The following is a 72,089-nucleotide window of genomic DNA, read 5'->3' as shown; positions in this document are numbered from 1 at the left end:
TTGAATCCTAATCCACGTCTTGCTTTCTCTTGGAGGGAATTCCTCCTCTCATTGGGCCTTCTGTGTGAGCCGTCCTCCAGGCCACTCAATGAACCGCCTCAATGCCAGCTGGCACACTAGTTCTTGGGCCTTGTGGTCCATGTCGACCCAGCGATTGGGGTGACCCATGAGCCGGCACGTGATGGGCCGGGTTATACCTCCTGGCCTTGTTCTACCTCGTGGCCGGGTTCTACCTGTTGTTCGGGTCATACCTCCTAGCCAGATTAAATCGTGGGGTATATCCCCAACATTAGCCCCTAGTTTAGCTTGAATTTATTCATGGTAAGATTCTGAAATAAGAATAGTAAATATGTTAAGGGATCGGCTTGCTCCTTCGCCAGCTTATTTCAATGAAGTGGCTCCTAAAAAATTCGGGTTTCTTGTTCAACGAGCCATCTTCACAATCGTCTTGTAGGTCCAGATCCTTTGCATTAAAACTTTGGGATTAATAACCATCCGTTATTGAGTAGGCCTCCAATGCTTTGCCTTGATGAAATTTTTGGGAATAAGAAATCCACATGATGTTTGGTTGACTTTCAATTGACTTAGGTTTGATGAATATATTGGGAGTAGAAATTCGTCCATTTTTAAACCACTTTCAACTTATGAAAACGGGTTGCTTATATAAACTCTGCAAGGTTATGACCTTGATAATACCGGGTTATGATTGTTGGTGATGCCAGGTCAAACAACTGGACTCCAGTTGACTTGATAACATTAGTGGGAATAAAGAAATCCCAGTGATGCTGGGCCAGTTGCTTGATCTTTCCATGAATAACTTGGAGAAGATGATTTTTGCAAACCTCCACCAAAAAAATGAGATGTTTTCTCAAAATTGACATCCTCAAGGTGTTATTTTATATTTTTAACTTCATATTACCTGTAGCCCTCAAGCTAGAAGTTTATCAGTTCACGATGACTTGGTGCTTTGCGTAGAATAATATTTTGACTCTGCAGCCCCTAGTGTCGGATTGTCTTGCGTGCAGCAACCTGGGAAAAGTAATTATCTTATACTTTATAAAGATTCAGTTTGTGCAGCACCCAAGGGACGGTTTGTCTTGCTTGCAACAACCTAGGACTTTTGAACTTGGTTTTGAATGTTGTAGATATATAGCTTTGGAGAAATCTGGGTTGTCATTTGAGTCGCCAGATATGGACTAAATGTCTTGAATTTCACATGTGTTGCCCCCAAGGGACTACTCATCAATATGTGATGGGTTGGGTCTTCAATTTGGACCTTATAACCTGGTTTAAACGATTGAATATTGTAGCCCCTAAGTGTCGGATCGCATGCCTCCAGTAACTTGGGACTTTAGAAAATTTGATGTATAACATCCCAAATTTTGGAATGTTAATAAAATTATTAGATTGATTCTTTGTTTGCTTGAGTGATTGAAAGCTTGAGTGAAATTTGAGAACTTTTCAAAACTTTTGAATGAGAGGGAATAAAATGACTTTCCCCTTTTTCCTGTGAATTCAAATTCATCTTTTTTTTTTAAATCAGCGAGAGGAGATAGCATGACTTCTTCAACTATAAAGAATTTGAATCAAGGTGGCATTGGAATTCCTTTCGATTTTGCTTTGCATTTTGTTTCTTCCATACTCACGGAATGCCGGAACCATACCTTGTCAAGCAAGAAAAAGAGAGGAGAAACATGACCCTCCAAAACCCGGGAATATTCTTTGAAATATTTGAGCTATGAAACCCAAGATTTATTTGAGAAAATATTTGCAAAAAGAAATAAAGGATTTAGGGATTTTCTAAAAAACATTTTTTTGAAGTATTTATTTTGGTAGTGGAAAAATGCCCATCTTTTTGGATTTATTTTTCTGAAAATTTTAATATATTATACCAGTATATTCCAAGGATATTCTATTTCCTTTTAATCGTATTAATTCCTGTTTTAATAAAAAGGGAAAGAGATCTCTTATTTTAGGAATGTACTTGGGCCACGTTAGGAAACCAATCTGGCCCAATCCCACCTTCTTCTTCCTCCTCACGAGCTTCCTTGTGTGGCCATGGCAGAAGTTTCCCAGGAAGCTTCCCTCCCCCGATTCGCGGGCTACACTTCCTTCCCGAGCCTCCCACCACCCCTATAAGAACGCCCCTCCTCTCCTTGTTCCATTTTCCCCATCAGCTCGCCCTCTCCCTGCCCGTAGCCACGACGCCCCCACCATTGTTGTTCCTGCAAGGAGCCGAACAGAAGAACGCCCAGGAGCCCCTGACGCCCCCTTCCTCGCCTCCAGGACCCCCTCCGCCATTCCCCCTCCCCTCCAGTGACCTCCCCACCTCGCCGGAGTTCTTCCTCTCTGTCACCCATGGTGAGATTCACGAAATCCCGTATTGCAGTTTTTTCAGAAAATGGCAATCTTAGAAAATTCATATCTATTAGTGTGTAACTCCAAATTAGATGATTCTTTTTGAGTTGGATCACAAATTTTAGGCAGTTTCTGTAGATACATAATTTGTCTATGTTTGGATTTATAAAAATTGAGTTAGATCAGATTTGAATTAAAGCTTGTTTTGCTTATTCCGGGAGTTTAAAAATAGCTTTTAATTTGATTCTTTTTGCTGCTGCTTCCTATTGATCATATCTTTCATTAGTTTAAGTTTCAATTTTTTAAAAATATTTTTAATTGGGGTTTTTACCAAAACTTATTCTGTTTTAGTTCTTTTAGGATTATAGCTATTTATTTTTCTGTATTTGTTTTTAAATTAGTTTCTTTTATATTTGAGAAAGTTTATATTTGGTTTTATGTTAGATAACAGTAGGTTCTTAACTAGTTTTTATTTTTATTTTATTTGTTTGCCTGGAATCAATTCTAGTTCTATACTAACTTGCGAATTGATTGCGTTGCTAGTTTGATTTCCTATTTTGAAAATACTTATAAAATAATATTGTTTTGTAAATTTTACTTCTGTTATCTTAGTTATTTTATATTTTGTTTTCTGTTATTTTTTCTATTTTAGTGTTTCATTTTCAGTTAGAATAAAAACTATATAGTGTTTGATGTAGTAGAAGGCTACCTAGCTTCTTTGAAGTTTCCTTTGGATTTTTATCCGCTCTCTCTTATTGATTTTTGATTGCATCAACTTTTATTGCTCTTTGTTAATTGATTGCTAGAATGATTGCTAGTGCGAGTGCTTATGTGAATGATATGTTTGTTATATAGATTTCATCGGAGAGTGACGAGTAGTCTATCAAGTTATTTCTTCAGAAATTCTTCTTCGTCAACATCACCAGGCAAGTCATTTGATCATACTATCACCTATGTTTTATGCATCGTAGTTCTACCATTCTATGCTCAATTGCATGCTGAGTAGGTACTTGGAAATTTTAGTATAGTTTGTAGTGTCATGTGGTAGGCACCCAACAACCCCGATACTTGGCCCCGGGACGACAAATTTCATATTGCTATGCTTGAGTAGACGGGATTTCGGTTGAGTGCATAACACGAGTGATGCGAGGTTGATTAATAATCAAGGCCGGTTAAGACAAGATTTTCAAGACCTCGGACGCAATGCAACTCTGGGTGAAGGACGGTTGATCGGCTCCCCGGAGAACCCAGTGGATGACCCGGGATGCTGGAGAGGCCATGACATCCTGCGGAAAGCTTCACCCAAGCTCAAAGAGACGGAAGGATATTTTCAAGACCCAAGGCTTACCTGCACAGCCACAAGTCATTATGGGCTCTGGCTTGGTTGGACAACGTGGCGACTCTGGACAGGCGGTGCTAGCAGATGTAGAAGAACGGTAGGAATGGATGGGCACCGACAGGGATTCAGAGGGACCCGTTGAAAGACCATGTTTTGATCATCCGGTCTTCAAAGACCCTGAAGTGCGAGGACATACACGGAGGCGATCAAATCTTGTGGGGAACGTGTGCAAAACTCTGCAGAGTACTCAAACCTAATCGATTAGCCGTGTCCACGGTCATGGACAACTTGAGCCAAAGGAACTGAAGTTATCTGGATTTCTCAACACCATTAAATATATTTGATGAGGGTAATTATTGACAACTCGGGTACGAGAACTGGTTGGCGGAACCATCTCATTTACAACCAACAAAGTAGTATCATTTTGCTTTTAGCCCCCTCTTGTTGTAGGAGAAAACTTGCTTTTCGCTAAAAACTTATAGCCCCACCTGCCATATATGCATATAGTATAGATGATTATTTTTCACCCCTCTCTTATGTGACTTGCCGGCATATTCAATATGCTGACCTACACGGCTGCAACGTCTTATGTTGCAGATATTTTTCTTCGACGAGTAAGAGTACGATTCAGGGTTACGGTCTACACTCAACTTGCCGTTGTTGTTTATTGGGACTCCACTCCCTTGACTGCTTCCGTTGAGATATTAAAGGTATATATCAATTTTACGCTATTTACATGTGATTGCACTTTGATATATACATTGATGTACTCTGTGTGCCAGCATACTGATCCAGGGATGGCACAGAAACACAGAGGCTTGACTCGTTTTGAGTCGGGTCGCTACATGATGTGAGTAGTGTAGGCCTCAAGTGTCGGGTTGTCTGCGTGCAGCGACTCGGGTCTTACATGTACTTCTTATTTTGAAAATGAAATCATATGATATAACCCCAAGTGTCGAGTCATATGCGTGCAGCGGCTTAGGACCGTGTGAGAATAGTATAACTCGTCATATTGTACTTCAAAAGTTATCTTGAACTTGAATGAATCCTTGATCATGGTGGTAATGCAACCCAGTAATTTAACATTTCTATGAATATCCTAGAACAATACCTTTGTGCTTGAAATGAAACCGCTTCTTGTGGTTGCGGTGCAACCTGACAAATATATGTTTGAGAAATCCATAAGTGTTGTAGTTTCCTAGAGAGATCAAGTTGAAAATATCCAAGAGTCGGTCAATTAGATGAGCCAACATTATAAGTGATAGGCCAGCTTAGCAATATGTAATATATTATCTCAGCAATATGTGATAGTCTGGCTCTTCGAGAATATTTATATCTCCTGACCTGGTTTGTAAATAACCCAATCATTTAATACTGGTTATGATAAACCATGATGGAGATCCTGCCATTTTGGCTATCAAAGATTTATTTGTTTGTACAGAAGTTGCCATGTAACCCGGTTTGAAGACCGGCTTTCCACAACAATAAACAAATATAGATGTGTATGGATGCTGCATTGCACAATTATGTAATGCAAGATGTTGTACGTGTATAATGACAGAGTATAAAATGCCCGTTCACAAGGCAGGACATAAAGACCGGCTTTCGAGGCTTGAGTCTTGCTGCAATGAGGCGGGTGTGATAACCCATGGTTTATCGTAGCTCTCTGTATGCCGGCTCTCACGTGACACAATTCGGCGTTTTAACCTTGATAATTTTAGGGTCCCAAGTGGATTGACTTGTCAAAAGTACATGGGGTCCCCTAACCAGAGTCGCATCAAGCTTAGAGGCAGGTTTATCGATTTTGTGCCTTTTTGCCTCATCAAGAGGGTGACAAAGCTAAACTCGATGGGTTGGAAGCCTCCAAGTGTCCTATGGTCATGGAAAACATCTGGGTTCTAGATAAGCCGACTTTATTCCATTGATGATAATATGATAATATGATGATCCTATGAAGGAGGATACCTATGTTTGACAACGCATCATGGCAGTTGGTCCTCTTTGGCAACCTTTAACTTTTAGCCCATAAGGTAGGGCACCCATGTTTGAACTGCAAATTGTGACAACTAGTCCTCTTGGGCAACTTTTAATATTTTGCCAATAAGGAAGGGCCCCATCTTTGAACTGCGCATCATGGCAGCTAGTCCTCTTGGGTGACTTTTAAATTTTCACCAATAAGGCAGGGCACCATGTTTGAATAGCTCATCATGTCAGCTCGTCCTCTTGGGCGAGTTGTAATTTTTCGCCAATAAGGCAGCAGCCCCCGAGACCGGGTTGTCGTCCTTGCAATGACCTGGGTTTCTAGAATTTTTTGAGTGTAGCTGAATCCGTTGAGTGATCACTAGTAGGGAAAACCTTATAGGTAGGACACTAGTAGTAGCACTGGAAAAGGGAACACGTTGGTTCTACTTAGAAGTAGTGTTGGCCTGCAGCAGCGCAACAAGTAAAGCACTAGCAGTAGCGCTAGAATGATGGTGAGCACTATTGCTAAGCGGAACCCGACGAGCCCATTGACGATAGCTGTAGTAGCAGCGCGGCCCTAAAAACAGCGCTACTCCTAAGAAAAGTTGAAGTATCACTCAGAGGGAAAAAGTTCTACTGCTAATGGGCCCAAGTTAGTAGTAGAGCAGCTCCAGAAAAGCGCTACTACTAAGTCCCCTAACAGAAGCGCCCTGAGGAAACAACCGCTACTGCTACTCGTGGCTCGTGGCTTTTCACCCACACCCCATGTCGTGGTTTTGTCATAGCAGATGTCCTCGTGAAAGGACTTAGTGGTGAAGCCATCGCAACTACGTGGCGACTCAAAGGATTGATCTGGAACGAGAGACGAGTTTATCCAGGTTCGGCCCCTCCGATGGAGGTAAAAGCCTACGTCCTACTTTGTTTGTATTGATGATGAAATAAATTACAAGTGTGCAGTTTTGCGTGAACTAGCTCTCGATTGATTGTAACTTAAGTCTGTCAGCCCTAGAGACTTGCCTTTATATACAGGTCAAGACCCTAGGTTTACATGAGTCCGGGTCACGTTATGATTCGTGAACTATTATGTTTCTAACTCAGCTTGCTCCTTTAAGCAAGGAAACTCCAGACGACCTTCTCCCTTCTGGGCCAAGAGTGGCCATCTTCGTGTCCTGGGATATCGCCGGCTCTCTTTAATGAACCGCCTTGCGCCTCCTACCTTGCATGTCAGGGCCGATCTTGAGTAAGAACGTTGAGCCGCCATCATATTGACCCGGCCTCATAGGGCGGGTCATACGAATGGGATAATATCCCCAACATTAGGTCCTAGATTGACTTGAATTTATTCGTGTTAGTAGTGTTTACTTTAATCTTGGCGGATCGTGTGCAACCCTTGTTTTATCTTCTAAGGTACAAATGTCGGCTTCAAATGTCTTCTTAAGCTCTCGCTCTGTTTATCAATGACGTCACCCGCCCAGGACCCTAGGGTTTTAATGATGTCATCGTAACGGCTCCTTTGGCTTATCCATTTAGCCTGAAAGTGAAGACGCCATCAGCTTTGAAATTTACTAGACCACCTGGGTTCCCGCGCATGCCGTTTTCATTTCAGGTCCTGGTCATTAAATACCCACGAGGGGACCTTTTACTTTTACCTTGCTCCCCTCTTCTTCTTCCTCCTCGAGCTTGGACCTTCATCGCGCCGCCGCCGTGCGACCCCCATCTTCAAGCAATACGATCCAGGAACACTGTGCAACGCGACTTCACCTTCGTATTGCGGGTCTTCTAAGCCGCTGACAGCGCCGTCAGGTAAGTCCTTTCCTCTTTCGAGATCTGCCTGTTAATCATCTATAGCTTAGTAGAGTTCGTCGGAGTTCATCCCATGTTCGTCGCCATTGCAGACCTGCTTGATTCTCCAATGAACCTTTTCACACCATTAGGGTGCGGTTGATGTAGTGATCTAGCTCCCCGTATAACTACCCCTAGATGCTTTGTGAGATTTATTAAATATTGAACTGCCACTGCTTCCATATTTTTGCTGTCATCTAGGGCTATTGAATTTTCCTTTCTGAGCCATTGGTAGATCTGTATTTTCACGCACTTTTGTAGAAACTTGTTTGTCCCATACTTAGTAAAATATGAAATTGTTTACCCCTTTGTAAGCCGCCTTTACTTTTATACCGGCTTCCTTGATAGGATTGTAAATCGCCAACTTTGTAAGCCACCTTTATATTAGGGCGACTTGAGAATTATAGATTGCTTTATCATTTCTTTATCGAGTCCCTTGATGTTCAAACAAGTCTTGTTCATTTGGATAACCCGCCAACCATATTTCTGCAACTCTTTTCCCTTCTGAATCCATCATCATGTCAAAACCTTCCAAATGCGAGTGGCTGCCTTTGGAAATTTCTGAAATCGCACTCCAGCAGTGCGTGACCTTAGGAGTCTTGTCACCCAAGGAAGAGATCGGATGGCGAGCCGCCGCAGGGGAAATATGTCTGCAACCCAATGAAGGGGAAGTAGTAGTATTCACTGATCACCTAGAACGAGGCTTCTCACCTCATGGGTGAAAGTTCTTTCGAGTCGCTTTGCACTTCTAGAATCTTCATCGTCAAGACCTGGTCCCCAATTCATTCATCAATTTATGCCAATTTCAAGTGTTTTGTGAAGTATAAATGGGAATAGAACCCACAGTTTTTTTATTTAGGGAATTCTCTACCTAAACCGCCAGACCGAATTTGCTGATGGGCCCAGCTTAGAACTTGGCATGGTAACAATTTAGAGGCGATGAGAACCTGGCTTTCCTACTGTTGCCTTGCCTAGCCACCCCAAAGGCTGGGCAAAAACTTGGTTTTACTACAAGAATACTGCACCCGCTGACGAGTACCCTCTGCCGGGTTTTAGAGAGGAATGCCTCCCGATGATTTTTAACTTCCCGGCTCACTAACTTCGTAGGAGCAGTCTGTTGGGGAACGTTGCATGGGAAACAAAAATTTTCCTATGCAAACGAAGACCTATCATGGTGATGTTCATCGACGAGAGGGAGATCGGATCCACATATCCTTGTATATCACTAAGCGGGAAGCGTTAAGAAACGCGGTTGATGTAGTGGAATAGCTTCGTGATTCAAATCACTGTCGTCCCACAATCTATCCTGATCTAGCACCGAACGGACGGGACCTCCGCATTCAGCACACGTACTGCTCGATGATGATCTCCGCCTTCTTGATCCAGCAAGAGAGACGGGGAAGTAGATGAGTTTTCCAGCAGCGTGACGGCGCGCCGGTGATGGTGATGATCTATTCCTGCAGGGCTCCGCCGAGCTCCGCAGAAAACCGATCTAGAGGAAGAACTACGAACTAGAGGTTTAGGGTTGCACGTGGCAAAGTTGTGTCTCAAAAACCCTAAACCTCTAGTATATATAGGAGGAGGGGAGGAGCTAGCCTTGAGGCTCAAGGGAGACCCAGGGGCGTCGGCCGAAGGGAGGAGGATGGACTCCCACTCCATTTCGGTTTGGAAGGTGGGGTCCTTTCCTTCCTTCCCACCTCCTTCCTTTTTTTCTTTCTCCTTTGATTTTTCCCCTTGGCCGAAATAGCCTTATTGGGCTGCCATCACCAGCCCACCAAGGGCTGGTGAGCCACCCATGGGCTATTAGGTTCTCTCCCGGGTGGGTGGCCCCTCCCGGTAAAAACCCGGAACACATTTGTCACTCCCGGTACACTGCCGTCAATGCCCGAAATCTTTCCGGAAGCCAAATGAAACAATCCTATATATCAATCTTCATTTCTAGACCATTACCGAAACCTTCATGACGTCCGTGATATCATCCAGGACTCCGAACAAACCTTCGGTCACCAGCACCTATAACTCAACTATACCGAAACGTCACCGAATCTTAAGTGTGCCGACCCTGCGGGTTCAAGAACTAAGCAGACATGACCTGAGACACTCCCCGGTCAATATCCAACAGCGGGAGCTGGATGTCCATATTGGATCCTACATATTCTACGAAGATCTTATCGGTTGAACCTCTGTGCCATGGATTCATATAATCCCGTATAGCATTCCCTTTGTCCTTCGGTATGTTACTTGCCCGAGATTTGATCGTCGGTATCCCTATACCTATTTCAATCTCGTTACCGACAAGTCTCTTTAGTCCACCTCCTCCTGATACACTCCCAGACATGGCCAACTTTAAGCTAGACCCTGAGCGGTATGTCCCTTCGGGCCGTCACATCATCGACGGCGGCCCTTGCCACCTCCCAAGGACGTTCATCACGCCGGCGATCCCCATTGCCCGCAGACATGAACAGTACGTCATCGCTGAGTTGATCCCTACCCCACCTGCCGATCAAGTTGCTCAGGTACGACAGGAGGTTGTTGATCTTCTGCACAACATGGGCTTCCATGCCCGTTCCAGTCAACCTTGGATTGAGGGGGTAGGTTTGCTTGAGCTTAGAGATGCTGGTGAGAGCTTTGCTGCTGTCCAGATGGTTCCCGAGGACATGGGGAATTATTCTTTTGTTAGATGCATGAGGCACAATGGGGGCGCATGTTTCAGAGGCGCTGCCGGTTTCCGTCAGGTTCGCTTGATGTTTCTGAGTGTACCTTTGGACTACCGCAACAACAATGATCTTCGTGCTGTGGTAAACACGTTTGGTGAATTTCACCATTGGGTTAGTGATGATCCATACCTAGTTCGCTCCATTGTTTTTGCATCTTTCCCGGATGATTTTCTGGTTCCTAGAAGTGTCACTTTTTCTAAATATGCTTCTTGGGGTGGAGCGAGGGTTTCTTGGTCTGCACCTCTGTTCATCTTGGGTGCAGGCTTTGCAGAACAGATGCCCAACGATAAGGACCACATGCCCCTCGATGGCAACCCCCACCCGTTACCACGTCAACTTGAGCAAGATAATCTGCTCTTCGCTTTACCACCCTACCCTGCTCTGGGGTGGAACGCTGTGCCGCCACCACCACACACCAATGTCAGAGCCTCCGGTTCAACAAAATGAAGGCGGTTAGGGATGGCAACCTGAAGCCCCTGCTGCTGAACCCGCTGCACGTGAGGAAGATCAGGAGTCCATGGTCATCGACCAACCAACATCTTCTGATTCTGTTCAGGAGATTGTGGTTGTTGATCCCCAGCAAGATGACACTGAAACTGCTACTGAGGATGCTGCCGCAGCTAATCATGCCGATGCTGCTGCTAATGATGCTGCCGTTGCTGATCATGCCCCTCCCAATGGGGGTAATGTTGCTGAGGAGGAGGATGCTGACGAAGAGGCCCCTGAAGAATTCAATCCTCTCGCAATTGTCCCTTATCAGCAACCCCTGGTTCGGCCTGCTAACCTGATGATTGGAGCGGTTCGTGTTGCCTATGGACCCCGCTGCTGCCTATCGTCTCCTCGACACGGTCTTTTGAGGCGCCCATGGGGGTTTTCAGTTCACTTCATGTCCCCCGTCATCTTCACATGCGTGCGGCTATGCCTATTGTGCTCTCCAAGCGCTCCTGGTCTTTTGCATTTGATGAAGATCGTGCGGAGCCCAGCATTATGTACAAGGACAGCACACCTGCCCCCGTTCCTGCGGTAGTACCACCATCTAACAGCCTCTTTGCACCAACATGGGATCTTTTCTCTTTTGAGTCTCCAGCTATCACGAAGAAGGGACCCTGCAAGAAGTCCACACCCATTGTGGACTCCTCGGTACGCAGATGCACCAGAAGATCGATCAAGCAGGATGGTTTCAAGCTGATACTGCAGGAACTTCCGATGCATGTGCCCAAGAAGAGGAAGCCGAGAGCTAAACCCATGAACGCCCCGGAAGTTCGGGCAGCACCGCCATGAGCTCGGGAGGAGTCTATCCCACCAGAGACTCCCGTTCGAGTGATCCAAGCTATTGGCCAATGCCTTGGCATTGCCCCTGAGAAGCTCTCTGAGGATCGACTTATGGAAGATCCTGTTGTCTCTAAGCCTCCACCTAGTGATGATTAGACAAGTGTCTATGTATCTACGTTTTTCCTGTTGTTCAGTTTATCATGCTACTGCTTGCTGTGTGTCACAGCTCTTTGAAGTTTGGTTGCGTGGGTTATTATGTAACTACGCTTTTGTTATTTCACCTTGTTGTTATGGGTAGTACATCTACAAGAAGTTGGCGTGTTCTTTGCTGGAATGTGCGTGGCTTAAATTGTGACTCTCCACAAAGGGCAGTTCGAAACAAAATAGATGAAAGCTTGGCTACGGTTGTTTGTCTTCAGGAAACCAAAATGCAGCATATTGATTTTCGGACTGTTCGAAGTTTTTGCCCCAAAAGATTTGATCAATTTGCCTATACTCCATCGCATGGTGCCTCTCGTGGATTGATCACCCTATGGAATTATTTTGTTTTAACAGGCACCTTGATTGATTCCTAGCCTTTTGGTTTACTTGTCTCATTCACCTAAAATCACAGTTTTGAAGCTTGGACTATGGTAAATGTCTATGGTTCTTGTCAGGGTGAGGCTAGGGATCAGTTCATTAGCTGGTTGTACAGTCTTAATATCCCTACAAATGACAATTGGCTGCTGCTTGGAGATTTTAACTTTATTCGCTCACCTTCTAATAGAAATCTCCCTGGTGCTAATGTGAATGATATGTTCATCTTTAATGAGATCATTGGCCATCTGGGTCTATTAGAATAACCCCTCAAAGGAACGTCTTTCACTTGGTCCAAAATGCAAGACTCACCTCTTCTGGAACAATTGGACTGGTTCTTCACTTCTGCCAATTGGATATCATCTTACCCCTTGACACAGGTTCTGCCTTTAGCTAAATCTGGATCTCATCATGTTCCATGTGTGGTGACAGTCAACACTTCCATCCCCAAATGTAACCTCTTTCGGTTTGAAAATTATTGGTTGGAGATGGATGGGTTTATGGACTGTGTACAGAATTCTTGGAAGATCCCTTCCAGGAAAGGTCACATCACTGCCATCATCATGGATAAGTTTAAGCACCTAAGGCAGGCTCTGGAGAGATGGCAGACTAGTCTCTCATAGCTCAAATCACTCATTGATAAGTGCAATAAAGTGATGCTATGTCTGGATTATCTGGAGGAGCTCAGACCCCTGTTCAGACTTGAAGCCAATTTCAGAGTGATTGTAAAACTACACCTGTTTCACCTACTATATTTGCAGTTCCTCTACTAGAAAAAGAGAGCTACGATCAGATTCATCAAGGTTGGAGAGGAGAATACTAAGTTCTTCGATGCCATGGCTACTGAAAGATACATAAGAAACTACATTTCATCTCTTAAATTGACAGCTGGGTGTGTTATAACTGATCATGAGGAGATTGCTGGATGTTTTTGGAACTCCTTCAAGAATAGGATGGGATCCTCTCAAGGAATTAATTTGGCTTTCAATCTTCAGTCTCTCATTCATAGGGTGGAAGGGCTTGATGTTCTAACATTACCTTTTACTATGGAAGAAATGGATAGGACTGTCAAACAATTGCCCATTAATAAGGCTCCTGGTCCATATGGTTTTAATGGACTTTTCTTCAAGAAATGCTGATATATTATTTGTTCTGAATTTTACCAGCTTGGAGCTGACTTTCATGCAACCATTGCAAAACTGGAAAATATGAACTCATCCTACATTACTTTGGTGCCCAAAAAGGATTCTCCTAAGCAAGTTGGTGACTTCAGACCTATCTCCCACACTGGTACGGGGCTTAAATTCCTATCCAAAATAGTTGCCAATAGACTGCAGTTACAAATCATGAAATACATCCATAAAAATCAGTATGGTTTCATCAAGTCGAGAACCATTCAAGATTGTGTTGGATGGACACTGGAATACCAAAACCAATGCCACCACTCCAAAAAAACCCATTGTCATCCTCAAACTTGATATTGAAAAGGCCTTTGATTCTGTGGAACATGAGTTCATTTTTCAGATTCTTAGGCACAAAGGTTTTAATGATAAGTGGATATTATGGGTGCAGCAGTTGCTCAGTTTTGGCTATTCTTCTGTTCTTCTCAATGGAGTTCCTGGTAAAAAAATGTGCAAGAAGGGGGACAGGCAGGGGGACCCCATGTCCCTTCTCCTTTTTGCCATTGCTGCTGATTTTCTCCAAACCTTGGTAAATCAGTTGTTGCAGGATGGCCTCATCCAGCTGCCAATACCCTGTCATGACAAAGACTTTCTAGTTGTTCAATATGAAGATGACACTCTTATCATTTTGCATGTTGTGGAGTCTCAGCTACTAGAATTCAAAAAGATGCTGCCAATCCACAGGTCTCCAAGTAAACTATCACAAGTCTACTCTGTTACCTATCAACATTGATCAGGGAGAACTTCAGAGATTTGCTGCCTCTATTGGTTGCAAGGTTGGATCACTACCTTTCACCTATCTTGGTTTGCCTGTTGGGACAACCAGAACAAGGATTATTGATCTAATGCCCTTGGTAGACAGTATGGAAAGGAGACTCTCTGCTAGCTCCTCCTTCCTGGCATAGGGGGACGCTTGCAGTATCTCAATTCAGCCTTGTCATCTGTTCCCATCTTTTTCCTCTCCAGTTTGGATATACCAGCAGGTATTCTTAAGAAGTTGGAAAGGATACAAAGACAATGTCTCTGGAGGAAGAATGGCCAAGACCATTCCCCTTCCCTTGCAGCTTGGGACTTAGTGTGCAGGCCAAAAATGAAGGGTGGTTTGGGGATTATGAATCTGTCTGTCTAGAATGAGGCTCTGTTTCTTAAACATGTGGATAAATTCTTAAACAAAGCTGATGTGCCCTGGGTTGATTTAATATGTAACACCTATTACCACAACAGAAGTCCTCACGGTACCTCCCTTTGTGGATCTTTCTGGTGGAATGACATCTGTAAGAGGATGTACAACTTTAGAGCTCTCACCTATGTCTAGCCAAACAGGGGAGACACCTTCTGTTTTGGTCTGATTCCTGGGCACTAGGAGATTCTAACAGGCCTCTAGCTCTTCGGTTCCAAAGATTGTTCTCCTTTGTTATTGACACTTTCTGCACTTCTGAGGAGGTTTTCCAAGCTTTTCGGACAAATAACATGATCAACATGCTTCACTTGCCTCTCTCGCTGACAGGGCCCACCAAGAGTTGGAATTAGTCACCTACTTACTCCAAAATCTTGATAGAGATCCATCTTGCAATGATATTTGGCTCTAGAGTAGTGACTGTAAAGCTTACTCTGATAAGAAGTACTAACTCCATGTGCATCTGCCAATTGTTCACAACCCTTTGCTCTGTTGGATTTGGAAGAGTTGTTGCACCATGAAGATCAAGATATTTGCCTGGGTGCTCATCATGGACATGCTCAACACCCAGGATATGCTTGAACGCCATCACTGGAAAGTCTCTGATTCAAACCTATGTGTTCTTTGTCATGCTAGGGTCAAAGAAGATAGGGATCATCTCTTTTTCAACTGCCTTTTCAGCATCAAGGCTTGGAACTACCTTTAGATCACCTGGCAGGGTACTTCCTTGTAGACCACCTCATTGGCAGCCAGGAAAGATTTCCAGCATCCTTTTTTCTCTGAAGTAGTCTTCACTGCTTGCTGGAACATTTAGACAGTCCGAAAATGCAAGGATTTTCAACAATGAGCGTCCTAGGTCCAGTAAATGGAAGTCTAGCTTCACTCATGATATCTCCCTTTTAGCTCATAGGATTAAGGATAGTTTAGAGATGATCTTCTTAAGTGGATCTCCTTTCTACCTCCTTGAGGTTTGTATCTCTTCCCCCATCCCCATTGTATATCCTAATCCTCTCATGTACATCTACACTCTTTTTACTAGAATAAAAGAAAAGGCTATGGGGTGATTCCCTACAGTAGCTGGTCAAAACAATTTACAAGATCCCGCGATTAACACTTTAGTCACATTGCTTGCAAGTGTTATATATGAAGTTGTATTACCGAGTGGGTCCCGAGATACCTCTCCGTCACACGGAGTGAAAAATCCCAGTCTTGATCCATGCTAACTCAAAGGACACCTTCAGAGATACCTGTAGAGCACCTTTATAGTCACCCAGTAACATTGTGACGTTTAATACACACAAGGTATCACTACAGTAATCTGAGACTTTGCCGTCTGCCATGGCACACGACAAAGGGGGGCACCCTGGACGGCAAAGCCTTTGCCGTCCGTCAGCGTACGACAAACTAGGGTAAAGATTTATCCGGTGAAGAGGTTATTTGCCGTCTTCCTTTAGAAGGCAGACGACAAAGAATGTATGCGATGGGGGGGGGGGGGGAAGACGGCAAAGAAAATGGGACGACAGATATGGAAGGCGCTCCCGTTAAGTGCTAACGGCAGCCTGCTGGGTCCACCTATCCTTTGCCGTCCGCCCTACCCCCCTTTGCCATCTGCCCTACCCCCCTTTGCCGTCAGCCATGTTTGAGGCCGACGGCAAAGGGGGGCACCCATCCCCTCTCTCCCTCCACCTTGTCCATCTGCCCCTCCCTCTTTTTCCGTCTGCCCTCCTCCTTTTGTCGTCAACCATGTTTGAGGCAGACGGCAAAGGGCGCACCCCCAGCGTGTTTCAGCCCAGGCTGTGGAGCCTTTGCCGTATGCTACAGGCCCTTTGAATAGAGGATATAAAAAATTTGAATAGTGATGTAATTACTACTCTGGACTTCAAGGAATTTAATTATGATGGTTGCACTTTGATTCAATGTATTTCCTTGATGCAATCCATGCTAAACTCTCCACATGCTTATAGCCAAAATAAGGCTTTTACCAAACATATCGTTGATGCTATGATGAAATCTCTTAAAGAGAAACTTGAGTTGCAAATATCTATTCTTAGAAAACTTCATGATGAGTGGGAACCTACTATAAAAATTAAGATTAAAAATTATGAATGCCATGCTTTGTGTGATTTGGGTGCTAGTGTTTCCACAATTCCAAAATATTTGTGTGATGTTCTAGGTTTCAATAAGATTGATGAGTGCTCTCTTAATTTGCATCTTGCGGATTCTACTATTTAGAAACCTATGGGAAGGATCAATGATGTTCTTATTATTGCAAATAGGAACTATGTGCCCATAGATTTCATTGTGCTTGATATTGATTGCAATCCGACATGTCCCATTATTCTTGGCAGACCTTTCCTTAGGACTATTGGTGCTGTTATTGATATGATGGAAGGGAATACTAAATTTCAATTTACATTAAAGAAGGGCATAGAACACTTTCCTAGAAAGAAAATAAAATTGCCTTATGAATCCATTATGAAAGCTACTTATGGTTTGAGAACTAAAGATGACAACACTTGAATCTATCGCCTTACGCCTAGCTAAGGGCGTTAAACAATAGCGCTTGTTGGGAGGCAACCCAATGAATAAATTTATTTTTGCTTTTTTACTTTCTGTTTTGTTGATTCCACACCATCATGATTATATTATGATTGTGTTTTTTATCTTTTAATTAGTGTTTGTGCCAAGTAGAACCTTTATGATTAGTTTTGGTGATAGTTGTTTAATCATGCTGAAAAAAGACTGAAACATTGTGCTCACGAAATTATTTTATTTCCTATCCAGAAAGAGATTTTGAGTTGATTATTTTTGCTTCTAATTTATATGCAAATTTCCCTAATTGTCATAATTTTCTCAGAATTTTTGGGATACCATAGGTATACGAAATATACAGATTGCTACAGACTGTTCTGTTTTTGATAGATTCTGTTTTTGTTGTGTTGATTGCTTACTTTGATGAAATATGGTTAGTATCGGGGGGTACGAGCCATGGAGAAGTGAGAATACAGTAATATAACATCAATCTAAATGGAAATTAAGTTTACTAAAGTACCTAAAAAGTTGGTGGTTTGTTTTCTTATGCTAATGATATCACGAGTTTCTGTTTAAGTTTTGTGTTGTGAAGTTTTCAAGTTTTGGGTGATGTTCTTATGGAAAATGGAATAAAGAGTGGAAAGATCCTAAGCTTGGGCATTCCCAAGACATCCCAAGCCAAATTGAAGAACACCAAAAATCCTAAGCTTGGGGATGCCCCGGGAAGGCATCCCCTCTTTCGTCTTCAATCCATCGGTAACGTTACTTGGAGCTATATTTTTATTTACCACATGATATGTGTTTTTCTTGGAGCGTCGTGTATTATAGGAGTCTTTCCTTTTTTTTATCACTATCATCCTTGCTGCACACCTTTTGACAGGGACATGCACTCATCGTGAATTTCTTAGAATACTCAATGAGGTTCACTTATATCTTGTGAGTTAGGCAATTTAGCTCGCATGTGATTCACTTATATCTTTTGAGCTAGATAAATTTGCTCTAGTACTTCACTTAAATCTTTGTAGAGCACGGCGGTGTCATATTTTGTGGAAACAAAAACTCTCGATCTTCACTTATATCATTTTGAGAGCGCTCTCTCTAAGTAACTTGGTAATTGGCGTGTGTTATGAAATTAGTCCTAAATATGATAGGCATCCGAAGACGATATAATAAAAACTTTCATATTCAAGCGCATTTATTAGTAAGAGAAGTATGATTCCTCACAATTAGTTTTGAGATATTGATATGGTAATATTAGAGTTATGACAGTAGGCTGTTGTGAATCTAGAAATACTTGTGTTGAGGTTAGTGATTCCCGTAGCATACACGTATGGTGAACCGCTATGTTATGAAGTCGGAGCATAATTGATTTACTGATTGTCATCCTTTCTGTGGTGGTCGGGATCGCACGATGGCTAACTCTTACCAACCATTCCCCTAGGAGTAAGCGTTGAGCACTTTGTTTCGATTACTAATAAAACTTTCGCAATGAGTATATGAGTTCTTCATGACTAATGTGAGTCCATGGTATAGATGCACTCTCATCCTTCCACCATTGCTAGCCTCTGTAGTGCCGCGCAACTTTCACCGGTGCACAAAACCACCATATACATACCTATTATGGCATTTTGATAGCTATTCCAAGATATATTGCCATGCAACTTCCACCGTTCCGTCTCATGACATATGCCATCACTTTCATATTTCCATTGCATGATCGTAAGATAGCTAGAGAGATGTTTCAACGTCATACGCTAAGCTAGATCGTTGCACATCCCGGTACACTGCCGGAGGCATTTCATATAGAGTCATTATTGTTCTAAGTATCGAGTTGTAAGTAAATAAAAGTGTGATGATCATCATTATTAGAGCATTGTCCCATGTGAGGAAATTAAAAAAGAGGAAGAAAAAAATGAAATGAAAAGAAGAGGCCAAAGAGCACAAACAAAAAATATGAGAGAAAAAGAGAGAAGGGACAATGCTACTATCTTTTTCCACACTTGTGCTTCAAAATAGAACCATATTCTTAATAATAGAGAGTCACTTGTTTTGTCACTTTCATATACTAGTGGGAATTTTCATTATATAACTTGGCTTGTATATTCCAATGATGGGCTTCCTCAAAATTGCCCTAGGTCTTCGTGAGCAAGCAAGTTGGGTGCATACCCACTAGTTTTTATTTTTGAGCTTCCATACACTTATAGCTCTAGTGCATCCGTTGCATGGCAATCCCTACTCATTCACATTGATATCTATTGATGGGCATTTCCATAACCCATTGATACGCCGAGTCGATGTGAGCATCTCCTCCTTTTTGCCTCACAACCTCCACCACACTCTATTCCACCTATAGTGCTATTTCCATGGCTTACGCTCATGTATTGCGTGAGAGTTGAAAAAGTTTGAGAAAGTAAGAGTACGAAAACAATTACTTGGCCAATACCGGGGTTGTGCATGATTTAAATTCGTTGTGTGGGGATGATGGAGCATAGCTAGACTATATGATTTTGTAGGGATAACTTTCTTTGGCCTTGTTATTTCAAAAGTTCATGATTACTTTGCTAGTATGCTAGAAGTATTATTGTTTTCATGTCAATATTAAACTATTGTTTTGAATCTTATGGATCTGAACATTCATGCCACAATAAAGAAGTTACAAAGAACAAATATTTTAGGTAGCATTCCACATCAAAAATTCTGTCTTTATCACTTCCCTACTCGAGGACGAGCAGGAGTTAAGCTTGGGGATGCTTGATACGTCTCCAACGTATCTATAATTTTTTATTGTTCCATGCAACTATATTATCAATTGGGATGTTCTATAGGCATTTATATGCTATTTTATATCATTTTTGGGACTAACCTATTAACTCAGTGCCCAGTGCCAGTTTCTGTTTTTTCCGTGTTTTTGACCTTTTTCAGATAAGAATATTAAACGGAGTCCAAATGGAATAAAACCTTCGGGATGATTTTTTCCATAACAGAAGGGATCTAAAAGACTTGAGAACCAAGGCAGAGGGCCACGGAGGAGGCGACGAGCCCCTAGGCGCACCCCAGGGGGGGCACGCCTAGCAGGCTCGTGGGACCCCCGTCCCTCCTTTGCCCTACCTCTTTCGCCTATAAATTCTCTAAATCCCCAAACCAACATAGGGAGCCACGAACATACTTTTCTGCCGCCGCAAGCTTCTGTTTCTGCGAGATTCCATCTGGGGACCGTTCTGGTGCCCTGCCGGAGGGGGATTCGGACACGGAGGACTTCTTCATCAACACCATTGCCTCTCCGATGATGCGTGAGTAGTTCACCACAGACCTTCGGGTCCATAGCTAGTAGCTAGATGTCTTCTTCTCTCTCTTGGATCTTCAATACAAAGTTCTCCATGATCTTCATGGAGATCTATCCGATGTAACTTTCTTTTGTGGTGTGTTTGTCGAGATCCGATGAATTGTGGATATATGATCAGATTATCTATGAATATTAGTTGAGTCTCCTCTGATTTCTTATATGCATGATTTCGTATCATTGTAATTCTCTTCGAGTTATGGGTTTCGTTTGTCCAACTTGATCTATAATTCTTGCAAGGGGAGAAGTGCTTGGTTTCGGGTTCATACCGTGCGGTGTCCTCACCTAGTGACAGAAGGGGTAGCGAGGCACGCATCGTATTGTTACCATCAAGGGTAAAAAGATGGGGTTTATATCATATTGCATGAATTTATCCCTCTACGTCATGTCATCTTGCTTAAGGCTTTACTCTGTTGTTATAAACTTAATACACTAGATGCATGCTTGTAATGCCCCAAGTGTGTAACCTTCCCTTTTTGGAACCTTCTTCATGTGGGTCCAACTTGTCATGGACATGAGAGCTATCTATGCTATGATTTGATGTGATGTCACTTGTTATTCTTCCTTGCATGCATGGATGCCATATTATTTCATGTCCATATCCTTGTGTTGTTGATTGTGTTCTTATGAGGTCATGTGATGCTTGTGATCTTATGTGGTGGTGTGAGATGTGTAGCTTGTGTGGAGTATGCATGTGTTAGTAGAAACTACCTTGTGATTTGCTTAGGTTTTCAAAACCCTTCCCTCTCCCTTCTATTCCAAGCTCAAGATTCACTTGATCCTACCCTGATTGAAAAATGCCCATGTTTTGGGTTGTTTTGAGATGGATGTGGAGATGTGAAGTTGCTGTTTTGAATGTGTGTTTAAAAGGTGCAAATAATTACAAAACAGATCAAACAAGTGCTGTTTTGTAAATATTTAAATACCCCAAATATTTCTTTTGTATTTTATTCAAATAGGCCATGATTTATCATGTCCAGGGGTGTGCTAGTATTATTTTTAGCATTTATAGATTTTTCTGTGCATTCTTTCCTTCGGCACAGTAGTTTAGCGTAGCAGAGTAGTTTAGCTTGCTAGGCTGCTCTATTCTGTCAAGCACAAGGCCACTAGCAAAGTAGTTTGTACCTGTGGGCAGTACCAGAGGGGTACAGGGTTCGATCCCTCCTTCCCCACCTTTTATTTTTTTGCTATGCTTTGTTTATCCTTGTGCTGTTCACCTTGGGCTTGTGTAGATGTAGCTTTGGTGTGCCTCACACCATGGGGGAGATTTAGCCTCTCCTTAAAAACAGCATCTATGTGGTGTATGTGTTGCTAACAAGGGTGTATGCATGGTAGATGTTGTTGTCATGTGGTGCTTGTGCCTTTGGTGCATGTGAGTGTGTGTGTGTGTGTGAAGGATTTTCCCCTCCCACACACCTTGTATATATGTTGGTGTAGGTTGCTTGTAGGAGCATGTGCATGTGGATCAAGTCATATGCATGTGTGTGTGTTTGCACTAGGAGTGCATATCTAGCTATATCATGTGTAGGAGAGCATGTGTAGTTTTACATGTGTAGGAGTGCATTGTTGTTTGAGTGCATGTATATATAGATTTGCTAGATCCTATGTGAGTGTGTGAGTGCTCATGTGAGTATGTCCACACACATATCATGGCAAGTTATGCCTTGATGGGCATATGTGCAAGATCTTGTGTAGGAGTTGCTCTAGTGATTTTGCACATATCATGATGCACTATTCACTAGATGGGATTCTATGTAGATTTCATTTCCTAGTTTGTGCCCATTTGTTCTATCCAAGTGTATAGATATTATATATGTTTTTGGGGTAGAAAGCTCCCAGGAATCCATTGGTGAAATCATTTTTTCCTTTGGAACATTTTCTGGAGATGACTTATTTCAGTTTTGTTCTATGTTTAGAGCTTGGTTCCATGAGTTGTGGTGTGCACAATAGGTTGATTCCTTGTTGTGGAATTAGAGGGTGACCCCCTCTACCACATATTGGTTTTGTTTCATGCTTAGGAATCCATATGTGCAAGTTGTTCCCAATCAAAGTAGGCATGTGGCTGAAATTCCAGATTAGTGAAAATCTGAGATTTTCACCAAGTCTGAAAATCTGTTTATATTTTCTTCTCCTGTTGATGAGCTTGTGCAGGTCAATTTGTTTTGATTCAGCCGTAGCTTTCAACTTGAAAGTTGAAGTTTATATGTTTGCCTAGATTCCTATAAATTTTCATTCCATTTGGAGTCCTGTAGATATTGTTTTGGCTGCTGTCAAAATGCTTCAGAGCATAAACAGATAGTGAGAAGCTGGAATTTTCACTAAGTCCCTGAAATCTGATATTTTTGGGCAAGTTTGCAGCTGTGTAACTTTCTGTGCTTAACTTCTTTTTGTGATATTTTTGGTTGTGCTTGTAGGAATCTTGGATAGCTACAGGCACATATCTTATTTGGCATGTTTAGGTGGGTGTAGGTGCTTTGCATGTAGCTCACAAAGTGCTATGATGTTGTTTATGGCTGATTGTGTAGTTTTGGTATATTGATGGTTGTGAGTGCATAGATGATGATGTGGTGTTCTTGTTTGCTCCACCCCATCCATGTTGGATTGTTTTATGTCTTGGTTACCTGTAAATACCAGAGTTGAGCCATTGGAGTGTGTGGTGATGAATTTGACACGTAGCTCTTCATATCTTGTTTCGTTGTTTCCCGTTGATCCATAACTCCGTTTGTAATGTTCTTTATATGGTTTTGCATCGATTTCACGTGACACATCTGATCATGACATTCTCATGCATGTCAAGATAGCTTAGAATGCACTTCTGTCCAGGAACATGAAATAGTGATGCATGCTCATATTCATCTCATGCATCATGTGGTTGTTGCATCTTCAGGTGCTGTTGTTCATTGTATGTTATTCTTATGTTGGGTAGCACTGGGTTCGGAGAACGAGTGCGTGGATTCGGGAGAGTACGTGCAGGGAGAACAAGAACAGTTCCAAGCTGAGCATATAACAGGCAAGATGATATGTCCTTGATTCCATCTCTAGACTTGTTATGCTAGATTACGTTTCTTCCATCATATGCTCGCTGCCTACCACTGAAATAATTGCCTCCTGAATTGCCATGAAACACAAACACTTATCCCTTCCTAGCAAATCTTTAATGGCTAAGTAGGCTTTGCTCAGCTACTAATGTTAGCGTTGCTAGATGCAGGTGCTTTGTCTCATTATCTCAATTTTGTTACTTCATTAATGCACCTTTATACTTGGTAAATAACGGAAGGCCTAGCCTTTTGCCGGGTGTGTTGTTCCGTTATTGCCGCCATAGTTACCGGCTACCGGTGTTTGATTCCATAATGATCGCTCCTAACAAGTTCGGGGTTGTTATGGGGACCCCTCGATAAATTATCCGGCTACCGGTGTTTGATTCCATAGTGTTAAGACTTGTCCGGCAGGACCCAACATTGGTTTTAATCTGCTAATCACTAATAATAATCTGCATAGGGAATAGCTACCCCGAGGAATTTAATCAACAACCCGGGCTAGTGCTCCTCATGATTGTTGGTCCACCCACCTAGCAGTCGGCAATACCACCACAAGGAAACTTGAGGTTTGCTCCTTGTCCACTATGCATAGACGGTGTTGTCCTAAGACTGAGATACGCGGCTCTTATCAGGGTCGTCGACACACCGGGAGGTCCTGCTAGTCTTGTCTTACCTTAGCGATATATCTTGCGTATAGGAATCCCGGTGAAGCTTTGGTTCTCCCCAGAGTTGAGGTTTTCCTCTAAGGAATCCGACGAGATCATGAGATTCATGATACAGGATTACTTTGCGGCCCGTGTACATTTGTGATGGACTAGTTGGAGCACCCCTGCAGGGTTTAATCTTTCGGAAGGCCGTGCCCACGGTTATTGGAATATTTGTTAACATCTGGTAATAGATAACTTAAACATAAGCTAATAAAATTGCCAACTGTGTGCGTAACCGTGACTGTCCCCTCGAAGATCTCTCTTCGATTGGGAACACGGTGGCGTTATGATTGACGTAGGTAGGTGTTCAGGATCACTTAGTGATCAACTATCATTCGAACGCTAGAATAGACCACCTTCATACATGTTCCACGTAAGTTAGCCACCATATTAAGCTTAGAATGCTGCAACCTAAATACTCCACCTTTCCAACATAATAACTTGACTAGTTCTTGCACCAAGGTCATAGATTGCTGAGTCCCCGTGGCTCACAGATTCCTTCACAACACCAACAGGTTCAGGTACCCCCGAGACAGGTGATCCCGACGGCACGCAGCTGGCGTGGCAGTACGACGAGGAGAACGACCGCCTGTACGTGAACTATCTAGAACACTGAGGCGTGGTCGTGATCATGGGCAAGCATGCATGGTAGCATAGTCATTTCCCTTGTTTTGTAGTCCGTAGCGGAACTACCTTGTTTGAATGCGTGATGTAACTGTGAGATATTTTATGAGCTGACAGTTGAATCCCTTATTGTCATCCTCTATTATTTATGTATGTGCTATGTTACCATGTTTGCGAAACGCTTAGATGCGCTTCTTTCCAATTCGAGGCCTCGATCCCTAAATCAGAAAGGACCGCATCTTAGTCCTTACAAGTTGGTAATCAGAGCCTTACGACCATGGGAGCCTTTGTGTGACCGTACTTGGCCGAGTCGAGTCTAGTAAAATGTTTTGAGTCTTAGTTATGTCGGAGAGTAGGATTCGTTTTTCTCCTCTTCCATGCTCTGGTGAGGTTCCCGACTTAGGAAATCCTAATTCTACTCCTCTTCTCGCTCAATTTTTTTAGGATCATGCGGGTATTTGTGAAATCTATATGATTTCGATGTGATGGAGTTCTGTCTTGGTGCCTCCTGTCTGCCTTGATTTCTACCCACGAGTTGAGCTCCAGGGGATTCTTGCGCACATCGCCATCATTCAGATTTATGAGTATCTAAGAACGAAGGATGTTCGTTATTGCTTCAATACTGGTATTGGCGAGATAACCCCGATCTCCCAAGTACTGGTGCCAATAGTTCGGGAGTACTGCCATACTTGGTATCATTGTGATCACGAGGGTCTGTTGTAGATGAAGGTCCGAGATGCTGGTTGTGTGTTGACGGATGTGATACAGGTGACGGATGTGATACGGTTGAGTTGTGTGATATTACTCCTTGTATCCATGTACCAGATTGCATGACCAGTTATTTTGGGAATTCATAGCTGGGATATCAAGTAGTATCTTATAGGACTATCTTCCTACAGATGCATGATTGAGGTCGGGATTCGATGTTCTGACTCGGGGATACTTTGGATGTCGTGTGCACTACCTGGCACAGGATGGCTACTGTAAATTTGAGCCTGTGCGATCTTATCCACGAAGATATCGGATGAAATGTCGATCATATGTTTGTTTCGAGCAGTTCTAGCTCATACTTGTTTGAAGTGGTCTTAATCGGAATTTTGTCGACCATCACTTTGAGGAAGCAATGTTACTATTTTGTTCGAATGCAATTGCTCTATTCCTGTTCAGATATTCCTGTCATTTTGATTCAACAATATCTTCAATTTATTCTGTGAGCTAATGTGTTGTCCGTCTTCAGGATGGCTCCACTGAGTCGTCAGAACCCATGGCGTGAGGATGTGCCGCCACCACCTCCTCCTCTAGAGAATCCTCCGCCGCCGCCGCCTCCTCCTCCTGTGGCTTGGCAAGCGGTGATGGCTGCTACTAATGCAAACACTCAGATGCTGCTACAGTTGTTGCAAGAGAGGGCTAATCAGTAGCAAGGCAATTTCCAGCATGGTGGTAATCAGTTTGCTAATCTGAGTCAGTTCTTGTCGAATCAGCCAAAGACTTTCACCTCCTCTGACCATCCATTTGATGCCGAGGATTGGATCCGTGATATGAACAAGCATTTCGAGTGTAGCAATGTTCGTCCTGAGGATTTCGTCAAATTTGCAACATTCCAGTTGAAGGGGCGAGCTTCAATCTGGTGGCATCAGTTGAAGGATTCCAGAGGTGCTAGAGTGATTACTTGGGACAAGTTCTGCCGTGACTTCAGATCCCACTACATTCCTTCCAGCTTTGTGGAGGAGATGCGTGAGAAGTTCAGGCGTTTGAAGCAGGGTGGCAATTCCGTGTACAAGTACAACATTGAGTTCTACGAGCTAGCCCGGTACGCCTTGTAGGATATCCCTGATCAGAAGAGCAAGATTTATCAGTTCAGAGGTGGCTTGAAAGAAGATTTGTAGTTAGCTCTTGCTTTGCACGATCCTGAGGAGTTCGACAAGTTCTACAACTTAGCTCTCAGAGCAGAGGCAGCCTTGCTCAGGCTAGAGAATTCTAAGAAGCGTTTCAGAGATTCCAGCTCTACCTCTACTCAGGTGGTTCAGAAGCAACATATGTTTTGGGTGTCTCCTCCTCCTCCTCGGCACTCGCAGCAGCTCAAGCATTTTGGTGGTCGTGGTTCTTCCCACCCTCCCAACCCTGTCTTTCAGCAGAGATTCCAGCATCAGAAGCAAGGGCCTCCTCAGACTCAGTACCTGCAGCCAGCAGGGGTTACTTGTCACAAGTGTGGGAAGAAGTGTCATTATGCCAACAAGTGTACTTCTCAGCTCCGTCTGCCGCCTCCTCCTCCAGGCAAACCTCCAAGTAATGCTCTTGTCAAGTTCAACCCCAGACCAGCTCGAGTCAACATGGTGACTGCAGCTGAGGTAGAAAACTCGTCAGATGTGATCATGGGTAACCTCCTCGTTAATGATATTCCTGCTAAAGTGTTATTTGATTCTAGTGCATCGCATTCGTTTATCTCAAGGACATTCTCATTTAAGCATGGGTTCTCTACTCGTGATTTGCCTAAGCCTCTATCAATTGTGTTTCCTGGCAAGATCATGAATTACCACATGGTGGTTCCAAATGTTTCTGTCAAGATGGGTAGCTATTCGTTTTGGCATCTCCTATTGTCTTGGGCAATTCCGACATTGACTTGATCCTTGGTATGGACTGGTGATCGCACAATCTCTGGCGTTAACTAGATGAATGCCTATAACAACAAACCTTCTCCTGCAACGGCACCAGAAGAATGCTGATAGCACTCCCCGGTAATGAAACTAGAAGAATGTTGTTGAAGGCCCACCAGCGCATGGGTTCGCAGTAGTTTTCGAGGGTAGAGTATTCGACCCAATTTGTTGATAAGCCTCAGGAGGTGAGAGTATACTCTCAAGTATTAGCAGCTGAGTTTGTCAGATTCAACCACACCTGAAAGATTAGTATCTGCAAGCACAGTAGTAACAGCAAAGTAATATGATAACAATGGTGTTAGAAACGATCTGTTGACGGCAGACTATCCCTAACGATTGTATGAATGGTGCTTCCGTTGCCGCGTTGACGGAAGTTGTCAATTCCCGTCAACGGTCTGGCGAATCAACAGTGTAGCAGGTAAGAGCAGTGTAACGAGCAATAGAAGTGGCAAGGAACAACAGTAGTGACAGCAGTAGCAAGTAGCAACAGTAGCAAGCGACAGAGCAAGACAAGTAACAGCAGTAGCAACAGTAGTAGCAGCAGCAGAGCAACACAAGTAACAACAGCAGTAGGACAAACTCGTAGGCAATGGGTCGGTGATTTGTTTGGATGATATTCATCATGCAACAGCTATAACACGGAGAGATAAGTGGCTAGCTCACGTTCGTCAATGTGATGTAGGCATGCATTTCGTGTGTCGTCATATGTTCTTAGGGAAAAGAACTTGCATGACATCTATTGTCCATCCCTCCCGTGGCAGCGGGGTCCAAAAGGAAACTAGGTGATATGAAGGTTCTCCTTTTAATAAAGAACCGAACCAACGCATTAGCACTTGGTGAAGACATGAACTCCTCAAACTATGGTCATCACCGGGACTGGTTCCGGTTATTGTCACTCCTTGGGTTGCCGGATCATAACACATAGTAGGTAACTACAACTTGCAAGATCGGATATAAAACATGCATATATTGGTGACAACATAATAATTTCATATCTGAAATCATGGCACTCGGGCCCTGTGACAAGCATTAAGCATGGAAAAGTAGTAGCAACATCAAATCTTAGAACATAGTGGATACTAGAGATCAATCCCCATCAAAACTAACTCGATTACATGATAGATCTCATCCTACTCATCACCGTCCAGCGAGCCTACGAATAGATTACTCACGAACGACGAAGAGCTTCATGGAATTGGAGAGGGAAGAAGGTTGATGATGACGATGGCGATGATTTCCCCTCTCCGGAGCCCAAGACGGACTCCAGATCTGCCCTCCAGGTGAAGAACAGGTGGTGGCGGCGCCTCTGTATCGAAAACGCGACGAAAACTTCTCTTTTTATTTTTTCTCGGACGAAAGGCAACTTATAGAGCTGGAGTTGGGGGCGGCAGGTGCCTGTGGGCCCACAAGCCTGCCCACCGCCACCGGGGGGGTGGTGGCCGAGCAGGGGCTTGTGGCCCACTGGCCCACCCCGTAAGGTGGAACTTGGCGCAAATATTTTTGATATTTTCCAAAACTGCTCCCCGTAAATTTTCAGGACGTTTCGAGAACTTTGATTTCAGCACAAAAATAACACCATGGCAATTCTGCTGAAAACAGCGTCAGTCCAGGTTAGTTCCATTCAAATCATGCAAATTATAGTCCAAAACAAGGGCAAAAGAGTTTGGAAAAGTAGATACGTTGGAGATATATCAACTGGCTGGCCATGAACAAGGCATCGATTGATTGTGAAGCTAAAGAAGTGAAGCTTACCCACTCTTCGGAGGACGTGATTATATTCGCGGAGCATGATGATACAATCCGTCTGTTCTCTTTGAATGAAAAGGGTGAGATTAATCCTATTTCGCAAGTCCCAGTGGTCTGCGAATATGAAGATGTGTTTCCAGAAGAGCTCCCAGGCATGCCTCTGCACCGAGAAGTTGAATTTGTGATTGAGCTTGAGCCAGGCACCGAGCTCGTATGCAAACGGCTGTACAAATTGGGTCTAGAAGAGTTGAAGGAACTTAATAGGCAACTCGATGAGCAGGAGCGTTTGGGTCTGATCAGACCGAGCTCGTCTCCTTGGGGCTGTGGAGTTTTGTTTGTCAAGAAGAAGGATGGCACGGACCGACTATGTGTCGATTAACGTCCATTGAACAAGAAGACAATCTGGAATACACATCCACTTCCGAACATAACTGAGTTGTTCGAACAGTTGAAAGGTGCTAAGGTCTTCTCCAAGCTCGATCTCAGAATGGGCTATCATCAAATTCGCATTCGCGAAGAAGATATTCCGAAGACTGCCTTCAGGACTAGTTTTGGCTCGTATGAGTATACGGTCATGTCTTTTGATCTGGCTAATGCTCCTCCCACATTCTGTCGATTGATGAACTACATATTCTCTCCGTTCAAGAATGACTTTGTCTTGCTCTATCTCGACGACATTCTAGTCTTTTCTGAAACTGAGGAAGAACATGAAGAACATCTCAGATTGGTGGTTGATAAGCTAGAGAGTAAAATCTGTATGCCAAGTTTTCCAAGTGTGAGTTCTGGATGAAAGAAGTAGTCTATCTTGGTCACATTATCTCTGCCGAGGGCATCAAAGTTGATCCGTCCAAGTTGCAGGCCATTGTTGAATGGGAGCCTTCGCAGAATGTGAAGCAACTTCGAAGCTTTCTCTGGCTCGCAAGCTATTGCAGAAGGTTTGTTGAGAACTTCTCCAAGATTGCAAAGCCACTCTCAAGTCTTCTTCAGAAGGGTGTTAAGTATGCTTGTTCTCCAGAGTGTCAGTTGGCCTTCGACACACTCAAAGAGATGCTCACCTCCACTCCAGTCATGGTTCCTCCGGATGATTCCAAGCCTTACGAGGTGTTCTGCGACGCTTCTCTCTAGGGTCTTGGTGCAGTTCTGATGCAAGAGAAGAAAGTGGTTGCTTATACCTCCAGGCAGCTGAAGCCAGCGGAGAAGAACTATCCTGTGCATGATCTTGAGCTAGCAGCTGTGGTACACGCTCTGATGACTTGGAGACACCTCTTGTTGGAGCGTAAGGTTGAAGTTTTCACCGATCACAAGAGTCTCAAGTACATCTTCACTCAGCCTAACCTGAATCTTCGGCAAACACGTTGGGTGGAGATGTTCCAAAATTATAATCCGAGTGTTGAGTACACGCCAGGCAAAGCTAATGTCGTGGCAAATGCCTTGAGCAGGAAGGCATACTGCAACACTCTGATTCTGCAACCTCTCCAGCCCGGTCTTTGTGAGTCTTTCAGGAAGCTCAACCTTCAGTTAGTACCTCAGGGATTTCTTGCAAACCTTCAGATCTCTCCTACCTTGGAAGACCAGGTCCGAGTAGCACAGCTTCTTGACGCAATGGTGAAGAAAGTCAAGATTGGCGTGGCAAAGAGTCTTCCCAAGTATAAGTGCTTCAGTGTTGATGCCAGGGACACGTTTTTCTTCGAGGATCGTCTTGTCGTCCCGAAAGGTGATCTCAGAAAGGTAATCATGGAAGAAGCTCATAACTCTCTGCTCTCTATTCATCCTGGAAGCTCCAAGATGTACCAGGACTTCAAACAGACCTTTTGGTGGACTCGTATGAAGCGTGAGATTGCTCAATTCGTAAATAAATGTGATGTATGTCGAAGGGTGAAAGTAGAGCATTAACGTCTAGTAGGTCTTTTGCATCCTTTGCCCATTCCCGAGTGGAAGTTCGATCACATTGAGATGGATTTCGTCACCGGGTTTCCGAAGTCCAAGAAGGGTAATGATGCCATCTTCGTCATCATCGACAAGTTGAGTAAAGTGGCTCATTTTCTTCGAGTCAACGAATCCATTTCCGCAGCTCAGCTTGCAGAGTTGTACACCTCCAGGATTGTGTCTTTGCATGGCGTGCCTATGATGATCTCTTAGGATTGGGGAAGTATGTTCACTTCCAAGTTCTGGGACTCTTTTCAGTCTGCAATGGGCACGAAGATCCGCTTCAGCACAACTTTTCATCCTCAGACTAGTGGTCAAGTGGAGCGAGTCAATCAAGTTCTTGAGGATATGCAGAGAGCTTGTGTTATCTCTTTTTGCATGAAGTGGGAGGATTGTCTGCCTTTTGCGGAGTTCTCGTATAACAACAGTTATCAAGCTAGTTCTGGAAAGGCTCCGTTTGAAATTCACTATGGCAGGAAGTGTCGTACCCCGCTCAACTGGACCGAGACTGGTGAGCGTCAGATCCTTGGGAATGATTTGATAGAAGAAGAAGAGGAGATGTGTCGGGTCATTCACGACAACCTCAGAGCAGCTCAGTCCCATCAGAAGAGCTATTATGATAGCAAGCACCGTGACATGTCTTATGAGCTTGATGACTTCGTCTATCTCAAGGTGTCGCCTATGAAGGGTATGTAGCGCTTTGGCATCAAAGGCAAGCTTGCGCCTCGTTTCGTTGGTCCGTTCAGAGTGGTTGGAAAGAGAGGCGACCTTGCGTACTAGCTTGAGCTCCCGTCAAACTTTGCAAATGTGCATGATGTGTTCCATGTTTCTCAACTACGGAGGTGCTTCAAGACCCCCGAGTGCACTGTTCACCTTCAAGACATCGACCTTCAGCCTGACCTATCTTATCGTGAGCATCTCGTTGCGGTTCTCGAGGCGACTAAGCGCAAGACCCGCAACAAGACTATCAAATTTCTCAAAGTGCAATGGTCACACCATTCCGATAAAGAGGCTACTTGGGACGCCAGGATCACCTCCGTTCTGAATTTCCAGAGTTCTTTCAGGCATAGATCTCGGGGCGAGATCTTTTTGTAGTGTGGGAGAGTTTGTAATGCCCCAAGTGTGTAACCTTCCCTTTTTGGAACCTTCTTCATGTGGGTCCAACTTGTCATGGACATGAGAGCTATCTATGCTATGATTTCATGTGATGTCACTTGTTATTCTTCCTTGCATGCATGCATGCCATATTATTTCATGTCCATATCCTTGTGTTGTTGCATTGTGTTCTTATGAGGTCATGTGATGCTTGTGATCTTATGTGGTGGTGTGAGATGTGTAGCTTGTGTGGAGTGTTGGAATTATGCCCTAGAGGCAATAATAAATGTATAGTTATTATTATAATTCCTGTATCAAGATAATAGTTTATTGTCCATGCTATAATTGTATTGAATGAAGACTCATTTACATGTGTGGATACATAGACAAAACACCGTCCCTAGCATGCCTCTAGTTGGCTAGCCAGTTGATCGATGATAGTCAGTGTCTTCTGATTATGAACAAGGTGTTGTTGCTTGATAACTGGATCACGTCATTGGGAGAATCACGTGATGGACTAGACCCAAACTGATAAACATAGCATGTTGATCGTGTCATTTTGTTGCTACTGTTTTCTGCGTGTCAAGTATTTATTCCTATGACCATGAGATCATATAACTCACTGACACCGGAGGAATTCTTTGTGTGTATCAAACGTCGCAACGTAACTGGGTGACTATAAAGATGCTCTACAGGTATCTCCGAAGGTGTTAGTTGAGTTAGTATGGATCAAGACTGGGATTTGTCACTCCGTGTGACGGAGAGGTATCTCGGGGCCCACTCGGTAATACAACATCACACACAAGCCTTGCAAGCAATGTAACTTAGTGTAAGTTACGGGATCTTGTATTACGGAACGAGTAAAGAGACTTGCCGGTAAACGAGATTGAAATAGGTATGCGGATACTGACGATCGAATCTCGGGCAAGTAACATACCGAAGGACAAAGGGAATGACATACGGGATTATACGAATCCTTGGCACTGAGGTTCAAACGATAAAGATCTTCGTAGAATATGTAGGATCCAATATGGGCATCCAGGTCCCGCTGTTGGATATTGACCGAGGAGTCTCTCGGGTCATGTCTACATAGTTCTCGAACCCGCAGGGTCTGCACACTTAAGGTTCGACGTTGTTTTATGCGTATTTGAGTTATATGGTTGGTTACCGAATGTTGTTCGGAGTCCCGGATGAGATTACGGACGTCACGAGGGTTTCCGGAATGGTCCAGAAACGAAGATTGATATATAGGATGACCTCATTTGATTACCGGAAGGTTTTCGGAGTTACCGGGAATGTACCGGGAATGACGAATGGGTTCCAGGAGTTCACCGGAGGGGGGCAACCCACTCCGGGGAAGCCCATAGGTATTTGTGGGGGTCACACCAGCCCTTAGTGGGCTGGTGGGACAGCCCACCAAATCCTATGCGCCAAGGAAGAAAAATCAAAGGAAGAAAAAAAAAGAGGAAGAAGTGGGAAGGGGGAAGGACTCCCTCCCACCAAACCAAGTAGGACTCGGTTTGGGGGGGGAGAGTCCTCCCCCCTGGCTCGGCCGACCCCTTGGGGTTCCCTTGAACCCCAAGGCAAGGTCCCCCTCCCTCCTCCTATATATATGGGGCTTTTAGGGAAGATTTGAGACGACTTTCTCACGGCTTCCCGACCACATACCTCCATAGTTTTTCCTCTAGATCGTGTTTCTGCGGAGCTCGGGCGGAGCCCTGCTGAGACAAGATCATCACCAACCTCCGGAGCGCCGTCATGCTGCCAGAGAACTCTTGTACCTCTCCGTCTCTCTTGCTGGATCAAGAAGGCCGAGATCATCGTCGAGCTGTACGTGTGCTGAACGCGGAGGTGCCGTCCGTTCGGTACTAGATCGTGGGACTGATCGCGGGATTGTTCGCGGGGCGGATCGAGGGACGTGAGGACGTTCCACTACATCAACCACGATCTCTAATCGCTTCTGCTGTACGATCTACAAGGGTACGTAGATCACTCATCCCTTCTCGTAGATGGACATCACCATGATAGGTCTTCGTGCGCGTATGAAATTTTTTGTTTCCCATGCGACGTTCCCCAACATGGAGTATGCATGTGTTAGTAGAAACTACCTTGTGATTTGCTTAGGTTTTAAAAACCCTTCCCTCTCCCTTTTATTCCAAGCTCAAGATTCACTTGAGCCTACCCTGATTTAAAAATGCCCATGTTTTGGGTTGTTTTGAGATGGATGTGGAGATGTGAAGTTGCTGTTTTGAACGTGTGTTTAAAAGGTGCAAATAATTATAAAACAGATCAAACAATTGTTGTTTTGTAAATATTTAATTGCCCCAAATATTTCTTTTGTATTTTATTCAAATAGGCAATAATTTATCACGTCCAGGGGTGTGCTAGTATTATTTTTAGCATTTATAGATTTTTCTTTGCATTCTTTTCTTCTCTGTATTTTCTGTAAATGGAAAACCCTTCACGTGTGTGAGAGAGGGCGTGTAACGCCGTGAGCTTCACGGACGTCAAGGCCTCTATTTAACCTCGACGTGTGTGCCTTGCCTGTCTAGGGTTCCGCGTCCTCCCCTCCTAGCGCCGCCACTTCTATTCCCCATCTCTGTCCCCCTCTCCTCTGCACACTAAGCCCCGGTGAGATTCAGAGAAAGTAGAGGTTCAGAGAGACGCGTCGTCGATTGCCGTCCCTCCCCTCGCCGCCGCCGTGTCTCCGTCGAGACCGAGCCGCCCGCGAGGATGGGGGACCTTCCCCCGTTCCATTACTGGCGCTAGCGAGGCCGGACCTTCTTCCTGGCGTCCCCTCCGTGTCGTCGTCGACGGAGCAGCTGCAGGTCGTGCGGTCCGCTTCCCCTTCTTCCCCTTCGGTCAAGCAGAGCGGCCCCGACGCTCCATGGTGAGCAGCTCACCCTCCTCCGCCTTTTCCCCCTCGCGCGTAGCGTCCTAGACTCCTAGCGTCGCCATCCTGTCTCCGTTGCCGCCGCATAGCCATGCGTCATGGAGGTATCGTAGTGGTCTTCTTCTCGCCAGGTTCGACAAGGGAATGAGACCCTGGTGGTCTCCTCTTCCTCCCCGCAAGCAGCCGCAGCTCGATTAGGCGCGCATCACCGTCAATTGCCGTCCCCTGTTCCGGCCGCCGCGGATGTGGTGCAGGAACAGAGGGGGGTTACCCCAAGAGGGTTACTTCCTCTTACATGGTAAGGATTGATGCGTAGCGTAGTGGTAGTGTGTTGTTGTTGCCAGTAGGAGGTTGCGGGTTCGATCCCCCCTCGGCACACTTTTTTATTTTTTTTTCTTCGGCATAGTAGTTTAGCGCAGCAGAGTAGTTTAGCTTGCTAGGCTGCTCTATTCTGTTGAGCACAAGGCCACTAGCAGGGTGGTTTGTACCTGTGGGCAGTACCAGAGGGGTAGAGGGTTCGATCCCTCCTGCCCCACCTTTTATTTTTTTGTTGTGCTTTGTTTATCCTTGTGTTGTTCACCTTGGGCTTGTGTAGATGTAGCTTTGGTGTGCCTCACACCATGGGGGAGATTTAGCCTCTCCTTAAAAACATCATGTATGTGGTGTATGTGTTGCTAACAAGGGTGTATGCAGGGGCGGAGCTGGACCTAAAGTCACCCTGATGCACCATTTCAATGTGGCGTAAATTTCTTAGCAAGAGTGCACCAAATAAAAAACATGTATTGTACATCAGCATAGACTAACGAACATAATGCAAATTAATGCAAAAACCAAAACAAAAGTAACACCAAGTTTTTACTAGAATGATGAAAACAAACGAAAAAATCACTTGGAAAAATATTTTAATTTCGGATCTCAGAATACACTATCAGACATAAAGGTTCAACAATCTACATGGCCAAAAGTTTACTACAAATTTTCAACAGAACATAGAATGGCTAAATAAAAGTAGGCATAATCTACGTACATTTGATAAGTACAAACATGCCTGGATAAAATTGCACATCAAAAAATGAAAAAAAGAGAGTCATTGCTGTCCGCCTATCTACCGTTTTTTCTTTTCGAAATGAGACTAGTCGCTTGTGCGTGTGCGGCTGTGTGTTTCGGCGATAAATTGATTTCTGGCTCGCATGGCTGGTTGTCGCCTTCCTACATCAATTAACTTCTTCCTTCTAGGGCCTATTGTCAAAAGGCTCACAACTTCCATGCCCAAAAGGCCATCTGAACGGAAGATGTCGCTCGCAGAAATTTTCTGTTCCCCGATGCACAATAATAAGTGTAACCTGATGCACACACGTATTACTGAAGCTAATCACTACTGGACAATTTTTTTGACCCTGATGCCTGTGCATCAGGGAGCAACTACGCAGCTCCACCCCTGGGTTTATGCATGGTAGATGTTGTTGTCATGTGGTGCTTGTGCCTTTGGTGCATGTGAGTGTGTGTGTGTGTGTGTGTGAAGGGTTTTCCCCTCCCACACAACTTGTATATATGTTGGTGTAGGTTTCTTGCAGGAGCATGTGCATGTGTATCAAGTCATATGCATGTGTGTGTGTTTGCACTAGGAGTGCATATGTAGCTATATCATGTGTTGGAGAGCATGTGTAGTTTTAGATGTGTAGGAGTGCATTGTTGGTTGAGTGCATGTATATATAGATTTGCTAGATCCTATGTGAGTGCGTGGGTGCTGATATGAGTATGTCCACACACATATCATGCCAAGTTATGCCTTGATGGGCATATGTGCAAGAGCTTGTGTTGCTCTAGTGATTTTGCACATATGATGATGCACTATTCACTAGATGGGATTCTATGTAGATTTCATTTCCTAGTTTGTGCCCATTTGTTCTATACAAGTGCATAGATATTATATATGTTCTTGGGGTAGAAAGATCCCAGGAATCCATTGGTGAAATCATTTTTTCCTTTGGAACATTTTCTGGAGATGGCTTATTTCAGTTTTGTTCTATGTTTAGAGCTTGGTTCCATGAGTTGTGGTGTGCACAATAGGTTGATTCCTTGTTGTGGCATTAGAGGGTGACCCCCTCTACCACATATTGGTTTTGTTTCATGCTTAGGAATCCATATGTGCAAGTTGTGCCCAATCAAAGTAGGCATGTGGCTGGAATTCCAGATTAGTGAAAATCTGAGATTTTCACCAAGTCTGAGAATCTCTTTATATTTTATTCTCCTGTTGATGAGCTTGTGCAGGTCAATGTGTTGTGATTCAGCATTAGCTTTCAACTGGAAAGTTGAAGTTTATATGTTTGCCTAGCTCCCTGTAAATTTTCATTCCATTTGGAGTCCTGTAGATATTGTTTTGTCTGCTGTGAAAATGCTTCACAGCATAAACACATAGTGAGAAGCTGGAATTTTCACTATCCCTGAAATCTGATATTTTTGGGCAAGTTTGCAGCTGTGTAACTTTCTGTGTTTAACTCCTTTGTGTGATAGTTTTGCTTGGGCTTGTAGTAATCTTGGATAGCTACAGCCACATATCTTATTTGGCATGTTTAGGTGGTTGTAGGTGCTTTGCATGTAGCTCACAAAGTGCTATGATGCTGTTTATGGCAGATTGTGTAGTTTTGGTATTTTGATGGTTGTGAGTGGATAGATGATGGTGTGGTGTTCTTCTTTGCTCCACCCCATCCATGTTGGATTATTTTATGTCTTGGCTACCTGGAAATACCAGAGTTGAGCCGTTGGAGTGTGTGGTGATGAATTTGACAGGTAGCTCTTCATATCTTGTTTCGTTGTTTCCCGTTGATCCGTAGCTCCGTTTGTAATGTTCTTTATATGGTTATGCATCGATTTCACGTGATGCATCTGATAATGACATTCTCATGCATGTCAAGATAACTTATAATGCATTTCTGTCCAGGAACATGAATTTACTTATCATGCTTGTGCTAGTGATAGAAATAGTGATGCATGCTCATATTCATCTCATGCATCATGTGCTTGTTGCATATTGAGTTGCTGTTGTTCATTGAATGTTATTATTATGTTGGGTAGCACCGGGTTCGGAGAACGAGTACGTGGATTCGGGAGAGTACGTGCAGGGCGAACAAGAACAATTCCAAGCTGAGGATATCACACGCAAGATGATATGACCTTGATTCCATTTCTAGACTTGTTATGCTAGATTACGTTTCTTCCATCATATGCTCGCTGCCTACCACTGAAATAATTGCCTCCTGAATTGCCATGAAACCCAAACACTTATCCCATCCTAGCAAATCTTGAATGGCTAAGTAGGCTTTGCTCAGCTACTAATGTTAATGTTGCTAGATGCAGGTGCTTAGTCTCATGTGATAACATGAGTTTGATATCATTATCTTAATTCTGTTATTTAATTAATGCACCGATATACTTGGTAAATAACGGAAGGACTAGCCTTTTTCCGGGTGTTTTGTTCCGTTATTGCCGCCATAGTTACCGGCTACCGGTGTTGTAATCGGGACCCCCTCGATAAATCGCATAGTGTTAAGACTTGTCCGACAGGACCAAACATTGGTTTTAATCTGCTAATCACTAATAATAATCTGCATAGGGAATAGCTACCCCGAGGAATTTAATCAACAACCCGAGCCAGTGCTCCCCATGAGTGTTGGTCCACCCACCTAGCAGTCGGCAATACCACCCCAAGGAGACTTGAGGTTTGGTCCTTGTCCACTATGCATAGACGGTGTTGTCCTGAGACTGAGATACGCGGGTCTTATCATGGTCGTCGACACACCGGGAGGTCTTGCTAGTCTTGTCTTACCTTAGGAATATATCTTGCGTATTGGAATCCCGGTGAAGCTTTGGTTCTCCCCAGAGTTGAGGTTTTCCTCTAAGGAATCCGACGAGATCACGAGATTCGTGATAGAGGATTACTTTGCGGCCCGTGTACGTTTGTGATGGACTAGTTGGAGCACCCCTGTAGGGTTTGATCTTTCGTAAAGTCGTGCCCGTGGTTATGTGGCAACTTGGAATATTTGTTAACATCCGGTAATAGATAACTTAAACATAAGCTAATAAAATTGCCAACTGTGCGCGTAACTGTGACTGTCCCCTCGAAGATCTCTCTTTGATCAGGAACACGGTGGGGTTATGATTGACGTAGGTAGGTGTTCAAGATCACTTAGTGATCAACTATCATCGAACGCTAGTATAGACCACCTTCATACATGTTCCATGTAAGTTAGCCACCATATTAATCTTAGAATATTGCAACCTAAATACTCCACCTTTCCAACCTAATAACTTGACTAGTTCTGGCACATAGGTCATAGATTGCTGAGTCCCCATGGCTCACAGATTCCTTCACAACACCAACAGGTTCAGGTACCCCCGAGACAGGTGATCCCGATGGCATGCAGCTGGCGTGGCTGTACGAGAGGAGAACGACCGCCCGTACGTGAACTATCTAAAAGATTGAGGCGTGGTCATGATCATGGCCAAGCATGCAGGGCAGCATAGTCATTCCCCTTGTTTTGTAGTCCGTAGCAGAACTACCTTATTTGAATGCGTGATGAAACTCTGAGATATTTTATGAGATGACAGTTGAATCCCTTATTGTCATCCTCTATTATTTATATATGTGCTATGTTACCATGTTTGCGAAACGCTTAGATGCGCTTCTTTCCAATTCGGGGCCTCGATCCCCAAATCGGAAAGGACCGCATCTTAGTCTTTACAATGCTGGATAGCGGTCGATGTGTGGAGTAATAGTAGTAGATGCAGAAAGTATCGGTCTACTTATCTCAGACGTGATGCCTATATGTATGATCAATTCCTTAGATATCGTCATGACTTTGCGCGATTCTATCAATTGCTCGACAGTAATTCGTACACCCACCGTAATACTTGCTATCATGAGAGAAGCCTCTAGTGAACACTATGCCCCCCGGGTCTACTCCACACATTTTAAATTCAGATTTACATACAAAAATACCAAAAATACCTTGCTAAACTTTTATTTATTTATTTATATTTACCTATTATCACTATCAGATCTCACTTTGCAAGTAACCGTAAAGTCATTGACAACCCCTTTATCGCGTTGGGTGGAAGTTTGTTTGTCTTTCGTAGGTGCCTCATCTTGATAATCCTACTGGATTGATACCTTGGTTCTCAAACTGAGGGAAGTACTTATCTCTACAATGCTGCATCACCCTTTCCACTTCAAGGGAAAAACCAACGCAAGCTCAAGAAGTAGCATATATATATATATATATATATATATATATATATATATATATATATATATATATATATATATTTGACAGAAATAACATTGTTTCCATACTCATAAACATATTAAAATAACTTTCATTCATAATACATACATATTATGCAAGTTGCATCCGTACCAAACCATATATTACACTAGTTTCGTCCATGCATACAAAGTTTCATATATATCCATATACTACAATAGTTTCAATCCAAGCTTCCGTGAAGCCATGGTAGTGTTGGGGAACGTTGCATGGGAAACAAAAAATTTCCTACACGCACGAAGACCTATCATGGTGATGTCAATCTACGAGAGGGGATATTCGATCTACGTACCCTTGTAGATCGCACAGCAGAAGCGTTAAGAAACGCGGTTGATGTAGTGGAACGTCCTCACGTCCCTCGATCCGCCCCGCGAACCGTCCCGCGATCCGTCCCACGATCTAGTGCCGAACGGACGGCACCTCCGCGTTCAGCACACGTACAGCTCTACGATGATCTCGGCCTTCTTGATCCAGCAAGAGAGACGGAGAGGTAGATGAGTTCTCTGGCAGCGTGACGGTGCTCCGGAGGTTAGTGGTGATCTAATCTCGGCAGGGCTCCGCCCGAGCTCTGCAGAAACGCTATCTAGAGGAAAAACCGTGGAGATATGTGGTCGGGCTGCCGTGGAAAAGTTGTCTCAAATCAGCCCTAAAACATCCGTATATATAGGTGGGGGAGGGGGGCCTTACCTTGGGGCTCAAGGAGCCCCAAGGGGGTCGGCCGAGCCAAAGGGGGAAGGTGGAGTCCTTCCCCTTTTTCCCACCTCCTCTTTTTTTTCCTTTCCTCTTTGATTTTCTTCCTATGGCGCATAGGGCCTTCTTGGGCTGTCCCACCAGCCCACTAAGGGCTGGTGCGCCACCCCCAAGGCCTATGGGCTTCCCCGGGGTGGGTTGCCCCCCCCCCCCGGTGAACACCCGGAACCCATTCGTCATTCCCGGTAACTCCAAAAACCTTCCGGTAATCAAATGAGGTTATCCTATATATCAATCTTCGTTTCCGGACCATTCCGGAAACCCTCGTGACGTCCGTGATCTCATCCGGGACCCCGAAAAACATTCGGTAACCAACCATATAACTCAAATACGCATATAACAACGTCGAACCTTAAGTGTGCAGACCCTACGGGTTCAAGAACTATGCAGACATGACCCGAGTGACTCCTCGGTCAATATTCAATAGCGGGACCTGGATGCCCATATTGGATCCCACATATTCTACGAATATCTTATCATTTGAACCTCAGTGCCAAGGATTCATACAATCCCGTATGTCATTCCGTTTGTCCTTCGGTATGTTACTTGCCCGAGATTCGATCGTCAGTACCTGTATACCTATTTCAATCTCGTTTACCGGCAAGTCTCTTTACTCGTTTCGTAATACAAGATCCTGCAACTTACACTAAGTCACATTGCTTGCAAGGCTTGTATGTGTTGTTGTATTACCGAGTGGGCCCCGAGATACCTCTCCGTCACACGGAGTGACAAATCCCTGTCTCGATCCATACTAACTCAACGAACACCTTCGGAGATACCTGTAGAGCATCTTTATAGTCACCGAGTTACGTTTCGACGTTTGATACACACAAAGCATTCCTCCGGTGTCAGTGAGTTATATGATCTCATGGTCATAGGAACAAATACTTGACACGCAGAAAACAGTAGCAACAAAATGACACGATCAACATGCTACGTCTATTAGTTTGGGTCTAGTCCATCACGTGATTCTCCTAATGACGTGATCCATTTATCAAGCAACAACACCTTGTTCATAATCAGAAGACCCTGACTATCTTTGATCAACTGGCTAGCCAACTAGAGGCTTGGTAGGGACAATGTTTTGTCTATGTATCCAATGTAGTCGCGGATGAGGTTCAAGCGTCGTTTGATGTGTCTGGTCTTCTTGTGAAACCGTGGTTCCTTTGCTAAGGCAATGGCACCCGTGTTGTCACAGAACAAGGTTATTGGATTCAGTGCGCTCGGCACCACTCCAAGATCCGTCATGAACTGCTTCATCCAGACACCCTCCTTAGCGGCCTCCGAGGCAGCCATGTACTCCGCTTCACATGTAGAATCTGCTACGACGCTTTTCTTGGAACTGCACCAGCTTACCGCACCCCCATTAAGAATAAATACGTATCCGGTCCGCGACTTAGAGTCATCCGGATCTGTGTCAAAGCTTGCATCGATGTAACCCTTTACGGCGAGCTCTTCGTCACCTCCATACACGAGAAACATCTCCTTAGTCCTTTTCAGGTACTTCAGGATATTCTTGACCGCCGTCTAGTGATCCACCCCTGTATTACTCTGGAACCTGCCTGCCATACTTATGGCCAGGCTAACGTCCGGTCTAGTGCACAGCATTGCATACATGATAGAACCTATGGCTGAAGCATAGGGGACGGTGCTCATATGCTCTCTATCCTTATCAGTTGCTGGGCACTGAGTCTTACTCAATCTCGTACCTTGTAAAACTGGCAAGAACCCTTTCTTGGACTGTTCCATTTTGAACCTCTTCAAAACTTTATCAAGGTATGTGCTTTGTGAAAGTCCTATCAGGCGTTTTGATCTATCCCTGTAGATCTTAATGCCTAGAATGTAAGCAGCTTCTCCTAGGTCCTTCGTAGAGAAACTTTTATTCAAGTAATCCTTTATGCTCTCCAAAAACTCTACGTTGTTTCCAATCAGCAATATGTCATCCACATATAATTTTAGAAACGCCACAGAGCTCCCACTCACTTTCTTGTAAATACAAGATTCTCCAACCACTTGTATAAACCCAAATGCTTTGATCACCTCATCAAAGCGTTTGTTCCAACTCCGAGATGCTTGCACCAGTCCATAAATGGATCGCTGGAGCTTCCACACCTTGTCAGCATTCTTAGGATCGACAAAACCTTCGGGTTGCATCATATACAACTCTTCCTTAAGGAAACCGTTAAGGAACGCCGTTTTGACATCCATCTGCCAGATTTCATAATCGAAAAATGCAGCTATTGCTAACATGATTCTGACGGACTTAAGCATCGCTACGGGTGAGAATGTCTCATCATAGTCAACTCCTTGAACTTGTGAAAAACCCTTTGCCACAAGTCGAGCTTTGTAAACGGTCACATTGCCGTCAGCGTCCATCTTCTTCTTAAAGATCCATTTGTTCTGAATAGCCATGCGGCCCTCAGGTAGTACTTCCAAAGTCCACACTTTGTTCTCATACATGGATCCTATCTCGGACTTCATGGCTTCTAGCCATTTGTTGGAATCTGGGCCCACCGTTGCTTCTTCATAATTTGCAGGTTCATTGTTGTCTAACAACATGATTGACAAAACGGGATTACCGTACCACTCTGGAGCAGCACGTGGTCCCGTCGACCTGCGTGTTTCGACAGGAACTTGAACCGGAGTTTCATGATCGTCATCATTAACTTCCTCCTCAACTGGCGTCGCAACGACAGAGGTTTCCCCTTGCCCTGCGCCACCATCTAGAGGGATGAGAGGTTTGACAACCTCATCAAGTTCTATCTTCCTCCCGCTCAATTCTCTCGAGATAAACTCCTTCTCGAGAAAAGCTCCATTTTTAGCAACAAACACTTTGCCCTCGGATTTGAGATAGAAGGTGTACCCAACTGTCTCTTTTGGGTAACCTATGAAGATGCACCTTTCCGCTTTGGGTTCCAGCTTTTTAGGCTGAAGCTTTTTGACATAAGCATCACATCCCCAAACTTTAAGAAACGACAACTTTGGCATTTTGCCATACCACAGTTCGTATGGTGTCGTCTCAATGGATTTTGATGGTGCCCTATTTAAAGTGAATGCGGGTGTGTCTAATGCATATCCCCAAAACGATAACGGCAAATCGGTAAGAGACATCATAGATCGCACCATCTCTAATAAAGTACGATTACGACGTTCGGACACACCATTACGCTGTGGTGTTCCAGGCGGTGTCAACTGTGAAACAATTCCACATTGTCTTAAGTGAGCACCAAACTCGAAATTCAGATATTCACCCCCACGATCAGACCGTAGGAACTTGATCTTCTTGTTACGATGATTTTCAACTTCACTCTGAAATTGCTTGAACTTTTCAAATGTTTCAGACTTGTGCTTCATTAAGTAGACATAACCATATCTACTCAAATTGTCAGTGAAGGTGAGAAAATAACGATATCCGCCGCGTGCCTCTACGCTCATTGGACCGCACACATCGGTATGTATGATTTCCAACAAGTCACTGGAACGCTCCATTGTTTCGGAGAACGGAGTTTTAGTCATCTTGCCCATGAGGCATGGTTCGCACGTGTCAAGTGAATCAAAATCAAGTGACTCCAAAAGTCCATCGGCATGGAGTTTCTTCATGCGCTTTACACCAATATGACCTAAGCGGCAGTGCCACAAAAATATGGCGCTATCATTGTTAACTCTAACTCTTTTGGTCTCAATGTCATGTATATGTGTATCACTATCAAGATTTAATATGAACAATCCTCTCACATTGGGTGCATGACCATAAAAGATGTTACTCATAGAAATAGAACAACCATTATTCTCTGACTTAAAAGAGTATCCGTCTCGCAATAAACAAGATCCAGATATAATGTTCATGCTCAACGCAGGCACTAAATAACAATTATTCAAGTTCGTAACTAATCCTGATGGTAACTGAAGTGAAACTGTGCCGACGATGATTGCATCAACCTTGGAACCATTTCCTACGCGCATCGTCACTTCATCTTTCGCCAGCCTTCGTCTATTCCGCAGTTCCGGTTTCGAGTTGCAAATATGAGCAACATAACCGGTATCAAATACCCAGGCACTACTACGAGAGCCGGTTAAGTACACATCAATAACATGTATATCAAATATACCTGATTTTTCTTTGGCCTCCTTCTTATCAGCCAGATACTTGGGGCAGTTGCGCTTCCAGTGACCCATACCCTTGCAATAGTAGCACTCTGTTTCAGGCTTAAGTCCAGCTTTGGGTTTCTTCGTCGGATTGGCAACAGGCTTGCCGCTCTTCTTTGAATTACCCTTCTTGCCTTTGCCGTTTCTCTTGAAACTAGTGGTCTTATTCACCATCAACACTTGATGCTCTTTACGGAGTTCAGACTCTGCGACTTTCAGCATCGCAAACAACTCGCCGGGTGACTTGTTCATCCCTTGCATGTTGTAGTTCTACACAAAGCCCTTATAGCTTGGCGGCAGTGATTGAAGGATTCTGTCAGTGATAGCCTCTTGCGGGAGTTCAATCCCCAGCTCAGCTAGACGGTTTGAGTACCCAGACATTTTGAGCACATGTTCACTGACAGACTAATTCTCCTCCATCTTGCAAGCATAGAATTTATCGGAGGTCTCATACCTCTCGACCCGAGCGTTCTTCTGAAAGATAAACTTCAACTCCTGGAACATCTCATATGCTCCATGACGCTCAAAGCGACATTGAAGTCCCGGTTCTAAGCCAGACAAGACTGCACATTGAACTACTGAGTAGTCCTCCTTACATGTTAACCAAGCGTTCTTAACATCCTGGTCAGCCGTAGCGAGTGGTTCATCTCCTAGCGCAGCATTAAGGACATAATCCTTCTTCCCAGCTTGTAAGATTAGCTTAAGATTACAAGCCCAGTCTACAAAGTTGCTTCCATCATCTTTCAACTTAGCTTTCTCTAGGAACGTATTAAAATTCAGGGTGACTGTCGCGTGAGCCATGATCTACAACACAAATATATTCAAACTGGACTTAGACTATGTTCAAGATAATTAGAGTTTAACTTAATCAAATTACTTGCTAAACTCCCACTCAAAAAGTACATCTCTCTAGTCATTTGAGTGGTTCATGACCCACTTACACTAGCTCAAGTCCGATCATCACGTGAGTTGAGTATAGTTTCAGTGGTAAGCATCCCTATGCTAATCATATCATCTATATGATTCCTGATCGACCTTTCGGTCTCATGTGTTCCGAGGCCATGTCTGCACATGCTAGGCTCGTCAAGCTTAACCCGAGTGTTCCGCGTGTGCAACTGTTTTGCACCCGTTGTATGTGAACGTTGAGTCTATCACAACCGATCATCACGTGGTGTCTCGAAACGACGAACTATAGCAACGGTGCACAGTCGGGGAGAACACAATTTCGTCTTGAAATTTTAGGGAGAGATGACCTCATAATGCTACCGTCGTTCTAAGCAAAATAAGGTGCATAAAAGGATTAACATCACATGCAATTCATAAGTGACATGATATGGGCATCATCACGTGCTCCTTGATCTCCATCACCAAAGCACCGACAAGATCTTCTTGTCACCGGCGCCACACCATGATCTCCATCAACGTGTCGCCATCGGGGTTGTCGTGCTACTCATGCTATTACTACTAAAGCTACATCCTAGCAAAATTGTAAACGCGTCTGCAAGCACAAATGTTAGTTTAAAGACAACCCTATGGCTCCTGCCGGTTGTCGTACGATCGACATGCAAGTCGATATTATCTATTACAACATGATCATCTCATACATCCAATATATCACATCACATCGTTGGCCATATCACATCACAAGCATACCCTGCAAAAACAAGTTAGACGTCCTCTAATTTTGTTGTTGCATGTTTTACGTTGTGACCATGGGTATCTAGTAGGATCGCATCTTACTTACGCAAACACCACAACGGAGATATATGAATTGCTATTTAACCTTATACAAGGACCTCCTCGTTCAAATCCGATTCAACTAAAGTTGAAGAAACCGACACTTGCCAGTCATCTTTGAGCAACGGGGTTACTCGTAGCGATGAAACCAATCTCTCGTAAGCGTACCAGTAATGTCGGTCCAAGCCGCTTCAATCCAACAATACCGCGGAATCAAGAAAAGACTAAGGAGGGCAGCAAAACGCACATCACCGCCCACAAAAACTTTTGTGTTCTACTCGAGAAGACATCTACGAATGAACCTAGCTCATGATACCACTGTTGGGGGACGTTGCATGGGAAACAAAAATTTTCCTACGCGCACGAAGACCTATCATGGTGATGTCCATCTACGAGACGGGATATTTGATCTACGTACCCTTGTAGATCACACAGCAGAAGCGTTAAGAAACGCGGTTGATGTAGTGGAACGTCCTCACGTCCCTCGATCCGCCCCGCGAATCGTCCCGCGATCCGTCCCACGATCTAGTGCCGAACGGATGGCACCTCCGCGTTCAGCACACGTATAGCTCGACGATGATCTCGGCCTTCTTGATCCAGCAAGAGAGTCGGAGAGGTAGATGAGTTCTCCGGCAGCGTTACGACGCTCCAGAGGTTGGTGGTGATCTAATCTCAGCAGGGCTCTGCCCGAGCTCCGCAGAAACGCGATCTAGAGGAAAAACCGTGGAGATATGTGGTCGGGCTGCCGTGGCAAAGTTGTCTCACATCAGCCCTAAAACCTCCGTATATATAGGTGGGAGAGGGGGGGGCCTTGCCTTGGGGCTCAAGGAGCCCCAAGGGGGACGGCCGAGCCAAAGGGGGGAGTCCTCCCCTTCCAAACAGAATCTAACTAGGTTTGGAAGGTGGAGTCCTTCCCCTTTTTCCCACCTCCTCTTTTTTTTCCTTTCCTCTTTGATTTTCTTCCTATGGCGCATAGAGCCTTCTTGGGCTGTCCCACCAGCCCACTAAGGGCTGGTGCGCCACCCCCAAGGCCTATGGGCTTCCCCAGGGTGGGTTGCCCCCCCCCCCCCCGGTGAACACCCGGAACCCATTCGTCATTCCCGGTACATTCCCGGTAACTCCGAAAACCTTCCGGTAATAAAATGAGGTCATCCTATATATCAATCTTCGTTTCCGGACCATTCCGGAAACCCTCGTGACGTCCGTGATCTCATCAGGGACCCCGAACAACATTCGGTAACAAACCATATAACTCAAATACGCATATAACAACGTCGAACCTTAAGTGTGCAGACCCTGCGGGTTCGAGAACTATGCAGACATGACCCGAGTGACTCCTCGGTCAATATCCAATAGCGGGACCTGGATTCCCATATTGGATCCCACATATTCTACGAAGATCTTATCGTTTGAACCTCAGTGCCAAGGATTCATATAATCACGTATGTCATTCCCTTTGTCCTTCGGTATGTTACTTGCCCGAGATTCGATCGTCAGTATCCCTATACCTATTTCAATCTCGTTTACCGGCAAGTCACTTTACTCGTTCCATAATACAAGATCCCACAACTTACACTAAGTCAGATTGCTTGCAACGCTTGTATGTGATGTTGTATTACTGAGTGGGCCCCGAGATACCTCTCCGTCAAACGGAGTGACAAATCCCAGTCTCGATCCATACTAACTCAACGAACACCTTCGGAGATACCTGTAGAACATCTTTATAGTCACTCAGTTACGTTGTGACGTTGGATACACACAAAGCATTCCTCCGGTGTCAGTGAGTTATATGATCTCATGGTCATAGGAACAAATACTTGACACGCAGAAAACAGTAGCAACAAAATGACACCTTGTTCATAATCAGAAGACCCTGACTATCTTTGATCAACTGGCTAGCCAACTAGAGGCTTGCTAGGGACAGTGTTTTGTCTTTGTATCCACACATGTATATAAGTCTTCATTTAATACAATTATAGCATGGATAATAAACGATTATCATGATACAGGAATTATAATAATAACTATATTTATTATTGCCTCTAGGGCATAATTCCAACAGGTAGAAGAAACCATATTCAAGCACTCCATCAATATAATCCAAGCTTCCCGTGAAGTGAATTTAATCTGCAAAATGGCAAATAAGGATGTTATAAGAAGAAGACTAGATGAAAAAGTGAAGTACAGGTCATTTCGGTGAGAACTTAACTAAGTATAGGCCATTTAATAGATAAGTTAGGGGGAATAAGTCATCTTGGAGCTACATAGCCTTATTATGTCATTTAGGAGAGAACTTTGCTAAGTATATGTCATTTCAGAGCTACTTAGGGAAAAATATGTCATATTGGAGCCAACTATGCTTATTAAGCCATTTTGTAGCTAGCTAAGCTACGTATAGGCCATTTAATAGCTAATTTAGGTGGAATAGGTCATCTTGGAGCTACATAACCTTATTATGTCATTTAGGAGAGAACTTAGCTAAGTATAGGCAATTCTAGAGCTAACTTGGATAAAATATGTCATTTAGGAGCCAACTATGATTATTAAGCCATTTTGGAGCTCGCTAAGCTAATTATAGGCCATTTAATACTCCCTCTGTTCCTAAATATAGGGTGTATAGTTTTTGGCACGAAAATTAAAGAATGCACGTGGAGGGAAAATTTCACAAGGTTTGGATGAGATTACACGTGACTAATTGACACGAGAAAATAGAGGAGCTTCCCATATATAAGGAAATTTAATCAAATCACTAAAAGAATTATCCATACGAATGGTGCAACGCAATACACCCTATATTTCGGGGTTTTTCTCAAAAATCTATACACCTTATATCAAGGAACGGAGGGAGTAGCTAAGTTAGGTGGAATAGGTCATCTTGGAGCTACATGGCCTTATTATGTCATTTAGAAGAGAGCTTAGGTAAGTATAGGTCATTTTTTTATTAAATATGCCATTTTGGAGCTAACTAAGCTAATTAGGTCATTTAGGTGGAAGCCAAGCTAAGTATAGGCTATTCTAGAGCTAACTTGGGTAAAATTTGTCATTTTGGAGCTAACTATGATTATAAAGCCATTTTGGAGCTAGCTAAGCTAATTATAGGCCATTTAATAGCCAAGTTAGGTGGAATAGCTCATTTTGGAGCTACATAGCCTTATTATGTCATTTTGGAGGATAATTAGCTAAGTATAGGTCATATTTTATTGAATAGGCAATTTTGGAGCTAACTAAGCTAATTATGTCATTTAGGTGGAAGCCAAGCTATGTATACGCCATTCTAGAGCTAACTTGGGTAAAATATGTCATTTTGGAGCTAGCTAAGCTAATTATAGGCTATTTAATAGCTGATTATGAGCTAAGTATGTCTTTTTGGAGCTAAATAGACTAATTATGTCTTTTTAGAGGAACACAAGCTAAGTATATAATATTCACGAGCTAAATAAGGTTCTTATGCCATTTTGAGCTTATTATGTCATTTTGGAGCTAAATTAGTCATTTTAATGAGCTAACCAAGGTTCTGATGATGTTTTTACCTAACTAAGCTAATTGTGTCATTTTGGAGGACAATTAGCTAAGTATGTCTATGTCTATGTTGGGGAAAATAAGCTACGTAGAAGGAAAAAGAGAAGAAGCAAGAAGATAAGAAGAAGGAGAAGAAAAAGAAGAAGAAGGAGGAGGAGGAGGAGAAGGAGAAGGAGAAGGAAGAGGAGAAGAAGAAGAAAAGAAGAAGGACCAGAAGAAGGAAAAGAAGGAGGAGGAGAAGAAGTAGGAGAGAAGAAGAAGGAGGGCTCCTTCTCCTTCTCCTCCTCCTTCTCCTTCTCCTTATTCTTTTCTTCTTCTTCCTTCTTTTCATTTTTCCTCTTTCTTCTCCTCTTGTCCTATGCTACGGCGACAGAGATCTTCTATCGTCTCTTGAGCTTGCGTTGGTTTTTCCCTTGAAGAAGGAAGGGCGATGCAGCACAGGAGCAGTAAGTATTTCCCTCAGTTTGAGAACCAAGGTATCAATCTAGTAGGAGAATCTCGTTAAGTCCAGAGTACCTGAAAGAACACAAAAGAACTTGTACCCAACGCTATAAAGGGGTTGTCAATCCCTTCAAGATTGATTGCAAAGTGAGATCTGAAAGCGGAAAGTGCAACAAAGTAAAAGAGTAAGGCTGAAAATATGGAGTGGAGTAGACCCGGGGCCATAGTTCTCACTAGAGGCTTCTCTCAAAATAGCAAATATTACGGTGGGTGAACAAATTACTGTCGAGCAATTGATAGAACCACGCAAAGTCATGACGATATCTAAGGCAATGATCATACATATAGGCATCACGTCTGTCGTGGTTTTGTCACGGCAGTTGTCCTCGTGAAAGGACTTAGTATTGGAGCCATCGCACCTTGGTGGCGACTCAAAGGGGTTAAACGGGAGGAACGTGGCGATTTACCCAGGTTCGGCCCCTCGAGAGGAGGTAATGGCCTACGTCCTGCTTTGTGTGTATTGATGTGGATTCGATTACAAGGGAGACGTAACTCGCCTAACCTAGCACTCGATGATTTCTAACCTGCCCCTCCTCCTCAAGACTCGCCTTTATATATAGGTCGAGGCCTTAGGGTTACAAGAGTCCCTTCCTCCTTACAAACCGTGACCATTATAGTCTCTAAGTCGCCGTCCTTCAAAAACCCGGAGACCTTCCAGAAATCATAATCGTCCCGCGGCCTTGAACCGCCCAGGCTGAAGCCCAAGTAACCCAAAGGATGAACCGCCCTACTGGTAACCCGGCCCATCTTGGGCGGGTCACTTAATGAGTAATATCCCCAACATTAGGCCCCATTGACTTGAAATTTCATGCTAGTGCTTCCGCTTAGTTGAAGGTGATTCACTCCTTCGTCTTTCTCCATACGTCAGAAATTGTAACTCGCCGTCTGGCACCGAAAAAATCTTTGAGTCGCCAAACCATTTCCTATTGGCATCTTCTTATCCCTCGATTCTTGGGAAAATTAACATAATCCCAACGGATCTTTAGTGCATCATTATCCCAAAATCTTCGGACGTCATCATGGCGAATCTTTTTATTCCCCAACGGTTCCCGCTCATGGCGCCTCGATTCCAGCGCCCGTCTTGATAAATAGACGGAAGGGACAGGGCTGGCGCTCCCCACCTACCAGTCTCGTCAGTCCCCCCCATTATCACAGCAAAGGCCTCATCGCTTCCCGAGGGCTCCGCCGCCGGCCGCAACTTCCGCCCTCGTCCGAGAAGCTTCGGCGCCGCCCGCAAGCCGTCGCCGCCGTCAAGCTTCGCACCTCGGGCGATCCGTCCGCCGCCATTGTTCATCGCATCATCATCGACCACCTCGTTGCTCGCCTCGAACTCCGCCGCCGCCAAAAATCTCTTCGTTCGTCGAGACCCCCGCTCTTCTTCAACGATCTCCGACACCGCCGGCCTTCTTCGATCGAGAGCATCAGGTTAGGCCTTTATTCACCTTCTTAGGAGTAGGTTAACCCCTTGCTTGCGCTTTCGCCATTGCCGTAGCTTCAAAGCTTTTTGCTCATAGTATTCATTTCCCTCAAATCGATTAGTCCGAGCACCGATAGGGTAGCCAGTGGCCTGAATAATTTTAACTATCCGCTGTACTTGCGAATTTTTGAACACAATGTCTTCACCAAACGAGTGGCGTCACTTGATAATAAATTGTTCGTGCCCAGTTATATTCGTAGGTTTTACATCTGTTTGGTAGATCCATTCCTCATTTACTGTTTGCAAAAAGCCGTTTGCCGCATTCATCCCCCCTTAGTGCTTCGGAACGAATAGATTTTACCATCCACAGAAATGTAGCCTTTGGAAATAGCCCTACTTCCATAAGTCGCCATAGCAACCCAACCCGGCCTCTTGCTCTGGCGGGTTAAATGAACCGACTCCATCCCATATAGTAGATGTTCAAGACATGTAATATCATACTTTTACCTACTTGTAGCATGGGCGTCGTTTTCAAGAGCGACTGGCTTCCTACCAAGGTCGATGACGCTGTCTTAGCTAATTATGTGAAAGCGGGCTGTTTGGATCCTCAAGATGTCATTGGATGGCGCACCGGGTTGGGAGAAGATCTCCCTAACCCCAAAGAAGGGGAAATAGTAGTTTTCGTGGAACATTTGGAACGGGGTTTTAAGCCGCCCAGATCGAAATTTCTTAGGGACGCTTTGACCTTCATGAACGTCCGACTCCAGGATCTAGAACCCAATTCCATAAGCAATTTGAGCCAGTTCCAAGTTCTTTGCGAAGCTTATCTACGGATCGAGCCTTCTGTCCCTCTATTCTGGCATTTTTTTCATCTGAATCGCCAGACACAATGGCCCCAGTTTGGAACTCGGCGGCGTCAAAGTCCAGCGCCGTAGGGATAGTCCGTTCCCTTCACTCATCATGCCTAGCCATCCCAAGGGCTGGGGCGAATCTTGGTTTTATTGTCAAGAAACGTCCCCTGCTGGTGAGAATAAGCTTCTGGGCTACAGGCCAACCCGCCTTCCGGTCAACTTCAAGCTCCTAGACAAGCTCACCGAGGAAGAAGAGTCGGAGTTCATCCCAATATTGTGTGAACTGAGATCCTTGACGAACAATGGTCTTACCGGGGTTGACCTGATCCGCTGCTGGGTCGAATGGAGGATTCTTCCTCTGAGCCGCCAAGATGGTCTGATGTGTGAATTTGACGGCACTCTGGATCATCCTCAATGCTACTTTCACACAGCATTAACAGAAAAAGACATTGTTGCCATCATCAAAAAGCTGACCGGCGAGCCTGCAGGAAAGTGCGGCCAAATCGGCCTTAAGCCCTTTTGCAAGATTAACCCGGCGCCCAAGGTAACCAAAACTGACCCGCCCTTGGTTTTTATCCCTTCTGTTTTATTGCCATCATGATTTCATAATATATACCTTTCCAGAAAGGCGATAAGTTCTGGTCCAGGAGACCTAAAAAGCAAGCCATGAAAACTGCCAAGCCGCCCTCTAAGAAAGCCAAGGGCAAAGGTAAATCTGTTGCGGCTGAGCCATCTGAAGTCGACGAATCTCAAGTCGGCGATGCACTTTCAGAGGTACCAATCCGTCCTCTCTTCACTCGCCACCTATCACTTTTGACCTTTTATTTATATCTTTCTCTCTCCTTCTAACAGAATGAAGATAACGAAAGCCAAGAAGACTTTGTTGAGGTAATTTCTGTTTCCTCCGATTCATCTCCTTCTCCACCTAAGCCGGCCCGGCGAATATGTGGGAAAGTCCCCTTCTCACATCCAAATGCTCATTTGGACCCAAATTTCTTACTGAAGAAAACACAGCACGCCTCAAATCGGAAGACACGAAGTCACTCTGGCGATCTGATATCTGGTTTACCAGCAACAAACAAAAGGAAGCCAAGCGAGGTACTTTTATGAGTAACCATTATTCGTGCTTCTTTGGATCTCATTTGTAACCCGCCTGTATTATTAATATATAATTCTTGCAGAATTCTCCTCCCACTTCCGGCGACTCAGTGATGTCAACACTTCCACCGATGATTCGAGTTCCGGGGTAAATATCTTGCCTTGACCTTTGAGAATAACGATCTTTTCAATTCCTTAACGTGCGTATTCCCTTTTGTTAGGGCACAAGCCAAGAAAAGGAAAACCAGTGGATCAATTCCTCAAGCAACTTCAGAACCTCCAAAGAAATCAACTCCGACTCAAGACGATCCAGGTCATGCTGAGCCTGCGATTCAAGTGGATCTTCCTGAGTTGCCAAAGGAAACAACGGATGCCTCTAAATCGCCGAACCCTTTGATGACAACAGAAGACCCAGATGCTGTAGTCATTACTGGCTCTGGCTTGTCCAAGCCGGCAGCGACAGTTTTGTCCAAACACATAGCATCCTCCTCTCAGGCCATTCCCGAGTCTGGGCTCTCCAAGGCGAAACTCTACGACTATGCAAATCTGGAGTTTAAGGAACTCTGTTCTGGCTTTGCAAGTCCCCTGGAGGCAAGCTATGAGATGGAGAGAAATCTGCTAAAGATGTTAAACAACAAACATGAGGAAAACTTTGTTATACTTATACTATTCCCAGTAACGCCCAAGGGCCGGGTCATCAGTAAAAAGATGAGCCGGGTCTTTGAAAAGTTAGAAAAAGCTTCGCGACCAGTAACCCCCAAGGGCCGGGTCATCAATAAAAAAGATGAGCCGGGTCTTGAAAATTTAGAAAAAGCTTCGCGACCAGTAACCCCCAAGGGCCGGGTCATCAATAAAAAAGATGAGTCGGGTCTTGATTTCTGTATAATTTCTCCTGAAAAAATTATACATTAGCCCCCAAGTGTCAGGGATATTGCTTTGCAGTAATTCTGAGACTTGTCTTTATTTTAAACTTTCAATAGGAAAACCTTGCTCAGACCGAATTGGCGCTGGGCGATTTAAGGAAAAACTTAGCTGAACAACAAGATGCCCGAACTCAGTCAGAAGATAAGTATAAATTGGCTCTGGATGAACTGGAAAAACTCAAAGCCGAGTTAGAAAAAACTCAAGCTGACCAAAACGCCGCTTTGAAGAAAGCAGAGAAAGCTGTAGCGAAGCTGGCGACTGTTCAACAGGAGTTATCCGGCTTAAAATGTCATATCTCTAACATGACGCAAGCCATCTTTGCTACTCCTTACCTAAATCTTCAACCTTATCCCCCCCTTTTTTGTACTCAAATTTCTGATGTTAAGTAACTAATCATCAAATTCCAGGTCCAAGAGTCGCCAACCTGCAAGAAGACTGTGTGTTGATGCTGAAGGCGATTTATACGCTCACAGAGCAACTGTACACAGGCAGCGTGTTGACCGTCAAAGCTGTAATGGGTGCCAAAGAGCCTATTACTTCCATCAAGAAGGTACTTGGATGTTTGTGCACACTTCCCCCCCAGATTGGCGAGTTAACTCGGTCAGCCGCCCGGAAAGGTGTCCTGACTGCCCTGAGTCGCTGCTTGGCGTATGCCCCGGAGATCAACCTAGAAGAAGTAGCCGCTGGCTTCCCTCATCTTAAAGACGATGGATCAGAATTTGTGGAAGAGGATTACCAGAAAGTTGTCAAGGATTCTCGGCTGGCTGCAACTCGACTCGCCGCAAGCCTTGATTTAACGAAGTACCAGGCGGCTTATGATAGTAAGAATAAGAAAGTCAGCCCGCCAACCTTCATGGTGACCAACCTGATTCCTCGGCGACCCAAGAATCCTTTCGACTGGGAAGCAGACTTGGCATCAATTTTGACCGATGAAGATGACTTTGCTGCTTTGGTCAGGTGCAATTGGGTAGTGGGCGATTTACAAATCAAAGTTGGTCAGAGCTCACGCCAAGATTTAGCAAAGTAGACGTTCCTAAATTTGGCCTGCGAGCCATGTAATAGTCAGTACTACTTTTTGATGACATATCCATGTCGAAAAACCCTTATATCGCTTTTTAAGGCGACTTGAAATATTTGGCCCTCCTTTATAAGAATCTTCTATAATGCTTAATCCGCCAAGGATGAAACAAATCTTTGCACCCTCCTGTCGTAAACTTTGAAAACATCATCTGTGAAAACAAATGAGCTACGGGTGGATTCAACAAGTATGTAGAAAGGGGAAGATAAAAGTAACTTCGTCGGCTCATACGGTCGCGACAGGGGGAGGCGAGTCAGAAAGCTCGTGCACCCACCCTAAATGCAAGTTTCGTCGGCTCATACGGTCGCGACAGGGGGAGGCGAGTCAAAAAGCTCGTGCACCCACCCTAAATGCAGGTTTCGTTGGCTCATACGTTCGCGATAGGGGGAGGCGAGTCAAAAAGCTCGTGCACCCACCCTGAATGCAGGTTTCGTCGGCTCATACAGTCGCGACCGGGGGAGGCGAGTCAGAAAGCTCGTGCACCCACCCTAAATGCAAGTTTCGTCGGCTCATACGGTCACGACAGGGGGAGGCGAGTCAGAAAGCTCATGCACCCACCCTAAATGCAGGTTTCGTCGCCTCATACGGTCGCGACAGGGGGAGGCGAGTCAGAAAGCTCGTGCACCCACCCTAAATGCAGGTTTCGTCGGCTCATACGGTCGCGACAGGGGGAGGCGAGTCAGAAAGCTCGTGCACCCACCCTGAATGCAAGTTTCGTCGGCTCATATGGTCGCGATAGGGGGAGGCGAGTCAGAAAGCTCGTGCACCCACCCTAAATGCATGTTCTGTCGGCTCATAAGGTCGCAACAGGATGACACAAATTGTACTTTTTAATGAAGAAGCCCCCAAGTCGGAGAGTGTTTTATTACTTCATAATGAAACTGAAAAACTTACAAAAAGTGGAGCTTTAAGAGCTCAAGTGTAGTAAGGCCGCAAATGAGCAATATTCCAGGGGCGAGTTGACTCCGCCTCTGTAGTCGGTCGATTAGGCCGAAGATCCATCAAATAGTAAGAGCCATTGCGGAGGTTCTTGCTGACGACGAACGGCCCTTCCCAAGGGGGTGATAGCTTGTGCATGCCTGCCCGATCTTGTATCAGACGAAGTACCAAGTCGCGCTCCTGAAAAGTCCGACTCTTAACCCGGCGACTATGATAACGCCGCAGTTCTTGCTGGTAGATAGCCGAACGAGCCGCAGCCAGGTCACGCGCCTCTTCCAAGGCATCCAAGGAATCCTGACACGCCAGCTCATTATCTTGCTCCACATATGCACGACTCTAAGAGAATCATGTCTTATGTCAGTAGGGAGGACAACTTCCGCTCCATAGACCAAAAAGAAAGGAGTGAACCCCGTGGGTCGATTCGGGGTGGTCCGAATGCTCCACAATACCGAAGGTAATTCTTCAACCCAACACCCTGGAGTCTTTTCCAGGGGAACCATGAGCCGAGGTTTAATCCCTCGCAAGACTTCCTGATTCGCCCGCTCTGCTTGCCCGTTGGACTGTGGGTGAGCAACTGCAGAAACATCGAGCTGGATATGTTCTCGACGACAAAAATCCAGCATTGCTCCTTGGGACAAGTTAGTCCCATTATCCGTGATAATGCTGTGGGGATATCCAAAACGGAAAATTAGCTTTTTCAGAAATTTGACCGCTGTCTCTGCATCGCAAGATCCAACAGGTTCCGCCTCAACCCATTTAGTGAATTTATCAACTGCCACCAATAAGTGAGTTTTCTTGTTAGAGGACATTTTAAAAGGACCAACCATGTCCAGCCCCCAGACCGCGAAGGGCCAAGTAATGGGAATCATCCTCAATTCTTGAGCCGGCACATGAGCCTGTCTCCCATATCGTTGGCACCCCCCGCACAGCCGTACTATGTCTTCGGCATCTGCATGAGCCGTCAGCCAAAAGAAACCATGTCGAAAAGCCTTTGATACCAAAGAACGTGACCCGGCGTGATGCCCGCAGTCTCCAGAATGAATGTCATTTAGGATTACGGATCCTTCCTCGGAGGAAACACACCGCCGAAAGACCCCAGAAGCACTCCGTTTATATAATCGCCATTAATGATGACCATGGATTTGCTACGTCGAACGATCTGGCGAGCCAAAACTTCGTCGGTGGGTAACTCGCCGCGAGTGAGATAAGCCAGATAAGGAAGAACCCAGTCCGGGGTAACATGGAGAGCCGCCACAAGCTGAGACTCAGGACCTGGTATCGCCAACTCCTCCTCCGTAGGTACAGTCACCGACGGTTTATGCAGGATATCCAAAAAAACATTAGGGGGACCGGTTTTCTCTGTGAGCCGAGTCGCGAGAGGGCATCAGCTGCTTCGTTGAGTCGTCGATCAACATGATCCACTTGGTATCCATGAAAATAGCCCACCACATCAGATAAAGCTCGTCTGTAAGCCGCCATCATAGGATCCCGAGAATCCCAGGTACCCGAAACCTGTTGCGCCACCAAATCTGAATCCCCAAAACATCTGACTCGGGTTAGGTTCATCTCTTTTGCGAGTCGCAAACCGTGAAGCAGAGCTTCATATTCCGCCGCATTATTCGTGCAGGGAAACATGAGTCGGAGAACATAGCAGAACTTATCTCCTTGAGGGGATATCAACACCACACCAGCCCCCGAGCCCTCCAACTGCCTGGATCCATCAAAGTAAATAGTCCAATAGGTAAGGTCAGGCCGATCTTCCGGAACCTGAAGTTCCGTCCAATCGTTAACGAAATCGACTAGTGCCTGGGATTTGATGGCTGTGCGGGGGGTATATTGTATGTGATGAGACCCAAGCTCTATTGCCCATTCGGCGATTCGCCATGTTGCCTCCCGATTTTGGATGACGTCACCGAGGGGGGCGGAACTGACCACAGTGATCGGGTGCTCCTGGAAATAATGTTTAAGCTTTCGACTCGCCATGAACACCGCATAGACCAGTTTTTGCCAATGCGGGTATCGCTGTTTGGAAAGAGTTAACACCTCACTGATAAAGTATACCGGATGTTGTACCGGGTATTCCTTTCCTTCCTCCTTTCTTTCGACGACCACAGCCACGCTGACCGCCTTGGAATTTTTCGTGATATACAGGAGCATAGGCTCCTTTTCAGTTGGGGCTGCCAGGACCGGCGGGTTAACCAATTGATGTTTCAAGGCCTGAAGCGCCTCGTCTGCCTCCTCTGTCCATACAAATCGGTCGGATTTCCTCAACAATTGATAAAGAGGAATCGCCTTTTCCCCCAGGCGGCTCACGAAACGACTTAGAGCCGCAATGCGGCCCGCCAGTCGCTGAACTTGATTAACATTCGTTGGCTTCCCGAGAGAGGTAACCGCTTCAATTTTGTCCGGGTTAGCCTCGATGCCGCGCTCTGATACCAAGAAACCCAGTAGTTTTCCTGCAGGTACACCAAAAACGCACTTGGTAGGATTTAGCTTCATCTGATATATCCGTAAATTATCAAAGGTTTCCTTAAGGTCTTCCAAAAGTGTCTCCCCCCGGCGGGTCTTGATCACAATGTCGTCAACATAAGCATGGACGTTGCGGCCAATTTGGTTATGAAGACAATTCTGGATGCAGCGTTGATAAGTCGCCCCTGCGCTCTTGAGTCCGAACGGCATGGACACATAGCAAAAGGCCCCGAAGGGGGTTATGAAGGCCGTCTTCTCCTGATCTTCCACGGCCATCTTGATCTGATGATAACCTGAATAGGCGTCCAAAAAGCACAATCGTTCGCATCCCGCCACCGAGTCAATGATTTGGTCGATGTGGGGAAGAGCGAAAGGATCTTTCGGACAAGCTCTGTTAAGGTCCTATAGTCAATACACATACGAAAAGTGCCATTCTTCTTGAGTACTAACACCGGGTTAGCCAGGCATTTGGGGTGAAAGACTTCCACGATGAACCCGGCGGCTAAAAGACGGGCGACTTGTTCTCCAATCGCCTTGCGTCGCTCCTCGTTAAATCTACGAAGGTACTGTTGGACAGGTTTGCATTTTGGGTCAATATTAAGATGGTGCTCAGTGAATTCTCTCGGTACACCCGGCATGTCAGAGGGCTTCCATGCGAAGATGTCCCGATTCTCACGGATGAATTCGATGAGCGCGCTTTCCTATTTGGGGTCCAGACCCGTCCCAATGGTGAACTGCTTGGATGAATCGCCAGGAACGAAATTGATTGTCTTAGTATCATCCGTCGGTTTGAATTTGAGGGGCGACTCAGAATCTGTAGTGGGCTTCTTGAGTGGTGACATGTCTGCCGGGTCAACATTGGCCCGATGATGTTTGAGCTCTTCCGCCGCACAAGCGACCTCCGCATAAGCCGCGTCCCCCTCCTCACATTCCTTGGCGATTCTTCTATCTCCATCAATCGTGATGGGTCCTTTAGGACCAGGCATTTTGAGCTTGAGGTAGACGTAGCACGGACGGGCCATGAAGCGGGCGTAAGCCGGTCGCCCGAACAGCGCATGGTACGGGCTTTTCAGCTTGACCACCTCGAAGATTAGAGACTCCGACCTGTAATTCTGCGCAGTTCCAAACGCTACTGAGAGCCTGACCCGGCCTATGGGATAAGCCGACTAGCCCGGGACAATGCCGTGGAAAACCGTGGTTGAAGGCATCAAGTCTTTCTCCAATAAATTCATCCTCCGGAAGGTGTCGAAGTATAGGATATTAATGCTGCTGCCACCATCCATTAGTACCTTTGACAGGGTGTAACCCCCCACTTGGGGAGCCACGACTAATGCCAGGTTGCCCGGGTTATCTATTCTTGGCGGGTGATCCTCTCTACTCCATGTTATGGTCTGCTCGGACCAGTGGAGATATCTGGGAATCGCCGGCTCAGTTACGCTGTACGCCCGGTGATTTACCTTTTTATCACGCCTGCAAGCATTAGTGGTGAAAACGTGGTACTGTACATTACTTAGTTGTTTGGGATTGCTGTGGAAGCCCCCGTTGTCGTCCTGGTCCTGTGGAGCCCCCTGTGGGGGCGGCTGCTGGAAAACTCCCGACGGGTTGTACCGCCGCTGATGGTGCACCGGGTACTGGCCGCCGCCTGGTTGCGGGCCTCCTTGAGCCCCCTGTTCGGGAAAACCGACGAGGGGGTTCTGCCTTTGGTTGGGCGCGGCGAGTTGGTCCTGGCGCCGGTTCGGATCTTCGTTTTGGCTCTTTTTGATTGCCTCCGCCCGAAATTTTCGCATCACGAAACAGTTCTCCCAAGAGTGGCCCGCCGGGCCATCGGCCGTGGCGTGGTGCGGGCAAGGGCCTTTGAGTAGCTCTTCATAATTACGCGGCCTTTTCCCACTGAAACCTCGATTTTTCTTTTTGCCGTCATTGGCATTGGTGTTGGCAACCAAATCCGAGGGCTCCTCCTGTGGCCTACGCTTGCCGTTGGTCCCCTGATTGTGACGGTTGCGGCCCTGGAAACGGGTGTGATTTTTTGTCGAATCGCCCTTTTTGGGCGAGTTACCCCTTACCATCCTCGTCGGGAACCTTGGAATCATCGGCCTCGGCATCCCTAGTGAGGGTGTCCATCAGTTCGCCCATGTCCTGAACTTTCCGTTTGAGTCGCCCCAATTTCTGGACCAACGGTTCATAGTGGCAGTTGTGCTCGAGGATAAGCACAACTTGTGCTGCCGTGATACCATCTGATGAATGGATAATTTCTGCGACCCGCGTGACCAATGGTGTGCCGAGTCATCCGGGCGTTGTATGCAGTGTTGTAAGTCGACGATCGTCATCGGTCGTTTACAGGTTCCCCGGAAGTTCTTGATGAAACGGTCTTTCAGCTCGGCCCAGGACTGGATAGAATTGGGAGGTAAGTTTTTCAGCCAAGTGCGCACCGATCCCTTGAGCATCATGGTGAAATATGTGGCGCAAACCGCCTCATTTACGTCGAGCATGTCCATGGCAATCTCATAGCCCTCGATCCATGATGTTGGTTCGAGATCTGGTGTGTAATTAGGCACCTTTCGTTCCGAAGGGCTAGGGACAAGCACGGTACCCCAACTCGCCCTCCGGTCCCAGCGAGGGGGGCCTGGGCATCTTGAATGTTGGGGAGATCTCTGCCCGGCGGGTTCCGCTCGGGCGGGTTGTCCTGCGGAAAGTGTCGCGGGCCACTATTTACGGCTGGCTGATCCTCCGGCCTACTCCTGGTGTAGCTCGCCTGAGGGGTGGAGTGCAATCTCTCAAGGCTGTGTCAGAACTGTGTGTTTTGAACCACCGCCATTTTCAACATCTTGATGGCGTTCCTTGCTTCAATCTCAGCTGGGGTGTTGCCGTGAATCGGAAGAGACACCAAATGGCGAGTTGCGGCAAGCACGTTATCCACCGGGTTGGAGAAGTGGCCTTGAGGGGTCCGGAAACGAGGAATTTGACCCTCAGTCGGCTGAACCGGCGGGTTAGGTGGGCGGCCCGGCCCTCCTGCTGGGGCGGCTCCCATCCCGGGGGTTCGAGGAGTGTCGAACAGGCGGGTCGGGTTGAGGTCATCGGGTAGGCGACCCTGGTGTCTCCGCTGATGGACGGCGTCGGACGCGCGCTGCTGTCTTTCGAGCCGCCAGTTGTCAGTGTTCAATCGCATCCTTTCGGCCGTTATTTGGGCTTGTCGAGTCTCGATCCTGGCGGACTCCATCTCAGCATCCTAATGGGCCTTTGCCACCGCCTCTCTTAGCTTTGCTAACTCTGCGTTTATCTCCTCTTAGTTCTCTGGCGCGAGGGGAGTTGACATTAGTCTCGTGATTTCCGCCGCTAAATCCACCAGGACTGCGGACGCACTTCTGGATGTCCCGCCGGCCCCATCGCCTCCGGTGGGGTTTTGTGCGGGTTGAGTTGCCCCAGCCATGTAGATGGCGATCTGGCGGCGGGTTCGATCAAGGATTTCCGGATCCATGGCCAGCGACACGCCTCCGAGACCGTCTCCATGGAGAGACCGGATGGACTCTGAATCGCCCATGGATGACTCATCGTCAGAGTTGACCGGGGTAACCTCCTGAGCCACCACGTGTTCTGGCTCCTCCGATCCCTGCGTGAACCCCACAAAGACCGGGCGAGTTAGATTCTGTGTTATGATTGAGCGGACGTACCTGGCTTGCTCGACGATGTCGGTGGAGATGTCCGGCTCAGGAACGGATGATCCGATCATGCCGATGAAGACGTTGATCTTGCCGAAGGGGACTCTGTAGCCTGATTCGAGAGAATTCGCTCCAGGTCCCCATCGTTGGTTGTCGATGTAGGTTATCCCGCGGTGGCTCCGAGTCATGAGCGCCGTCGCACAACTCCCAAACCCTGGTAGGGCTCCCTTTGAGAACTCAACTCCACCGTGCGTAGGCCCCACGGTGGGCGCCAACTGTCGTGGTTTTGTCACGGCAGATGTCCTCGTGAAAGGACTTAGTATTGGAGCCATCGCACCTTGGTGGCGACTCAAAGGGGTTAAACGGGAGGAACGCGGCGATTTACCCAGGTTCGGCCCCTCGAGAGGAGGTAATGGCCTACGTCCTGCTTTGTGTGTATTGATGTGGATTCGATTACAAGGGAGACGTAACTCGCCTAACCTAGCACTCGATGACTTCTAACCTACCCCTCCTCCTCAAGACTCGCCTTTATATATAGGTCGAGGCCTTAGGGTTTACAAGAGTCCATTCCTCCTTACAAATCGTGACCATTATAGTCTCTAAGTCGCCGTCCTTCAAAAACCCGGAGACCTTCCAGAAATCATAATCGTCCCGCGGCCTTGAACCGCCCAGGCTGAAGCCCAAGTAACCCAAAGGATGAACCGCCTTACTGGTAACCCGGCCCATCTTGGGTGGGTCACTTAATAAGTAATATCCCCAACAACGTCCGAGACAAGTAGACCGATACTTTCTGCATCTACTACTTTTACTCCACACATTGACCACTATCCAGCATGCATCTAGTGTATTGAGTTCATGACAAACAGAGTAACGCTTTAAGCAAGATGACATGATGTAGAGGGATAATCTCAAACCAATGATGAAAACCCCATCTTTTTACCCTTGATGGCAACAACACGATGCGTGCCTCGCTACCCCTTCTGTCACTGGGTGAGGTCACCGCACGGTGTGGACTCAAAACCAAGCACTTCTCCCATTGCAAGAATCATAGATCTAGTTGGCCAAACAAAACCCACAACTCGAAGAGAATTACAAGGATCTGAAATCATGCATAAGAAAGATCAGAAGAAACTTAAATAAGATTCATAGATAATCTGATCATAAATCCACAATTCATCGGATCTCGACAAACACACCGCAAAAGAAGATTACATCAGATAGATCTCCATGAAGATCATGAAGAACTTTGTATTGAAGATCCAAGAGAGAGAAGAAGCCATCTTGCTAGTAGCTATGGACCCGTAGGTCTATCGTGAACAACTCACGCATAATTGGAGAGGTCATGGTGTTGATGAAGAAGCCCTCTGTATCCAAATCCCCCCCGGCAGGGCACCAGAACGTGCCCCAGATGGGATCTTGCGGAGACACAAGCTTGCGGCGGCGGAAAAGTACTTTCGATAATCTCCTGTTTTTTTCTGGGATTTTAGGGAATTTATAGGATAAAGACCTACGGTAGAGGTGGCCCAGGGAGCCCACAAGCCTGGGAGGCGCGGGCCCCCCTGGCCGCGGCTAGGGGGCTTGTGGGGTCCATGCAGGCCCCCTGCCCTGATTCTGAGGCTTCTCGATCTTCTTCTGTTTCGGAAAAAATCTTTTTGGCATTTTCGTTCCGTTTGGACTCCGTTTAAAATCCTCCTCTGAAAGGGGTCAAAAACATGGAAAAAACAGGAACTGGCACTTGGCACTGAGTTAACAAGTTAGTCCCAAAAAATACATAAAAGGCATACAAAACATCCAAAGTTTGAGAAGATAATAGTATGAAACCATCAAAAATTAGAGATACGTTGGAGACGTATCATCCTCTTCTTTGAGCTAAATTAGCTAATTATGCCTTTTTGGAGCTAATTATGTCATTTTGGAGGATAATTAGTTAAGTATAGGTCATTTTTTATTAAATAGACCATTTTGGAGCTAACTAAGCTAATTATGTCATTTAGGTGGAAGCCAAGCTAAGTATAGGCCATTCTAGAGCTAACTTGAGTAAAATATGTCATTTTAGAGCCAACTATGATTATTAATGCATTTTGGAGGTTGCTAAGCTGATTATAGGCTATTTAATAGCTGATTATTAGCTAAGTATGTCTTTTTGGAGCTAAAAGGGCTAATTATGTCATTATAGAGGAAAGCAAGCGAAGTACTCCCTCGGTCCGAAAAAAGATGTCACCGAGACATTGTCCAAAAAAACCCTTCATGTTTGCCCGACAGAACCCGCGCTCCCCTCCATCTTCCTCCACCGCGCCACGCCATAACTCCTGGTGCCACAGCGCCACGCCGCCTCCCAAGCTCCAGGCCTCGTCTCGCCGCTGTCTCTATCGCCCCGCCGACCGCCAACCGGCTTCTCCCGCTCGTCTCGCCGCCGTCTCTATCGCCCCGCCGACCGCCGACCTCTTCTCTTCTTCCTCATCAGGATCTGAAGCTGGAAGGAGCCCCCTTTTCTTCAAAGCTCGTGATTTGTCGGCTCCGGCAACGGCACTTCCCCGTGCATACTCCAATTCCGACGAGTCTTCGGTAAGTTTTGTTTGTTTGGATCGTGACAGCTTTGTTTGTTTGGCCCAATCGGAGCCTCGTGTCGCTGCAGAGTCCGTCCACAGCCCCCTCAACAGCCATCCTGCGCCGCTCGCCCGCCCGCACACCCACCACCGCCGGCGGCGAGACGAACCCCGCGGCGGCAGCAGAGGACATTGCTCAGGTCAGTTGCAATTTCCAATCCATGGACTAGTACAGCCCCAACCTGAATCTAAACCTTGGTCCTCTGGAACTGAAGTTTACTCTATGTAATTCGGCAAGAACTGGACAGGCAGGTTCCTATGATGGACGAAATTGACAGAAAGGTTTTGATGTCGTTCTGCTCTTGCAAAAAATGCTTCGTTGCCCTCATGTGCATAGCTGGAGCTAAAATAACATGCATAAATTATTTGTTGCAGGTCGACAAGGCTAACACAGAGCTAAGGAAGACCAATGTCCGGCTTAAAGAGACAGTAAACTAGGTGGGAGGAGTTAGATCCCTGATGAAGAACAACCTTCACTCTTTTGTTCTGCTGCTCACAACTCAATCTGGATTTGGGTGTCATGTAGTTTCGATTGACCACGAACTTCACAGTAGACAACTCAATGTTACGTTGCGCCTGGGCAGTTTAGATGGCTACGGATGCTCATTTTGGGGGTGTTTTCTGCAGGTGAATTTCGATGCCAAGATGGAGTATGACATGATCCAGAACTACGAGATTCTCCAGGACGTGTTCAACAAGCTGCGGATAGGAAAGGTACGGGTGATTCTCCCGGCCTAGCTCCCTGGCTCGTGGATTTTATCCGTGATTGTGCCTCGCATTTTGTCATATGGGAAAGCAAAGGCGATCTGTGTGTACAGTAATTCGGTTGATGATCTGTGACTGTCTATGTTCAGCACTTGACACTTGATATCAGGGAAGGCTTTGATAGTGTGGTGGTGGTTGTTGTTTTAATGGCTAGTTTCGCATGTCACAACAAGTTTATGTTATGATCTCGTACAATATAAAGTTCAAAGTTGTGCTTTCTGAATGTTTTGCCCATTTTAGGGCCTCTGTTTTAGTAAACCGAGCTAAGGGTGCTTCTTCTCTCTTCTACAGCTTCTACTCTTTATGAATATAGGTAATCTGTAGCATAAAATGTACTTTATTGTGCTAATTAGTGGGTGGATGTTTTCTGCAGAATATTAAGGTCAACAAACTTGTTAAAGGACGGCCATTGGACAACTTGGAGTTTCTACAATGGTTGAAAAGATAACGTTTTGTTTGTGTACTGCAAATTTTTTTGGAGAATATGAAACTATCCTTTCTATTGAAGAAGAAGAAGAAGAATAAGAAGAATATGAAGAAGAAGAAGAAGAAGGAGAAGAATTTATTCTAATGATCTTATACAACTTGTAATGACCCTTATGAAGATATTATTTTTCTTCTTCCAACTCCTTGTAATGACCTTGTACATCTTGTTGTGACTCTTAATAAAGATATTATTTCTCTCAACTCAAGTTTTTGTCTTTATATCTTGTCATAAGATTTTATTGTCAAATTAATTTAAATAATTCAAATAAATTCACTAAAATCCAAATAATTCAAATAAATACAAATAAATTCATAAAAACCAAATAAATCCAAATAAATTCATAAAAAACCAAATAAATCCAAATAAATTCATAAAAACCAAATAAATTCAAATAAATTCATAAAACTCCAAATAATCCAAATAAATCCAAATAAATTCATAAAAATCAAATAAATCCAAATAAATTCATAAAAAACCAAATAATTCAAATAAATTCATAAAAATGCAAATAATTCAAATAAATCCATATAAATCACATGACATACTCCAATCTTATCTCATTGAACACATGACATAAGACATACATATCACACATGGCATACACATGACACATGACACGAATTCCTATCCCTTCTTTTCATATCCTTTTTTTTCATTTCCCTATCTACTGGTTTCCTTTTCCTTAGTCTATTATCCTTGTTCAAGAATAGCCACTATGTCGGTAATTAGCTCGGCACTGCAATGCACACCAATTATTTCCTCTCCGGCATTTTGTAAGCGATCTTTCTGTAAATGAGGCATTTTGTAGCTATTTCCTCCTTGATCTTCCATGACTCTTACCATGACTCCTTGGAGTGTGATGAAGCTCTTGAACAACTTATGAGCCTCATAGTTCTCAAACTCCTCTCTACACCCTGTATCAGTTCCCGGATATTCATAGGCGCTCTGCAGTCGGTTAGGGATTGGAGAGATCGGTGGAAGCACGGGTCTAAAATATTGAACTCGGGGCTGTTTGGAGGTTGTTGTAACAATCGAATGTCCAAATGTGTTTGTTCCACTGCTTCTCGAAAACCTAGATCCTTAGGAAGAACATGAGGCTTTGCATTGTCCTGTTGAATGAAGATTTTGGTGCCCTCGTCATCGTCGGGCCACTTGTCTTGGATTGCCGGGATTACTTTATTGATCAGGTACTCTCTGCATACATGTCTGGTTACCTTCACTCATTTCACCTCAATCATTCCTCTATCTCTGTTTTGACTGTTCCGTTGTGCCTCTGTCTCAACAACAAACGCCCAAGTCCCGATCTTTCCATCAAATGTCATCTGTCCTTCATCATTGTAGCGGGGCTTTGCCACGGCAGTCAAGAACATGACCTTCCCAATACTGTTAGTGTTTGACACGGTGCGCTCAGGTTCAGTTTCTCCAAGCAGTACATAGTAAGTGTTCTTAACCCTTGTCATGTCATACCATTTCTCATCTATATGAACCATATTATTCATTGATTTGAAGCTAGGATAGGGGATTGATATCTAGTGCTCATCCATCATGGATATGTAGAATTTCAGTCTCGCTATCTTGTTGGCTGGCTTGAGGAAAGGTTTGACAGTGTTAGTGACGCGTTTCAGCTCTTTCCACTGAAACCTATCATGTAGCATCGATCGGGGAACACCCAAACACCTTGCAAGAGATCTGATTGTCCATCTTCTGTTCAGTGGGACCGTAGCTGTTCTTGCCAAGTCTAGCACTTTTCTCTTTCTACCAACATTCCCCTTCTTCTTGCTTGAAATGTTCACTGCTTGGCCTAAGTCAAGTTGTTCTTTCGCTAGATTCCATATTCTTGAAACTCTTCGTATGCATACATTCATCAGTGTTGCGATGAGCACCTTATCATATGGATGAACCTCCCCATCTTTGAGCTCGATTACTCGCAGAGCAAAGTAAACACCAAACCTCTCATTGTCTGTTAGCTCCTTCTTTTTTGTATTACCTTGTGCATCAGCTTCTTCCTCTCGATCTTGTTCCTCCTCTTCAGCCATCAAGTTCGTATCCATAGCATGACCATGTCGAGCTCCTTCCTCCTCTTCAGCAATCAAGTTCATATCCATAGCATGACCATGTCGAGCTCCTTCCTCCTCTTCCACAATAAAGTTCAAATCAATAGCATGAGCCTCTCGAGCTCCTTCCTCCTCTTTAGCAATCAAGTTCAAATCAATAGCATGACCATGTCGAGCTCTTTCCTCCTCTTCAGCAATCAAGTTCAAATCAATAGCATGACCATGTTGAGCTCCTTCCTCCTCTTCAGCAACCAAGTTCAAATCCATAGCATGGCCATGTCGAGCTCCTTCCTCCTCTTCAGCCATAAAGTTCAAATCAATAGCATGAGCCTCTCGAGCTCCTTCCTCCTCTTCTGCAATCAAGTTCAAATCCATAGCATGACCCTCTCGAGCTCCTTCATCCTCTTCGCAATCAAGTTCAAATCCATAGCATGACCCTCTCGAGCTTCTTCCTCCTCTTCAGCCATCAAGTTCAAATCCATAACCGTTCCTCTCCTTCTATCTATAATCAATCATAAATGGAAAAAGATGAATCTGGTTAGCACCATAATGTAAACAAATGAAGCATTCTTCCCAATATACAAACGATAGAGACAAATAATTCAAACAGGGCAAAGAGGCTGCCATAGCACCATTTTAAGTATTCTCAGTTAACAAAGGTTTTAAATATCCAAGGTGCATTGTTCAACTTAATGCATTTCCTAAAAACACAAGGTCTTTTTCAACTTCAAGGATATTGTACTGGATATCAACAACAAGAATTAATGATCACGCTACCATTGTTAATGTCTCTTGGCCTTGGTCACCATAATACTGTCATGTCCATGCTCTTTTGCTTCAGTTATTGTAGCATGAAACACCTTCTCTAAGTCTTTATCATTAACACACACACACACAATTTCATGATGTTTGTTTCAAAGTAAATTTGCCAATTCAGCTCACTTGTGTTTTGCATCAATCTAGACGCTAAGGGAGCTTACTACGCAGCTTTGAGTTCAATAATATTTGTGTTGTGTACTGCTCTCCATATTCTGCATAATGAAGTGTGTGCAATGGATTGATAGCCCCCTTCCTTGAGATTTGAATCACTTGTTTAACTCTATTTAAACTCTTTATTTTCAGACGAGGACGAAGAAGAAGTTGAAACCCAGGGACACGTGAAGTACTCCACTGGCCAGCAAGAGAAAGCGATACCCAAGTGACACACACTTGTAATTGTGCAGCTAGGTTTCTTTCAGAGGATTTAAACAGGACTAAAAGAAGTAAGATTTCACACAGGATTTTCAAATGGCAATGCTTGTTCTGATTAGATTTGAAATGGTTCCGAAGGCAATTACAAGTCGACATCGATTGTTCTCCTATATCACCCAGAAAGATAGAGATTAGAAGCATAACCGGACCTTGCAGAGCATCAAACGCAGGAGGACCAGGACCAACTTGCTCTGTTCCTGTATCGCTCTGTTCAGATCATCAAAAGCAGCAGCACTAGGACCTTTGATGCAGCAATAGCAGGAGCATAACTGGGGTGCCGGCGTTGCCCAAGGCGAGGCGGTTGTCGGCCGAACGGGCTCCTTGTTTCCGCTCCAGACATGCTCCTTGTTTCTGCACGCGGCGCCGGTGTTGGAGGCGACGTTGCTCGTCTTGCTCGCCGGCGTAGCGCTCCTCCTCCTCGAGCCCCTCGGATTCCTCCCTCCTCTGGGACGCGGCCGTGCTGCTGGGGATGGGCGGGTCAGAGTCACATACCCCTCGTCCTTATCCTCCTCGGGGGTCTGGTGGCCGGCGATGGCTCCGTCAGCGGATAGGCCAGGGTCTCTCCAACGGGGGATCTAGTCTCTTCGGCGGGGGATCCTCCTTGGGGATCTGGTGGCCGGCATAGAGCGCTGGGCCCGACGGTGAATGGGACGATGCACGACCACGGTGCGGGAGGCCGACGGGGGAATCTGGGGAAGGAAGAAGAAGTAGAGGGGGCTGATTAGCAACAGTTTAAAAATTAGAATGGTTGTTTTGCAAAACTGTAAATGAACTACAGGGTGGACATCTTTGTTTGGACGGAGGGAGTATATAATATTCATGAGCTAACTAAGGTTCTTATGCCATTTTGAGCTTATTATGTCGTTTTAGAGCTAAAATTTTCATTTTAATGATCTAACCAAGTTTCTTATGATGTTTTCACCTAACTAAGCTAATTATGTCATTTTGGAGGATAATTAGCTAAGTATGTCTTTGTTGGGGAAAATAAGCTACGTAAAAGAAGAAAGAGAAGAAGCAAGAAGAGAATAAGAAGGAGAAGAAAAAGAAGGAGGAGGAGGAGGAGGAGATGGAGAACGAAGAGGAGAAGAAGAAGAGAAGAACAAGGAGAATAAGAAGGAGAAGGAGGAGAGAAGAAGACGGAGGGCTCCTTCTCCTTCTTCTCCTCCTTCTCCGTCTCCTTCTTATTGTCTTCTTCTTCTCTTCTTCCTTCTTTTCATTTTTCCTCTTTCTTCTCCTCTTGTTCTCTTCTTCAAGCTAAATTAGCTAATTATACCTTTTTGGTGCTAATTATGTCATTTTGGTAGATAATTAGCTAAGTATAGGTCATTTTTTATTAAATAGACCATTTTGGTGCTAACTAAGCTAATTATGTCATTTAGGAGGATAATTAGCTAAGTATGTGGACGACCCACAAGTATAGGGGATCTACCGTAGTCCTTTCGATAAGTAAGAGTGTCGAACCCAACGAGGAGCAGAAGGATCTGACAAGTGGTTTTCAGCAAGGTAATATCTGCAAGCACTGAAATTATCGGTAACAA

The sequence above is a fragment of the Hordeum vulgare genome, chromosome 3H, assembly GCF_904849725.1.
Source record: "Hordeum vulgare subsp. vulgare chromosome 3H, MorexV3_pseudomolecules_assembly, whole genome shotgun sequence".
NCBI classification, from domain to species: Eukaryota; Viridiplantae; Streptophyta; class Magnoliopsida; order Poales; family Poaceae; genus Hordeum; species Hordeum vulgare.
This window is presented reverse-complemented; position numbering follows the sequence as displayed.